Raw genomic sequence first — 72,089 nt, 5'->3', positions numbered from 1 at the left:
GTTGGGTGGGGGGGGGGGGGGGGGGGGGTAGGTGCAAACATCCCAGACGAGAAAGCTAGTTGCAACTGGTCCAGTTGATGAACCATTTAATGCCAACTGGTAACCCTGGAAATTGAAATGGGCTAAATGATCCAGTTGATCCAGGCCAGTTATAATTCAACTGGTCTAGCTGAGCCATTAGAACCATTTGGTAAAACTTCCAACCAGTTGAACAGCAACAATACTTCAATACTGGTACTTCTGTATTTCCAATGTAAGGGCATTGGTAATAAGTAGACTTACATAATTGAATTATTCGAAAAAGTTTCGTGTACTTGTACTTTATTAAAATTATTTTAGTTCACAGTTAATGTTTCCCTTATTCATGTTTAACTAATTGTAATTTATACGAAGTAGCGAAATGTCCTAATAACTGGTAATTTATATTTGTAGTATTTTCAAAATGAATTGCAAATAACTAAATCATCAGTAATTAATAAATATGCTGTAAATTCAGATAAATTGTTTAAAAAACATAGATCTGCACGCACCCCATATTCAATATGCAAATGAATTGGTGTCAGCTGGGTCAACTCGAAATATGCCAACGCTCAGTCATCAACTGGTGCAACTGGAAATATGCACACTCCAGTTATCAACTGGTGCAATGAAAATATGCCAACAGTCAGTTATCAACTGGTGAACATAGAAATATGCCAACAGTCACGGGATTATCACCACGGAACTTAAATGGTAACTGTGAAACCATCAAGACACCCAAGAATAACTCATTTTCACACATGGAAAACACGGAATACCCAGCTTATATTAATGATCCGTTTGAGTCACGCGATCATCACCGCGGAACTGCTGGCAACTTTGACTACGATTTAAATAGGTGTTTTAAGACACCTAATCATGACTAATTTTTCACACATAAAAGTCACGTATGCCCAGCTTAGATTAATAATCCGTTTGAGTCACGAGATCATCACCGCGAAACTTATGGCAACTTTGACTTCCATTTAAATAGGTGTTTTAAGACACCTAATAATGACTAATTTTTCACACCTAAAAGTCACGTATGCCCTGCTTAGATTAATATTCCGTTTGAGTCACGAGATCATCACCGCGGAACTGCTGGCAACTTTGACTACCATTTAAATAGGTGTTTTAAGACACCTAATAATTACTAATTTTTCCCACCTAAATATTACGGATTTACAGCTTAGATTAGTAATCAGTTTTAACTACGTGATCATCACCAAGAAAGTTATGGTAACTTTGAAACCATTTAAATAGGTGTGTTAAGACACCTAATAATGGACTAATTTTTCACACCTAAAAGTCACGTATAACCAGCTTAGATCAATAATCCGTTTGAGTCACGAGGTCATCACCGCGGAACTTATGGCAACTTTGACTACCATTTAAAAAGGTGTTTTAAAACACTTAATAATTACTAATTTTCACACCTACATATCACGTTTTCACAGCTTAGATTAGTAATCAGCTTGAGCCACGTGATCATAACCAAGAAATTTATGGTAACTTTGAAACCTTTTAAAGAGGTGTGTAAGACACCTCAGAATTACTAGTTGAATATAACCAGAGATTCACGGACAGAACAATAAGACGATTAGCCGGTGTAAGTAACGTGATTATTACCATCAACTTTGGATAACCTGTGAAACCAATCAATAAAGGTGCTTACAAGACCAAATAATTACGTATTTATCGCCACCATCGGTTAACTGACAAAAAACTCGTTGCTTGGTCAAGTGGTTATTTGGTCATAAACACTTGATTTACAGAGGTAATTGGAATCACGTTACTCCAGTCGCGTGATAAACTGGTGGTTTTTAAGTTAGATGAAAACGTGAACAGGAGTACCTTTTTTGTTTAAATGAAGGCACGTGTCGATAACGTTTAAATCTAGTTCAAAAGGCACTATACTTTAAAATCACTTAAAATACACTCCCAAAAGAGGTTACTTTTTAGTGTTCTGTTTATTGGGATGTTTCCTTCATGGGGCTTATAAACACCTAGATGTCGGTGGGAGTTTTGTAAGGGCACTCTTTGTAGATTTTTCCAGTGCTTTTAACACAATTATGCCTCACCTTCTTGCTGCCAAGCTATTGGAAATGAATGCTTCTCCCCAACTTGTTCTATGGATTCACAATTTCTTGCTAGAAAGACCTCAGGCAGTAAGATTGGGAATGATTAAATCTTGTACCAAGGTAATTAGTACAGGTGCCCCGCAGGGATGTGTTTTATCCCCCGCCCTTTTCTCCCTGTATACTAGTAAAATTATCAGTGACAATGAAAATTGTAATATCATAAAATATGCTGATGATATGGTAATCACTGGACATCTTACTGATGAGAATGTAAATGACTATGTCACAACGGTGAAGGCTTTCATTGAGTGGTGTGATGCGCACTACCTCCACTTAAACGTATCTAAAACAAAGGAAATGGTGTTTGACTTTCGGAAAAAATCAAATAAACACGATCCGTTATTTCTTCATAATAAGGAGGTTGAACAGGTGAAGGAGTACAAGTACCTGGGAAGCATAGTTACCAACACTTTAGACTGGACTAAAAACACACAAACATTGTGTAAGAAGGGAAACCAAAGACTCTACTTTCTGAGAATGATGAAAAATATTCACGTTGACAGAACAATTCTGGTTTTGTTCTATCAGTCACTAATACAAAGCATTTTAACATACAACGTGATTTGCTTTTACGGAAATGGGACCCAGAAAAACCGGACTCGCTTAGACCGGGTGCGGCGAGCGGCACAGAGAGTGATAGGGCATGATTTGGCTGATATAAACTGTTTGTTCGAACAGAGACTCGATCATGTCCAAAACAAACAAAATCATGAAAGATCAAAGTCACCCTCTCAACACCCAGTATTCTTTCAACCGTTCTGGAATTCGATTAAACGTCCCACGCACAAACCGAGCACGCTTCCGCCAATCCTTCGTACCAAACTATCCACATGTTCAACCAATTCGTTAAGAGATAATAATAATAATAATTATAATAATAATAATAATAATAATAATAATAATAATAATAATAATATTAACAATAGCAATAATGATTATAATTATTTGAATTTATAAACTGTTATCATAAAGCTATTTCAAAGATATTTCTAATCATCTAATCAAGTTTAACAATTTTGGATGGCTTAAACAATTTTGTATTATTTATGTGAAATGACGAGATCTTTTCTGTTCTGAAATTGCTTGCTTAATTGTCCATATGTTCATATTATTGTACTCTGTTTCTCGTATCATTGTAATGCTGGTGGAAAGCATATTTCCACATTGTGGACGAATAAACTCAAATCAAAGATTTTTATAAAAATCTCTGATCTCGTAAGTTACCAGCAAGATTGCACGAATCAATGAACGAATTCGTCTAAATGAGAAAATATTGACAGATTAGAGAAACCGATTTCAGCGTTAAATAAGCTATATAAAATTAAGTTCGGATATAAGGTAAGCCATCTGAAATAAAGTAAAAAGTAACAAATAAACAAACAAAATCTCCTTTGTCTTCTATTCTGATAATGATAATTGAAAAAAAGTGTAATATTGAATGATAGTTATCTTGTTCTAAATGCAAAAGACCATTGCAAGTACAACGGAAAATATAGCTGAATCGTAAAAAAAAAAAAAGAGTTAAGGTATAGGTTTTCCCGACCAATTTCATCAGAATTGCATCCGATTTAACGATGCGATCATTCAATTTCGAGCGAATTTGAATGATCACCAATATCAACATTAAGCAAGCTAACTAGTTCTTTCAATTTAATTGTATTAGCATGCGATTTCATGATTTTCTCACGTAAACGTGTAAAAAGCACGTTCAAATAAAAAAATTGCACGTAAATGCATTCAAATCATTCAAATTCGCACCTGCACCGCCCTGATGAACGTTAAGGTATTCAAATTCACGAATAGGCAATAACTTTTAGCATTTGGGCAGTCTTTTTTTTTTTTCTTTTTTTTTTACTGTTTATGTTCTTTGCAATCTTTATCTGTTTGATTAAATCATGCAAACTTTATTTACCTTAAAATTGGCAGTATAAATTCCATCGTGTTTTGCGTTCTCGTTATATCTTTTTACAGCCGACAGTGCGCTGCTTGACGAAATTGACTTGTCGGTAAGTAATATTGTTTATCTTAGTTATTAATGGTTTGCAAAGATTTTAGGACAATTTGTTTGAAATATCATTTTCTAAACCCGAAATAGTAATTCCTAAAAAGTTCGGGATTTTGATAAATCAAGGTAATTTTCCACGAAATTTCCTAATAAAGGAGAGGATTAATTCTTGCTAGTTCAAGGTATCAGTTTGTCAAAGTTCCTTAGTATATGTTTAAAAGACGTAATAAGATATAGATGGGGGGGGGGGGGTGGGGAGAGGGAGTGGGTAGGAATACTACGAGGGAATACTTCTCCCTTGATAGTGTCGAGTTTGATAGTTGTTGGCCTTACTTACAACCCCTCCCCACCATCAAAGCAAATAACACAGTGGATGATGATGATATAGGCCTACTCCATTTCAATTGCACACATCAATCTGTTCTCAGTTGATATATTGTTGGGAGTGTTTACACAGGAATGTTGCAATTCAAGAATTATTAAGCCTATCAATATTTTTTTTATTATTATTTTTTTTTTTTGTGGCGATTGAAAAATTCTAATAGCAGTGTACGTGTAATATAATATGCAAATGTAATTTTTACACAGCAGTGTATCCATCAAATAATATATTAATAAATAAATAGGGGCCGCAGAGCGACTTCCAAAGTGGGGGGGGGGCACCAAGAAAAAAGGGCACTTTCTGGAGAAAAAAAGGGCACCTACTAAGGGAAATCTCAAAGCGAAATATACCATTTTTTTAGACATTGGTATCCTACATTGTGATTAAATTATCAGGAATGATTTTAATATATGTTTCACTTTATACACCATACAAGTTATTGCTTAAGCATAATACTTTACAGCTGGGTGTGATAGTCTGAAAATTTATTTGCGAGCGAGCGAAGCGAACGTAGAAAAAGTTTAAGATTTCTGAGGTCGCAGTGCGAAATGAAAAAAATAAATAAAAAAAAGGAAAAAACCCAATCCTTATGGGGTTATAAGCACATTCTCATAACGGAAGACTGAAAAGACCTTCGATAAGTAACATAAGTATAACATCTATAAATGCGTGCGAGCGTAGCGAGCGAGCTTTGGGTGAAATTGCTTTTAGTCGCGTGAAATTAGGGGCGCGTTTAATGATGAGAGGAAAAGGGGACACTTAGAAAAGAAATGGAGCATGTGTCAAAGTACAAAGAGTAATTATCAGAGGTTAAAATGGGGCACTCCTTACACCTTCAAAAAGAGGCTCTCCCCAGGGATGAAAAAAAGTCAGTCATGAGAATAGGAAATAGGCACTTATGTGAATGAAAAAGGGAGACTTATAATAAAGGAAATTGTGCATTTGTTGGGCACCGACCAGATTTTAAAGAAGCATTTATAGGAGGTGAAGGGTGCACTTATCTGAAGTGAAAAGGATTAACTTCTCGTACCTGAAAAGGGTCATTTACCAGAGATGAAAAGGTGCATTTATGAAAAGAGAAAGGGGCTCTTTTTTAATGGGGGCACTCTTCATTAGGAAACGGGGCACTTATTAGAAAGGTAAAGGGACACATCTGAAAAATTAAGGTGCGCTTATCCGAGTTAGAATGGGGGTAGTCATTAAAAGGGGAAGGGGCACTTCTTACAAAGGAAAAGGGGCACTTGTCACAGTATAAGAGGCACCTCTCAGATTTAAATGGGGCAATTATCAAAGGTGAAGGGGCACTTATCAAAAGTGAAAAAGGGCACTTAATCTAGAGATTTAGAAGGACACTTTTTGCAAAGACACATGGGAACTTGTCGAAGGAAAAGGGGCACGCGTGAAAATAAAAGGGCACTTATCAGAGGTGAAAAGGGGAAGGGGCACTTTTGCAAATTAAAAGGGGTACTTGTCAAAGTAAAAGGGCACATAATTATGTAAAAAGGGGCACTTCTTAAAAAGTTAAAATGGCACTTTTCCTTTTCAAAAAGGGGCACTTTTTGGGTGCTTGAAAAAGTGTGGGGGGCACTCTGGCCCCTCTGTCCCCCCTCCCCCGGGAGGGCCGCCTTTGTATATATATTAAGTAAACATAGTATGAAATCAATCGTGACGATTTATTCTCTATTCCTATCAACAGGACCTTCTTACCAGCCCAAGTCCAGACTACGAAGGTACGTATTCATAGTGTGCCATGTTTTTCCCTCCCTTCACACATCCGTTCAGCACCAACTCTACACACGTTCACAGTCGCCATCAAGACATATTTGTTTAGGTTATATTCATTTTTTTTATTTGTTATTTATTTATTCTTGTAAGTCTTGTTCTTTAGTGATGTTCTGATGTCACAATCCTCCCCTAGAATATGATTTCGGGAATCCCTCCCCTACAAGGCCGAAGGGGAGGGGACTCTGGTTTTATTCTGAAAATGAAATGCGAATTAACAAGGCTACTATAATGAGAGGGAGGGTGAGAGAAATTGTCTAGGCGTCCTCTTTTCTTGTCTAGGCGTCCTGTCCCCTTTTCCATTTCCATTTCCATTCCGTCTCTAGTCACATTTTCTATAGCTACGCCATTGAGACAGAAGTGTATAGGGTTCAGTTTAGATAGATAGATAGATAGTAGTGTTTATAAATTATTGTTTTCCTGTAAAGTGTTCTCTTGTTCCATACTCTACTAGACAGTCCAATCGCATATAGTTTGAGGACAAGCCTTTGTTTGCCCCCCCCCCCATATTTTGATACTTCTGTTCTGTTGTGTTATTTGTTGGAATTGACTTTGTATTGTAAATGTTTGTTATTGTGATTTTTATCAAAATGTGAAAATAAAATGAATTGAATTGATTGGTGGTCATTTTACCTGACTGTTAAGAAAGCATTAATGCTTGATAGTAAGTTTAACACTATATAACCGATCGTGATCAACGTTTAAGACCTTGCTAAGAATTTGTGTTTTGAATGCAGTGCAGTCAAATGACCCCTCCTACGGACCTTTGGCTAGTAGAATGGCTACACAAAGACAGGCTCTACCGGACAGCAGTCAAACCCCAACCTCATCCGGTACATCAGCAAACGGCACAGCTGCAGAAACTAGAGGGTACTTCCCAGATTACAAGTTACCGGAAAGTAAGTTTTTTTCTTCTTTTAATTATTCTTCATAATATCCCATCTCTTGGTCTATATAGTGATGTTCTGATTTCACAATCCCCCTCCCCGCAATATGATTTCGGGAATCCTGATTCCCTTTCCCTTTTAAGGCCGAAAAAGGGGGAACACTTATTTTACTCTAACAATGAAATGCGAATTAACAAGGTTACTGATGAGAGAGGTTGTCCAGGCGTACTGCCCCCTTTTCCCTTTCGGTCTCTTCTCACCTTTTCTGTTGCTACGCCACTGTGACAGAAGTGTATAAGACTCAGTTTACAATAATATATAAAACAATAGAGTCATTACAAATGGAATGCTACACAGTCTGCGTCGGTCATAGTCGATGAAAGCCCATACCTATCCAATAGTAAAGAACGCAACAGACGACTGAACAGTACATATGAGATATAAAAATGTTACAAAAACCTATTCATCTGAGAAATTTCCCCATGTTTCTTGTTATTTTAGATCACCACTTTAAGGTAAGCTTCAAGTTCATGTCCAAACTTTTCCTAGAGAAAGTCGTCACCAAGAAGGGAGGATGCTTTCTCCATTATCAGCCATCAGACCAACCTCCTATCCCTGTACCAGCTGAGGTAGATAGGATACAGATTGCGGAACAGGGCGGCTCCCTGGAAGAGTTCCTTTGGGTCAACGAGAAGCAGAAGCTATTGACCGAGAAGGTCTTGAAGAGCTTCCATCGAGGGTAAGAAATGAATATCTCTTAAATCCATATTATTTGCCCCTGAGAATGATGTTGTGTTGAAAAGAATTTTTTTTAATATTCATCATACTTGTTGTCCTACAGTTGAGCGTATGTCATTGGTTAGAATGGTCACATCGGATTATTCACAATGCTATAAATTTACCCTACAACTTGATTTGGCGGAAAAAAGAAATACATCTCTGTAACGTAAAATGTTCACCCCTTATCAAGATTTCCAGACCGTTTTGCCGGATCGTTCCGAGGCCCCTTCCCCTTGATATTCTTTGTGGTTTACCTTTGTATCTCACCAGTTTTGTTTTTGATGGTGATTTTGTTACAGACTTGAGTTTTACTCGCGAGAAGGGAACATCTACGTGAAAAGACTTTCGGATACCAAGCTATTTTGGCAAAGCACTCAGCAAGAACCCGGTATAGCCAAAGAGCTGAATAGGAATGAGGAGACTGAGGTCTTCAATATGGACAACTTCCGGGAAACCTTGACAGCTAGCGTGGCCTTGAGGGATTTCGAGAAATTAAGACTGCCTGCAATCTGGTTCAGCTTTGCCCAGAAATGGGACAGGGAGTCGTCGCCAATAACAACAAAGTTAGTATGGGCCAGGGTTGATCCTACACGAGCTTGTGAGATGGTGGAGGTCGTCAAACCTAATGTCAGGTCCACTGAGAGTCTGGAATCAGTACACACCGGCCTTTTTCTCTTTTCCAATGAAGCCAGTCAAAGTGTTCCACAGTGATAATTCCGTTTCAAATTCTCTATTTCCGTTGGGAAAAACATAGGAATTTATACCTTTATATACACGTAAAAGCAAATGGTCCATTCATGTATACATAAAAGACACACATTCAGACTGTGAGAATTTAAAGAAGGGGAAAAGAGGTAATTATAGATTGCTTTTGATTTTTGACCTAGCAGATACCAGAAATCAACAAAGAACAAAAAAAAAATCATATATTTTGACAAAGTAACAATTGGTGCTAAGTTGCAAATGTGCATTATATAATGGTTATAATTCTGGTTGAGAGTATAACAAGTCAGATTCAGATTTAGATTCCAGTTTTATATTCCAAATATAACTAAGAATTAATACACAAACACACCAAAGTTTGTCACTGCAGTGTATCACCCTCTCTGTATGCTTGGAGATGTAGTGGTGTATGACAAATGTCATCTCTCTAGTAAGGTTGGTACCCCGTCCCCTATGAGACTAGTGACCTTTCAATAAATGGTGGGACCTGCCCCTCGACACTACGTTCAGGTGAACATTTACACAAATAATACAATCGTTTCTCATTACGTCACACCATGCCCATTTACTTCTAGCATTTGCTATATTTCTCGATTTGCCTTTTTTAAATAATTTTTGTTACAAATTTCGCTTTCTTTCAGTATATTGTATAATTCATTTAGGTACCTGCTTTAAATATGAATATATCACGGAAATAAATGTAGGCTTAATTGTTGTTATTGTGCATGTTCTGATTTGTTTTTTTGCAATACTTTTCTTTGAATATTAAAGAAGTTATTACAACAGGACGTTCAAACCTTTAAATAATTATTACCACAAAAAAACGAGGATTATCATTTTCTATCGTCGTTGATAGGACTTTTTGTTTAATTACGAATCCACTTTATTGGTTCTGTATTAAACTGAGAGATACTCGCCGTTTGCATTATACAGCCTAAGCAATACTGTATGAATACCTTGTTGTACATGTATGTAAATAATTACTTTATTATACCAAAACTTACGCTTTGCAATGTTATAATAATGTTTTGTCCTGTATTATAGTAAATTCTTTCCTGTTTTGTTGTGAAAGAAATAAGGGATATAATCTAGTCTGTCATGACCATGTTTAATGTATAGCCTTGTCTTTTAAAGGCACTACCTGTACATTTCGAATCCTACATTTTTTATAATAATCTTTTTACTCGATTACCCAAACCATTTTATTTATTTTATTTCTCTTTATTGTGAAGGAACGAATATAGAGGAAATTCTAACTTAAACCAATTTCATACAGATGTGATTATCTATATTAAGTGTTATTGTTATTTGTAATTAATAAAAACAAAATATATCAATAGTGTTAAAGAGGTACTGTGGAAGTATAATACATATACATGTATAATGAAAATTGGTTTCTTAAAAGATGCGCAACTTTCAAGGTACAAGATAAATATTCTTTTCATGTATCCTTGCCAGCATTTGCTGAGTTCACAAGTATATCTTGTGTAACATATTGTATTTCCGTTTTATTGAGAAATTTGCCGATTACTTCTTTCTTCTTTTTGCCCCACTTTATAGATAACTTTGTGTAAAATTGGATGAATAAAGAGCTCAAAATGCATTAAAAGAGATATGTAGCCACTTCGAATTCATATGTTTAAGAGGACATGTTTTATCCGTATTGAATAATTCTACGTTTGATATTTTTTTCCCTGTACGTGCCTGGAGATACTTGGTAGCAAAGATTTCATAGGAAATATATTTTCTGGTTATTTTAAATGTCTCATTTTGTTGCTCACAATGGTGATCGTGATCGGAACAATCATCAAAACGTTTTTTTTTCCGGGAATATCTTGGTAGGCGACAAACTTGATGACCATGCAAAAGCATGTAAAATTTGAAATAATGAGGTTCTTTGCGAACATACAGTATGTATGTATTTCATCTATTGCACAAGCTGCGCCTTGAGCATTTGACTGTCAAGTGGATTTGGCGCCTTATAAATCTTATGTATTATTATTATTATTATTATGAAGGACGAGAAGTTAATGTTCAACTTCAAGTTTTATTTCCATTTGCAACAACAACAAAAACGCCATTATGTACAATAAATATTTATGAATATAACATATAATATAACATAATATAACATGAATTACAAATAACGATGATGATATATATATATATATATATATCCGTCACAAGCGAGAATGAAAGAAGAGGGAGAGATATAAACATGATAAATGATAGAGAGAGAGAGAGAGGGGGGGGGGGGCAGACAGACAGAGACAGACAAACAGAGAGGGGAGAAGAGAGAGAAGGAGATAGTGAAAATTGTTTAAATAAAAATAAATGAAGAGAAAGACGGCCCCTGCTGAGTATAGATATAGATATAAGCAGGGAAAATAAACTGATTATTCCCGTTTAACTTTATGACAGATTTGATTTGAATTGATTTGATTTGATTTATTGGTTTCTGCATCTTTTTTTTTTCTTTTTTCATCATACATTTTCATGAACATAATATGGTTTGATACAATATTTCAAGTGTATATAATTTTATACAGATAATAAACGAAATTAAACAAATATATTGAATACATAGTTAACATACATTAGATGCAGGAGGGCTACAGAAATGAGCAAAATAGCTTGACGTGTCCGCAGCTCTCAACTTAGATACAACAATACAAACAATTTTTTTTTTAAAGAGTGACTTGCAGAGAAGAAAAGGAAAGGGGAGAGAAGAAGCGTTGGTAATAATACAATAAATCTCATGCATCTGCTGATTGAATGCAGGTTCATTCATGAATGGATAAACGATGCTAGGTCATGGACGATTACACATCATTGTTGAATATACAGTCAATGTACACAAGAACATGAATACAGTAGAATTACTCACGGCAGGATCAATACTTAGACAATAACATAGTTTTAACTGCCTTCTTAAAAGAATACAATGTCCTAAGGTTTCTCATTACAATGGGCAGAGAGTTCCAGATGTCTGGGCCGGCGTGTCTAATGGATTTGAGAGCCAATGCGGTTTTTGGATTTCTTAAATGGAATTTTTCAGTTTGCCTCGTAGGGTAAGAGTGGATGGTTTTATTCAAATTAAACAATGGGGGAAATTATGAAGGTAGTATACCATTTTGTAAGCGAAACATGAAAAGTGCTATTTGTAGAATATTTGTATCATCAGCTTTTAGAGTTTTTAGTTTTGAAAATAAGGGATTGGTGTGGTCGCGATAGGAAGAGTCAGTACATATACGCATGGCTTTCTTTTGTAACAGTAAAATGGCGTCAACGTTGCTTTTCAAATTTGCCCATTTAATGTTACAATATGAAATATAAGGCAGTATTAATGAATTATATAACATAAACAAGATATTTGAAGGGACATAATATTTCAATATTTACAGAGAATACCAATATTACGTGAAATAGTATTATCAGATTAGCATCCAGCCGTCCGCCTTAGGGCCCTAGGTGGGGTCGAGGGGGCAGAGCCACCGGTTTTAAAGGGGTTTTAGGTATTTAATAACGATCAGGTGAGCAAATTGTGATACCTTATTTGCCACTGGTAGGTCACTAATTGGTGTGGGGTCCAGGGGGCGGAGCCCCCAGGAGTTCAGTGGTTTTAGTCATTAAATTACCGTCAGATGAGCATCCAGGTGCCTGACTTTGGGCCCTAGGTGAAATCACTTTTTTGTTGCTTCCTTTAGCACACACACACACACACACAAAATTTTTCCCCTTTTATTTCCTTTTTTGCCAGGGGGGGGGGGGGGCCGCGCCACTGGATCTACGGCCCCGTTTCACATCATATTATCATTAATCATGCAAGGTTCTCAAACCAAAAGTACTTTCTGGAAGATAAAAGCTTATATCCAACACGGTCATGATAAATGGATAGGTCCCTGGAACTTTCATATTTTACGAGACTGGAGATACCGTGTCTTTAATCAGCCATCCTAGGTGCATGTGTTACTGTTACTCCGCTCATATACGTCAATATATTACCACTCTTATGAATGTGTAATACACGTGTCCTACCACAAGTTGGAACGTCATTTTTTATTACATAAAATTACCAAATGATGAGCATTTGCTGCTGAATATGACTATCACATTTTGGGGGTTTCCATGTCTATCAAAAGTCTCTTAACCTAATATATAGGCCAATGAACTTGGCATGTAGAAGCGGCTCGAAAGAAATAAGTGTGAAAAATTATGTCATAGCTTAGGTGATTCCCCGATTTATTCTCATTCTTAAAAAAATTGCATCTGCTGAATCTTGTATTAAAGCGAATTTGTATTATTTTGTAATTGTAGGAAATTCTGTGCTCTATCTTAAGAGGCTTGAAAGGTTTTAAATATTTTTGTTTTATTTCTTTAACGGCCCCAGCTGGGGCATGAAAGAAATACAGATAAATGGTTCAATGATAATTTAGACTTAAGACAATAAAAAAGAATACCTTACGAAAGAAAGCAAACAATACACAATAAATTGAAGGAAATATTAAAAAAAAAAAACCTGTACTTTGAGATCGCATAAAGAACCAAATCTAAGAGGCTGACTAGGCATAATTATAGTGAGGGGCAGCCTATTATTACCACATCGATATTAATTTTATAAAATGATGCGCACATGCACATCGACTAAGGGGATATAATGGCGCCCTCTATAAATTCATCCGCAAAATTCGGGACTTCCCCGTTACAAATGCTGGAAAAGGGAATTTTTACCGCGCATTGGAGAGCCCCTAGATAGTTATGCACAATAGCTAACGTAATGTCTACGTGTCCTAGGAACAACTGTTTGATGTACTAGAAAGTCTGTTGACAATAACTGAACATAAAAGGAACTACGTAGCCTCCGACGTCGCCTCATTCGTGCATTCAAACAGAATATATAGCACAACTGTTTCACGGAGAATTTATATATTTAGAAAATACGCCAGACGAAGCACTTGAATTCTCTACGTGAACAAACGACACATCCCACCACTAAGGGTGTGATTCTCCGGTAATTTTCAGCTGATATCGTGTTGAAAAGAACTCGAAGTGACTCAAGACGGAAAATTCCTCTCTGTATTGCAAATATTGCAGGAATTTTCTTGTAGTGACTCAGACGCGATTGGTGAGTTTGTGAAACATAAGTTTGTTTTCAGCTCGAATTGGTCTTATGTCATTCGATTGACCTCACGTCCAGGTGACCCGTGGATGGAGAGTGTCAGCCATTAACCTGATTGAATCATCACTATTATTTATTTAAATAAGGGTAAGTTTAGATTGCATTGTCTGGATTTGGTAGTGAGTCGGCAATTTCCTCTTTTGCTTACAATCAACAATTATTCATTTTTAATTTCAAACTTGATCTATTCAAGATAAAGAATATTTTTATTAAAAATATTCACATAGATTTTTTTTGTTCCGACCTCTGAACTCCCAATTCCGTAGCGTTATATAGAATTCGTTGTGATCTCTTTTTTACTTTTTCACCAATAGCTCGATTTCTAATCACTATCAGTATCATTTTTACTAACTCGAATTCACCACGTACTGTATGGTATGTGAATAGCCTCACTGTCCATGTTCAACACATCCAGTTTGGAGAAGGAAAGACAATACAAAATCAATGACTCATCTACTTTTGTGTGAAGGATGGAGTACTTAAAGGGCAAGTCCGGCGTTTTTGCAAGTTGATTTGAATAAAAGATTTTTTTTTAGGTGTATCATATTTTTATTGTCAATGAAAGTCGTTACCATTATAATCTATCAGACCCTACAGGAGAATCAATATATATTTGTTTAGTCCTTCAATTTTGAATTCTAAGCTGATAGTCTTAAATGCCAATGTTATGGAGTCGACCACATACTCATAACTAACAGGCCTTACGTTAATCCGCTTTAATTCTATTAAAAAGGTTTTCTGAAATTCATTGATAAAAAAAGGAATTAAAAACTTAATGAAGTAAATATCATGGGGTGGGAAACAAGCTCAGTAAGAATTATTTCATTTATTTCCGACTTTATAAAAATATTCCTCCTAAAAGCAGGCAACTTTTTTTTTTTTTTGGGGGGGGGGGGGGGTAAGAGATTCTTTGTAGTACGCAGACTGTCGAATGGTTCTTATTTTGACAAATTTTTGTGGACATAAAGTGAAGATTGTTAGTTGTGGACTTCCTATATTAAATGATGAATTAACCAGGAGTACAAATATATGTTTGAATATAAGAGTAACGGTGCTACGAAGTTGTGTGAAATGATACAGATCAATAAGGTGCGTATACTACTGCGTAGAATAATGAGTGTTTCCCCTACGTATAACCAACCACGGAAATGTGGTCCAGTATCAATTTCAAACAATAAAATTATTCATTTTCATCGACCTTTGTACCAATAGTGCCCTCCCCGATTATTTCTAGACCGCAGTCTAGCGCTAATAGAACGATGAGACCTGTATCAGAATTTTTATTGTATTTGAATTGATTTTATTTTATTTCTGATTTTCCAGATATAATAATTGAATAACAAAGAACATAATTATAAACGTAAGGTATAATACAAAATATACAAACGATAATGTAATAATAACAAAGGAAACCAAATTTCTTGTAACTTTCATGTTTGCAAAGACCAAATAGAATATCTTGTATCTTGTTAAAAGATTTTTTTCAAATATACATATTATAACGAAACTTAATATTTCTATAACATATTATTATGTATTAAAATTATTTTCCAAACTATCTGTGGAAAAAGTGCAAGGAACGCCATCATAGGCGATGCTTGACTAGGATGGCGGCCTAAAAACAAATATTAAAACAATCTGAAGGTGAAATTTAAAATGAAAATACGATCTTTGTGAATGAGTTTGTGAGTGTGTTGTGTGAGAGTATATCGAGTGTATAATGTGTGTGTTGTGTGCGTGTGCGCGTGTGATTGTGTGCGCGCGATTGTGCGTGTGTGTTTGTGTATCGAATAGTGGATGTGCAGGTAGCTATGTGCTGTATGGTGGAGTGGAAACAAATGTTGCCTTTACAACAAAGGAAACAAAGAAAACGAAACAGAATACGAAATATGCAAAAATTAGTTGCAATGTGACCAAAATTTGAGATATCAACATATCGTAGAAGAAAACAAATACGAGGTGGAAGATATTATTTTAAAGTCGGCTTGAAAGAATATAACATTAAAATACAGAAATGATTAGGCAAATAACAAAAATGAGTTTCCCGTCCAGACTTTTCACAAAAGGAGGAAGCAGGGCATTACTATTTTTAATTTTCTTTTTTTTCTTCATTTTTTTTCCCAAAATGGCCGCCATGCTAAATATAGCTGGCCAAGGTATATCTTTTCACAGAATCATACTGATGCATTGTACGCCATAACAAATGATTTGTATCATATCAGTCAATTTGCTAAGCAAGTTTCAAAAGTCAGAAACTGAAAAATGTACATGTGTTCAGCTTGTATTAGCTATAGAAGCTATTTAGATCTAATGTAAATCATAGCCTTTTTGTTGTTGTTGGTGATTCCCTGTGGTATACGAGCAGACGACGCGTGTAAGAAAAAAAAGGAGGCGGCGGCCAATAAGGAGTCGGGCGGTGACGAGAAACTCGTTGGCCTGAATTCACAAAGGAGGTTTGTATTCAAACCTCCTTTTGTTTCGCCAAACCTCCTTTTGTTCTTTACAAACCAGGTTTGTAAAATACGCGTAAAAACGCGTCATATGACGTACGAAAACCAAGGTTTGTCGACAAACCTCCTTTGTGAATTCGGGCCGTTATGTTTGTTGAAAGGCCTTAGCCATTTTTATAGTTATGACACAATAGCTCTATTACGGCAAATTTTTTAACTCGTGTCCTTTTATCTGTAATAGCTTTGTAAAGTAGGCCGCGTTGTGTTCAGTGATTCGTTCTAAAGCAGATGTATACCATTAAAATATTTTAAAAAAATTCAAGTCACGTACTGATAATTGCAGATTTCAAAGAAATGGCATTAAGATCATTTTTTAAAAACTAATGATTACTCTTTTTCATGACCTTTACCAACTCGTAAGCATTATATATGTCAATAATAATTTCAAATCGCAATTTCCCTCGGGTTTTTCCGTTGAACGCAATTTGTTTTTATTATCAAAATCTTGATATGCGATACAAAAATGGTTAATACTGAAGCCAAATGGTACATGTACAAGGTCATTGCAATTGCAAAATGACAACAAGATACGTGTTACAAGAGAGAAAGATAGAGGGGTATAAATATATATATAAAGAGAGAGAGAGAGAGAAAGAGAGAGAGAGATAGAGAGAGACTTATTCGTGTACGTTTGACTGCTCGCTCTCTAGCATATAAAAAGTTATGAGTCTACAAGGCGTGCATGTACTAAGTACCTTATCAGATAATCACACCCTGGGACCGAGAATCTATCACACCTCCAGCTAAAAAGAAAAAGAACAAAAAACAGAGATAAAACATAACAAAAGACGCAATTGATGAACAATATTTTAATATAAGGTTCCAAATAAGTATTGACCTAGAAACTGGATTTATAGGCTAGTAGCGCAAACTTGCTTCAACAAAAATTAATGTTATTATTGTTTATTTTTTTACTGGTTGTCTCGTTGCATATTAATGAATAAACTGCAACACACGAAATATAAATAAATATAAATATACAATTTAATAAATACATAGTTGTTTGTATTGCTTCTAACATTTGAAAAAAATTTCCTGTTCGAATTACCTTTATTTAGAAGTTTGATTTCCATTAAATTGCAACAAGTTGGTATCTCATCAGCTACTAGACGTGACTTTTAGTCTGAAATTATAAGCTCTTGAACATTCTGTAAATTACAAATTAGAAAGATTATTATTGACATTGTTATGACATAATTTATGTGTGCAGAAGCGGGTATAATTTTAATTAATTATCAAAGCAATTTTAGCTTACAGAGCTAAAGCGAACGATTTTAGAAAAAATATCTTAAGAGATGTCAACATTGATTATTTATGATCAGAATTCAGGCCACATGAAATATCATTCAAGTTCTTACCATTCGCTGATGTCGATTGAATCATTGCTCGTCGACTGCGAAACTGCCTCATTCAGTTCACCATTCTACAGTCTTGCTTGGTAATATGACAATACATGAGTTGGGTAAAACCCGAGCAGCGGTTTTCCCCAAAAAACAAAATATCGTGCCACATAGCCCTATTAGGGTATAATGCTCTTGAGTACGAAATGACGTATCTTTACATGCCTAACGATTGGTTGATTTTTAATTAAATGTCTGATGTTATCTCATGCGCATGCCCCCTTTGACACCGACAGACAGAATCATTGACTTTATTTGGAATCATTGGAAAATAATGGCACAGCATTTAACACTGAATGTATAAGGGTATCATTTGCGAAAAAAAGTATGTAAATTAAATAGGAAGATTACATGACTTTGAACTAAGTCGATGTAAAAGAACCCCACCCCCCCGACAGTAATGGTTATACATATAAATGTATTTAAAAATAAAAATAAAAATTAACGATAACAAAATTAAATCCGAAAGTCAATATCTAGATATGGACTGCGATGTTGTAGTACCATAAATCTTTAAAAAGAATTTTATAAGTTCAATTTCTTTCTTTTTTCGTTCTAGAAAATGCCTTCATGTACAATCATATTTTTGTGTGTTTTCATCCAGCCACATAATGTCCATCATGAATGACGGAGCTGATCAGTCGTCAATCCCAGATTCCATGGATGTCTTTGACCATTTTTTTCCGGATGGGTTTCAGCAATATACTGGTAGGTTAAAACAAAAATTAAAGGGTTGGTCTTTTACAAGGTTTATTTCCTTTTTCAGTTGGCTACTGCCTCCCTCACTTTTTATAATACATCTTATTAAAGTTTATATATGTATTTTTATCTGTTTCTCTTGAGGAGAAAAATAAATGAGAATGAAACTGAAAAATCACACGAATTTTTGCCATATTTAAAGGAAAAGACTGTTATTTCTATAATTATCTAAGAACATCCTGGTAGGGGCATGGACATCGTCTTTTATATAATGTATATAATAATAATAATGATAAAAATCAAATACGTGTATAATGATTAAAGTGAACGTTATCATCATGAAAAGTACTTTTCTTTATTCTCAAAGCAAGTCTGTACTTAGCCAATGTGGTGATCTGATTTTTGGATAATCTAAACGTATTCCCATAATCCATGGGATTATATTGAATTTAAAATGTAAGAAAACGAAATCGATTGATATAGAAGTCCGTTGTGAAACGTGCCAAGTTCGAAGTGTATATTTATTTTCATTCAGCATGGTGATTTTGTTGTGCTCGATCTGGTGAATCATGTCAAAATGACATGCTCGTGAAGTTGGATTAAATGTAAACACTCATGTTGCGCAATGTCCTCAATTTAACCTGTACATGCATACAGTCATTGCGCAATACCAGAGAACCGTTCAATCCAAATATCGCAATACTCTGGGAATCCCCGAATGTATGCGCGCGCATCTCGCATTCTCTTTCGTTTGCGATTAGTCTCTGATCGAGGAACGCGGGGGCGATTACGTTTTGTTTACTACCACCATTCAAGCTAGCTGTTTAGTAAAATATGGCAAGAACGAAATCGGGGATTGCCTTCATCACTTTATGGATTTAGGTTTGCCTATATAACCTGTGAAGAATATACCAAACTACACTCTTACTCTGCGATTAATTAAAGTGCCGTATATTCAACTCTTTGTCAAGGGAAATATTTGTAGACCAGCGCTTCCAGACGACAGTATTATTACCAGATCAGTTCAAAAACTTTTTGTTTCGTTCGTTGTAATTTTGCTTTTATCTCGCCGCTATTTCAGTATACCGGAAACGAAAAAATAAATATTTGATTGGTAAGTTTAATGATTATGCCAGGTATAACATTTATAGCATACTCATGTTTTATCAGTTTCTTGATCTCCTTTTTTCTTTTATTCTTTATTCTACCTGCTTGTATTCAATTCTTTTTTCTTATTCAGAATTGACAGCTTAATGTCATATTCACATTGTACTATATTTATGACAATGTAATAAATAGATGGTTTCTTGTTTAATTGTTGGAGCCATGTAAAGCCTAAGTATAGGCTATATAAGATTATTGATTTTTTTAAAATTTAAAACCACTTTAAAAATATTAAAAAAATCTCCTCTGTCTTCCATTCTGATAATAATAATTGCACAAAATTGAGTAAAACTTAATGATTTTTATCTCGTTCTAAATGCAAAAGACCATTGCAAGTCGGAGTGGTACAACGGAAAATATAGCTGTATCGTAAAAAAAGAGTTATGATATTAATGACGTCTATAAATTTATCTTTATTTTGTTGAAATTGGCAGTATAAATTTCATCGAGTTTTGCGCTCTTGTTATAATTATCTTCTTACAGATGACGATGTGCTGCTTGACGGACTTTCGGTAAGTAATATTTTTTATTTAAGTAGTTATTAATTGTTTGGAAAGATTTTACGAAAATTTGTTTGAAATATCATTTTCTAAGCCCGAAATTTAAATTCCTAAAAAGTTCGACATTTTGATAAATCTAGGTATTTTCCACAGATTTTCCTATTAAAGGTGAGGATTAAATCTCGCTAATTCAAGGTAACAGTTTGTCAAAGTTCCTTAATATTTTTGTTAAGGACGTATTGAGATATAGATGAGCGGGGGTAGGAATATTACGAGGGAATATTTCTCCCTATATAGTGTCGAATTTGACAGTTGTATGCCTGACATACAAAACTCACCATCTCCCCACCATCAAAGCAAATAACACAGTGGATGATGATAAGCAGTTTTATATATATATAGACCTAATCCACATCAATTAAACATATCAATCTGTTCTCAGTTGAATATATTGTTGGGAGTTTCTACACACGTACGTTGCATTTCAAGAAAGACTTTGTCTATCTTTAGTTTTATTTGTTTAAATTTAAATTTAGTTTTCTGGCGATTGAAAATTTTTGATTGCAGTTTACATGTATTATAATTATGCAAATGTGATTTTTACACAGCAGTATATCAACCACATAATATACACATTTATGTATACATCGTATGAAATCAAATCATGCCGACCTTTTCTTGGATTCCTTTCAACAGGACATTCTTACCAGCCCAAGTTCAAACAACGGATTAACAAACTACGACGGTACGTACTCATTGTATTGGAGGTATCAGAACAATTACCTCCTTGGCAATCACCCCCGGAAAACTACCCCTAAGGACATAATAACCGACAGAAATAGATTTACCACCATATAGTCTTAATAAATTCTCAAAGGGAATACTCCAGCTGTGATCTGATTTGTAAAAATATCGTTGAACCCATTTTACCAGCTGAGTATATATCATACATTGATTATTTGGGAACTTCAGTCCCCCTTCTGAGTAATCAGCAAACATAGTTGCTCTTGAGATGTTGTCTGGGCCGTTGTTTATTATTTATATAAAAAAGTGAAAACATACATTCAAGGAGCCTCTCCATATCCAAGGATGTCTATTTCGAGTGATGGGAAATGAACACCCTAAACAAACAAAACACACACACACGAAACAACACATGCACATTAAATATATAATACTTTTAATTTGATATTAATATAAAATGTCGAGCAACAGGGTATGAAACACTGAAACGGATGGCTCAAGACCAAGGAACATGGAGAGACACTTGATATAAAATGTTGGTAGGGTCAATGAACCTGTCATAAACTGACAGATCACTATTGATGATAAAATTGAATACTTGCATGTACTTATTATTACCATCCGTATTTAAATTAGGTACAAATTAAAGTATACCTACATAATTGTGTTTTGACGTAATTGGTTAAAACGGGCATAATCATGTTTGATTTTAAATTATGTGTCGTCTCTCTATTTTGATCTATACAGGTCTCAATAATTCTTGTTAAGTTGATTGATAATATAGATATATTGACTGCTGTCTATGAGAGTCATAGTTGTTTCTATACGCTCAAAGGGACGTTACCAGGACGTTACATTCTGCTACCACCCCTAGGCGCGCAGCACCCAGGGGTCATAGCAGGATGTAACGTCCCCGAGGGCATGTCGAAAAATCTATGCCTCGAATATTAAAGCAGTCGATATATATTTTATATACCATAAGAAGAGTCAAAGATTTACATGTGCGACTAACTTACCAATCGTCCTCACATTTAAAAATTATCATCAAACTGTCCGTGAGTAGAACAGGGAAAGCAAAACTGTGCTCCAGGCAGTGGAACAGGTAAATTTAGCGATCGAATCGTACTGCGATTATAGTATCGAGCTTGCACAGAGTTATAATTTACACGTAAACCAATGGGGATCGCAGCAAAATTCAACTATGCCCGCTTTTTTACGGGCAGAGTTAAAAACACGACTTCACTTTCAACCTATCATATTACAAGAGAAGGAAAGAATCTTAAAGTAAGGTATATAAAACATTATGAAAAATAAAATATTGTTATGCGTGCACAGAAATGAACGATATGGAGGAAAAATCCACGGAAGTAGCCGCTATCCAGATATATCCAGAACATTCCCAGAACTTGGCTCTTTGGAGTCCCTCCAGCGAGCCCATGTTCAGCGCCGTGCCACCGATGCCCCCACAGGCCCACGCTGTCCATGTCGTCAGTCCCGATTGTGGCTTTCACCAATCAGAGAGGATTTATTACAGTCTAGCAGAGAATGAACCAATGCGGGTGGACTCGGAGGATGTCAGAGGAACGCCGATGGCAGAACCTAATGCCCTTGGAGAGAGCCTTGGATCCGTTGAATTGAACGCAACCACAACTGCCTCAAGTGAGTTAGAGTAGGCCTTGTAATAGAATATGATTTTTTGTTTTTGCTTGACAGTTTTGCTTGAAAAAAGGGTACGTCTCTGTCAAGCAGAAGTAGAAAAGAAATAGCAATTCTCCACTTATTTACGAAATATTAGATATTTAGATCACTTGATTATGACATTTTATGAAATCATAATCTCTTACAGTAGCTCCTAGAAGCTATCGCGGGATGATGATGCTGTGTGTCAGTGTGAGCTAGGTGCCATGGTGAAGTAAATAACTGCATGTTCACATAATGTTATTCCAATAACATGTAAGCGTGGATCGTGATCAACGTTAGACCTTGCTATTTGTCTTTGGAATGCAGTACAGTCGAATGACCACTCCCATGGACCTTCGGCTACACAGAGACAGGCTCTACCGGACAGCGGTCGAACCCAATCTACATCCGGTACAACAGCAAACGGCACAACTGCAGAAGCTGGAGGGTACTTCTCAGGTTACGAGTTGCCGGAATGTAAGTTTTCTTTTTAAATATTTTGAATTGTATCACTTCTCTAGTTCTAAATTAATGTTCGGATGTCACAATCCCCCTGGAATATGATTTCGGGAATCCTGATGGTCTTTCCCTTTCAAGGCCGAAGGGGAGGGAACACTGGTTTTTACTCTGAAACTGAAATGCGAATTAACAAGGTTACTGATGAGAAGGAGGGGGAATAGAGTTGTCCTTGGTGCAGGCATCCTGCTCCTTCTTCTTTTTCCCTTTCTGTCCTTTCCCACCTTTTCTGTAGCTTACACCACTGAGACAGAAGTGTATAAAACTCAGTTTAAAACAATATAACAATACGGTCATAGTCGCTGAAATCTCATGTCTTCCCAATAGCAATGAACGCAAATGACGAACAGTAAATATGAGATATAATTTATTTTATAAAAACCAAATTCATCTGAGAAATTTCAACACATTTCGTCCCCATTTGTCATGTTATTTTAGTTCACCATTTCAAGGTAAGCGTCAAGTTCATGTCGAAGACCGTGCTAACGAAAGACGTCACCGAGAGAGGTGGATGCTTACTTCATCATCAGCCATCAGACCAATCTCCTGTCACTGTACCAGCTGAGGTAGATAGGATACCGATTCCACTAAAGGAAGAGTTCAAATGGGAAAAAGATAAACAGAAGCGATTCACCGAGTTGATTATGAAGGGCTTCCATCGAGGGTAAGAAATAAATAACTCTCAAATCCATAATTCTTTGCTCGCGAGAATGATGTTGTGTTGAAAAGAGAATCGTTTCATAGTTATACATGTTGTCCTACAGTTGACCATATTTCATTGGTTATACCGTGTGAGTCAAAAAAAGTTTACACCTAGAAAATTGCTAATTAATTTAAAATCATCCATGAACAGTAAATTATTATACATCTGGTGAAAGAATGTTTTATCCCAAATTATTTGGTACCATTTTTGTGTGGTATGTGTTCACGCTTGGTTGAACAGGTGGCATTGTTTGCGAGAGTGCAAAAATCGACTTGCGCCAAAGTGATGCCTTCAGTATGTATTATGTTGGGATTAGTGGAGTGAGAGAATGGATTGAATGTATCAAATGAAATGCATTGCATATGTTTTTTGCAAAGGGCAAAGTCACACACACGCGCTCAAATGTTCCTTGATATTCGATATTTGATATGTGTGGCATAATTAATTTTGTTAGGGGTGTTATTTGGATCTGCAAAGACCGAATTAATACCCAAATCCCAATTGTTTTATTAAAACACCACAAAGGCAAGTTTGGCTCAAGTCGATTTTTGCACACTCGCAACGATGCCTCCTATTCACCCAAGCGTGAACACATACCACACAAAAATGATACTGAATGATTCGGTATAAAACACTCTTTCATAAGATGTATAATAATTTACTGTTCATAGATGATTTATAAAATAATTACCAATTTTCTAGTTGTAACCTTTTTTTTGATTCACTATGTAGTGGTCACATCGGATTATTCATAATGCTATAAATTTACCCTACCATGGGCAATTTCAAATGAACAGAAAAAAGAAAAATATCTCTGTCATGCAAAATGTTCACCCCTTAATAAGATTGTAAGACCGCTATGTCAGATCATTCCGAGACCCCTTCCCCCATTGATATTCTTAGTGGTTTACCTTTGTATCTCACCAGTTATGTTTCTTATGGTGTTTTTGTTACAGAGTTGAGTTTTACTCCCGAGAAAAGAATATCTACGCGAGAAGAAGATCGGATACAAAGCTATTTTGGCATAGCAATGAGCAAAAACCCGGACTAGCGAAAGAGCTGAAAAGGTACGAGGAGACTGAGGTCTTCAACTGGGAAAAATTTCGAGAAACATTTGAGGCTCGCTTGGGCTTGGAGAATCGCACAAATCTAAGACTGCCATCAATCTGGTTCAGCTTTGCCCAGAAGTGGGACAGGGAGTCTTCGCCTATAACAACCAAGTTAGTATGGGCCAGGGTTGATCCCACACGAGCTTGTGAGATGGTGGAGAACGTCACACCTGATGGCAGGTCCACTCAGAGTCTGGAATCGGTACACACCAGCCATTTTCTCTTTTCCAATGAAGCCAGTCATAGTGTTCCACAGTGATAATTCCGTTTCAAATTCTCTATTTCCGTTGGACAAACATACGAATTTATACATTTGACGTAACTACAAACAGTTCATTCATGACATAACAGCACACAAATTTATATGTTTTAAGTAGACTGTGAGTATGCAAATTTTTGACCTAGCAGATAACAGATATCTAAAAGAAACAATATATTTCATATATTTTGACAAAGTTACAGTTGATGCTACGTGATGCTATTAATGCCGCTGTCGGCATAAAGCATGGACAGAAAATAAAAGATTTTCAACGATTTTCTAGTGCAAAAGTGTTGCATTGTAATAGAATGCAGAACGGATGTTGGAACTTAAAAAATTAAGTTTCCGTTTACTTCTGCCATAGGACGTTGACCAATTAAGAGAAAAACGGTTGCTGTTATTGCGATATGCTAAAATCATGTATCTAGATGTGGATGTGTTGTCTTTATAAGAACCTGCCTCTGAAGAGTCGTTAAATACTTTTTAGAAGCTAACTGGTCACCGATTTCTACATGACAACGAGGGAATAAGAAAACATAATGAAAACATTTTGAGTATTGGTTATTGTCTTCAGTTACCAATTTTTTTCTTTTTTGATTTTGTAAGTTGACTTGTATGAAGGCTTTGAAATTTACACAGTGTCATACAATGTAACTGCAAGGGGGCACGGGGCCCATTCCCTTTTAGTTGGCTGAATTAAAAAGCGGGGGAAGGGTGAGAGAGAATGATAGGGAGATGGGGAAGACACGTTTCTATTTTCCTTACACCTATACACGAGGGCCCTGCTTTCTCGTATTTCATCAATCTATTAAGGTCGGTACCCCACCCCCCCCCCCCACCCAGTCCCCTTGAGACTAGTGGCCTTTCAATGGTGGACCTACGCTTCGCCACTACGTTCAGGTGAACATTTACACAAGGATTACAAAAGTTTCTCATCACGTCACAACATACCCATTTACTTCACGCCCTTGCTTTTTCTCGATTTCCCTTATATAATTTGTTTAGGTGAACAGTTTCGCTTTCTTTCCGTATTGTATAATTCATTTAGGTACCTGCCTTTAAAATGAATGGAAATGAATATAATTGTTGTTATATCCTGCATCAAAAATGTATTGGTGTTTGATTAGCTGAGAGCTCGTCACGTGACCAGAAATATTTCAACTATTGTTAGGTTGATCTGAAAAAGTACTATTTGGGAGTAGAAGTAATATTTGGGATTACTATTTGGGAGTTGAATTTTTGTTTTTGATTCTTTTTAATTCAATTTTTTTCTTCAAATCTCAATTTTATAATTTGTTTTTAATTTTAATTACTTTTTATTAAAAATTGTAATTCTTTAAATTTTGATCCAGGATATCAAACAAATATAGCATGCCTTCTTTTCGAGGTACTGGTTAAAATTATATTGGCCTCGGTGACTCCAAAATTGCCATTTGCTTCGGGGCAAATAGTACTATTGGCGTCCCCTCTTGTGCATAGTTTTAACCAGAACCTCTCAAGACAGTGTATATTTGTATATTATTGTGCATGTGCTAATTTATATATTGCAATACTTTGCTTTGAATAAAGAAGTCATTACAACAGGACATTAAAACCTTTAAATGATTTGAGGGTTCTGTTTACAAATTGTTGTCTTCGTACCTTTTGGACAGATCGCATTTAGTAAAGATTGGAAATGACTATTCTCATAACGTAAGAGATTGATCAGGCGTCCCTCAGGATTCTGTTATGGGGCCCATTCTGTTCATCTTGTATAGTGCTCCAATTTATGACATCGCCAAGGCTCATTTTCTTAAATGCATGATAAATGCAGATAATATTCAGGTTCATCTCTCTTTCCCTTCAAGTAGTAGTAACTTAGCTGTTTGTCGTATCGATACCTACATTCAAGACATAATATTGTGGTCAACTATTAAGAACATGTTACTTTTCAATGGTTCTAAAGACTGAGGTGATACATTTTACGGTTAGATATGTTCCTAATACACTAAATTCTCTAATTGTCAATGTTAAAGTAGTAAATATCCCTGCAGTCTAATAAGCCCGTAACATTGGTGTTATCAATGTCAGATCACATAACCAAGACTTATTAGCCAGCTGTCACGGCCATTCGCAAAATTGGATAGACTAGGCATTATTTTAATCTTAAAAGCCTAATTTTCTATAATTGCTATGTCATAATGAAGGCCTAATATGTAATTTGTATGTGATAATGTAAGTTGTGTGAATGTAATAGTGTAAAGCGCATATAGTATTGTCATCGATGATTTTTATGCGCTATAAAAAATCACAATTATAATAATTATTATTATTAAACAATTATTACAACCAAGAAAAAAAAAGGAGGATTATCATTTTCTTTAGTCGATCTTGCATTTGCAACGTTTTTACATATTATTGTCTAATTCACTGTATATGTTATTGTTATTTTTATGTTTGTGGACCCCTTTGAAAATCAGCTGTGCTGAAAGGGCCATCCACCCTATGAGAGGAAATAAATAAATAAAATAGGACTTGTTGTTTAATTAACTTCATATTTTATTTCTTACATTGATTTCAAATGCACTGTATTAGTTCCGTATTAAAATGAGAAATACTCGCCATCTGCATTATATTGCCCAAACAGTTATGTATGAATACCTCGTTGTATGTAAATAATTACTTTGTTATACCAAAAATTACGCTTTGCAATGTAATACTAATGTTTTGTCTTGTGTTATTGTTAATTTTTTTCTGTTTTGTTCATAGCTAAATGAAGAAGTTAATGATATAATATAGTCTGCTATGACCGTGTTTAATAGTTTATGGAAAGCCTTGCCTTTTCAAAGAGCTACCTTTGTATTTAGAATCCTAAATTTGTAATTATAATCATTTTATATACTCGATTAGACGAGCTGAATTGAATATAGAGGAAACTATATATAATTTAAACCTTTTTAATACAGATCGGATCACTTATATTGAGACCATTGTTATTTCTAATTTATAGTGACAAAAGAGACTGATAGTGTTGTACTGTTGAAGTATAATACATATACATGTATAATGAAAATTGGCTTCTTAAAAGATGCACAACTTTTAAGGTACAAGATAAATAATCTTTTCATGTATCCTTGCCAGTATTTGCGGAGTTCACAAGTTTATCATGTGTAACATATTCTATTCCTTTTTTGTTTATAAATTTGCCGATAAGTTCTTTCCTTTTTGCTCACTGTACAGTCTTATTGTAAAATTGGATGAATAAAGAGCTCAAAATGAGAATTATGTAGCCACATCGAATTATTATATTCAAGCAGACATGTTTTATCCTTTTTGAATAATTTATGCGCTTGATATCTTCTTTTGTGTATGTGCCTGGAGATATTTGGTTGCAAACATTTTGAAGGAAATTATATTCTGGGTATAATAAATATCGTCTTATGTTGCTCATATTGGTTATCATGATCGGGAAAAAAAATCATCAAAATGTTTTTCCCGGAATATGCTGGTAGGTGAATAACTCAATGATCATGCAGAATAAAATCTAAAATAATAAGGTTCTTTACGAACCTCCCGATAGGGGGGGGGGGTGAAAGACTAGAAATGGGTGTACGTGTACTATGGTGGTATATATATATCCGTCGCAATCGAGAGAGAGTGAGAGAGAATGAGGAGGAAGAGAGATAAACAGGATAAGTGGTAGAGAGAGAGAGAGGGGGGGGGGGGGGGAGAGAAACATTATAACAGAGAGAGAGAGAGAGAGAGATAGAGAGAGCGAGAGAGAAAGAGAGAGAGATAGATAGAGGGGGGAACAGTAAAGGAGAGAGTAAAAAATTAATTAAAAAAACAACGAAGAAGAAGAGACGGAGAGAGTAGAGGGAAATAGGAGGAGAGAGAAACATTATAAAGGAGAGAGAGAGGGGGGGGGGGGGGACGGCCCCAGCAGGATATAGAATGTAGATGATTATTCCCGTTTAAATTCGCCCATTAGACGTATTCTTTATGACAGATACCAAGATTTCATAATTATTTCTCTCAAGGTTCGTTGTTTGAGGTCCTTATTTTCCGTGGATGATTAAACCAGCGTGCGGTATTCGTTATATGTAAAATTGTATCATGAAACAATTTATTTGATTTGATTTGATTTGATTTTGAATAATTTGTTTCTGCATCTTTTTTCTTTTTTTTCATCATACATTTTCATGAACATAATATGGTTTGATACAATATTTTAAGTGTATATAATTTTATACAGATAATAAACGAATTTAAACAAATATATTGAATGCATAATTAACAAACATTAGATGCAGGAGGGCTAGAGAAATAAGCAAAGTAGCTTGACGTGCCCGCAGCCCTCAACTTTAATACAACAATAACAAATAAAAATAGAAAAGAGTGACTTGCAGAGAAGAAAAGGAAAGGGGAGAGAAGGAGTGTTGGTAATAATACAATAAATCTCGTACATCTGCTGATTGAATGCAGGTTCATTCATGAATGGCTAAACGATGCTAGGTCATGGACGATTACACATCATTGTTGAATGTACAGTTAATGTACACAGGAACATGAATACATTACAATTGCACACGACAGGATCAATACTTAGACAATAACACAGTTTTAACTGCCTTTTTAAATGAATACAATGTCCTAAGGTTTCTTATTACAATGGGCAGAAAGTTCCAGATGTCTGAATTGTACCTGATTCCAGGATAGGGGACTTTTTATTGTCTTGATTGCCTGCTCATGAACAGTTACTGGGTCAGTCAAACAAAAATACCGTCCACACGCCATCTGCGTCGAGCAAGGTAAATACCTCGCTTATAAAGAAGCGCCAAACTAGTCGAGGGACAGTTGACATAATATGAAACTCCAAGCGACGAGCGTTCGATCGAAATGATGTCAAGCTATATAACTCGACATTCTAACCATATTTTAACCCGTTGACTACTGAATTATCTAATTCCTATAGACTTAACACAGGGTCGACAAGGTTCCAGTAAGCAAAGGGTTAATAACCAGAGTCATTAAGATGTCCTCTATTCAGCTGTGATTCACAATGATATTGTGTTTTGCATTTACTTTTGATATGCGTAGTTTTTATGGCGTCATTTTTTTGAAAAATAACCATAAACATTATTTTTAAGAATAATATTTGAAGAAATGCGATGCTCCAACTTATGCTGGAAGCCTTTACACTTTAAAAGATAAAATTTTGATAAGAAATCTAAAGAAGTTGCTTCTCGAATAAGGGGAATGCACTGCGGAAATTGATCGTTCCAAATATTTTACCGCTTTTATGAATGTGTAATAAACGGGTCCTACCACAAGTTGGCACGTCACTTTTTTATTACATAAAATTACTAAATGTTGAACATTTGCTGCTGAATATAACTATCACATTTCGGGGGTTTCCATGTCTATCAATAGTCTGTTAACCTAATATATAAGCCAGTGAACTTGACATGTAGAATGTGAAAAATTATGTCATAGCTTAGGGATTACCCGATTTATTGCTCATTCTTAAAAAATAATAGAACATTGATATTTTACAACGAAGACGGTAAAAAGGCAAGTCTTATGAAAGAAAGTTTTTTGGCAGCGAACAATACACAATAAATTAAAGGAAAGATTAAACAAACTACTTAAGTAAAACTATATACTCTATATAAGATATTTTCAGAGCTAAAGGTATGTATAGTTTACTAAAAAAAAGTGGGGGAAAATGTGTTGTATATATCTATATGCATGTACATGTAGATATTAAGGGTCTAACTCTATTGCTTTGTTTTGTTTATTAAACAAAACTTGGTCCTAATGATTTTACCAAATTTAGAAAGGTTCTTTAATTGTGAATGAAATTTGATAATGTTAGGTCAATTTATTGTATTAACATTTCTTTAAATACTGCTTACGAATGTTATCAAAGACCGGGCATACGAGGGCATCATAAAATCCATCACCCTGTACATTGAGATCACATAAAGAATACAATTCTAGAGGCTGACTAGGCATAATAAGTGACGGGCAGCCTATTATTTCCACATATCGATATTTATATATACAAAGAGATAGGAGATATAATGGCGCCCTCTATAAATTCGTTCGCAAAATTCGGGACTTCCCCGTTACAAATGCTGGAAAAGGGAATCTTCACCGGGTATGGGAAACCCCTACATAGTTATGCACAGTAGCTAACGTAATGTCTACATTGTGCTGATTTAGAATACGTGTCCTAGGAATAACTGTTTGATGTACTAGAAAGTCTGTTGACAATAACAGAACATAACAGGAAGTACGTAGCCTCCGATGTCGTCTCATTCGTGCATTTAAACGGAATATATAGCACAACTGTTTCACGGAGAAGGTTTATATTTAGAAAATACGCCAGACGAAGCACTTGAATTCTCCACAGAAACAGACGACACAGCCCACCAGTTAGGGTGTAATTTTTAGCTGATATCGCGTTAGAAAGAGCTCGAAGTGACTCAAGACAGAAAATTCCTCTCTATATATTGCAGAAATTACTTGTAGTGACTCAGACGCGATTGGTGAGTTTGTGAAACATAATTTTGTTTCATTCCACTTCGGACTCGTCTTAGCTAATGCGATTGACCTTACGTCCAGCTGACCCGTGGGCGGACAGTGTCAGCCATTAACCCGATTGAATCATCACTATTATTTATTTAAATAAGGGTAAGTTTAGATTTCATTATCTGATTTGGGAAATGACTCGGCCATTTCCTCCTTTGCTTATAATCAACAATTATTCATTTTCAATTTCAAACTTGATCCATTCAAGATAAAGAATATTTTTATTAAAAATATTCACATAGATTTTTTTTGTTCCGACCTCTGAACTCTGAACTGATGTTATATAGAATTCGTTGTGATCTCTTTTTTACTTTTTCACCAATAGCTCGATTTCTAATCACTATCAGTATCATTTTTACTTACTCGAATTCACCACGTGCTGTATGGTATGTGAATAGCCTCACTGTCCATGTTCAACACATCCAGTTTGGAGAAGAAAAGAAAAGAAATAACCAATGACTCATCAACTTTTGTGTGAAGAATGTATTACTTAAAGGGCAAGTCCGGTGTATTTGCAAATTGATTTAAAGGAATGATTTCTTTTTAAGCCTCGGTCACAAATGCCATTACGAACTGCTACGAACGCCGTACGAACGATTTACAGACAATGGAAAAACAGGGAGAACCTTTGTGACCGTAGCATAAGGTGTATCATAATTGTTTTTCAATGAAAGTCGTTACCATATTATTATTACCATTATAATCTATCAGACCCTGCGGGAGAATCAATATATAATTGTTTAGTCCTTCAATCTTGAATTCTAAGCTGACAGTCTTACATGCCAATGTTATGGAGTCGACCACATACTCATAATGAATAGGCCTTACGTTAATCCGTTTTAATTCTATTTAAAAGTTTTTTTTCTGAAATTCATTGATTAAAAAAAGGGACATAATTGAAGGTTGCTAGTTGTGGACTTCCTATATTCAAATGATGAATTAACCATGAGTACAAACGTATGTTTGAATATAAAAGTATATCGATGCTACGAAGTTGTGTGAAATGATACAGATCAATAAGGTGCGTATACTACTGCGTAGAATAATGAGTGTTTTTGTGTAGGTCTACTATTGCTTCCCCTACGTATTACCAACCACGGAAATGTTGTCCAGTATCAATTTCAAACAATAAAATTATTCACTTCATCGACCTTTGTACCAATAGTGCCCTCCCCGATTATTTCTAGACCGCAGTCTAGCGCTAATAGAACGATGAGGCCTGTATCAGAATTTTTATTGTATTTGAATTGATTTTATTTTATTTCTGATTTTCCAGATATAATAACTGAATAACAAAGAACATAAAACGTAAGGTATAATACAAAATATACAAACGATAATGTAATAATAACAAAGGAAACCAAATTTCTTTGTAACTTTCATGTTTGCAAAGACCAAATAGAATATCTTGTATCTTGTTAAAAGATTTTTTTCAAATATACATATTATAACAAAACTTAATATTTCTATAACATATTATTAGGCCTATGTATTAAAATTATTTTCCAAACTATCTGTGGAAAAAGTGCAAGGAACGCAATCATAGGCGATGCTTGACTAGGATGGCGGCCTAAAAACAAATATTAAAACAATCTGAAGGTGAGCACATTTTTTGTTGTTGTGTGTTTGTGGGGGGGGGGGGGGGGGGGTGATGGAAAAAGGAGAACCACTAATTTGTTTGTGTGTGGGTGAAAAAAAAGCTTAAATTTACGTTATTATTCTATATTTTTAACAGTTTTGGGGCTGGGGGGGGGGGGGGGCCAGGCTGGAAAAATCGCCACGTGGATCCGCGCCTGATTGTACGCCATAACAAATGATTTGTATCATATCAGTCAATTTGCTAAGCAAGTTTCAAAAGTCAGAAACTAAAAAATGTACATGTGTTCAGCTTGTATTAGCTATAGAAGCTATTTAGATCTAATGTAAATCATATAGCCTTTTTGTTGTTGTTGGTGATTCCCTGTGGTATTCCCGAGCAGACGACGCGTGTAAGAAAAAAAGGAGGCGGCGGCCAATAAGGAGTCGGGCGGTGACGAAAAACTCGTTGGCCTGAATTCACAAAGGAGATTTTTCGACAAACCTCCTTTTGTTTCGCCAAACCTCATTTTGTTCTTTACAAACCAGGTTTGTAAAATACGCGTAAAAACGCGTCATATGACGTACGAAAACCAAGGTTTGTCGACAAACCTCCTTTGTGAATTCGGGCCGTTATGTTTGTTAAAAGGCCTTAGCCATTTTTATAGTTATGACACGATAGCTCTATTACGGCAAAATTTTAACTCGTGTCCTTTTATCTGGAATAGCTTTCTAAAGTAGGCCGCTTTGTGTTCAGTGATTCGTTCTAAAGCAGATGTATACCATTAAAATATTTTTAAAAATTGAAGTCACGAACTGATAGTAAGTGTTGCAGATTTCAAAGAAATGACTTTAAGATAATTTTTTTAGAACTAATGATTACTCTTTTTCATGACCTTTACCAACTCGTAAGCATTATATGTCAATAATAATTTCAAATCGCAATTTCCCTCGGGTTTTTCCGTTGAACGCTTTTTATTATTATCAAAATCTTGATATGCGATACAAAAATGGTTAATACTGAAGCCAAATGGTACATGTACAAGGTCATTGCAATTGCAAAATGACAACAAGATACGTGTTACAAGAGAGAAAGATAGAGGGGTATATATATAGAGAGAGAGAGAGAGAGAGAGAGAGAGAGAGAAAGAGAGATAGAGAGAGACTTACTCGTGTACGTTTGACTGCTCGCTCTCTAGCATATAAAAAGTTATGAGTCTACAAGCGTGCATGTACTAAGTACCTTATGAGATAATCACACCCTGTGACCGAGAATCTATCACACTCCCAGCTAAACAGAAAAAGAATAGAAACCAGAGATAAAACATAACAAAAGACGCAATTGATGAACAATATATTAATATAAGGTTCCAAATAAGTATTGACCTAGAAACTGGATTTATAGGCTAGTATCGCAAACTTGCTTCAACAAAAATTAATGTTATTATTATTTATTTTTTTACTGGTTGTCTCGTTGCCTATTAATGAATAAACTGCAACACACGAAATATAAATAAATATAAATATACAATTTAATAAATACACAGTTGTTTGTATTACTACTAACATTTGAACAAAATTTCCTGTTCGAATTACCTTCATTTAGAAGTTTGATTTCCATTTAATTGCAACAAGTTGGTATCTCATCAGCTACTAGACGTGACATTTAGTCTAAAATTATAAGCTCTTGAAGATTCTGTAAGTTACAAATTAGAAATATTATTAATGACATTATTATGACATAATTTATTTATGCAGAAGCGGGTATAATTTTAATTAATTATCAAAGCAATTTTAGCTCACAGAGCTAAAGCGAACAATTTTAGAAAAAATATCTTAAGAGATGTCAACATTGATTATTTATGATCAGAATTCAGGCCACATGAAATATCATTCAAGTTCTTACCATTCGCAGATGTCGATTGAATCATTGCTCGTCGACTTCGACGACGACGTCGAAACTGCCTCATTCAGTTCACCATTCTACAGTCTTGCTTGGTAATATGACAATACATGAGTTGGGTAAAAACCCGAGCAGCGGTTTTCCCCCAAAAAACAAAATATCGTGCCACATAGCCCTATTAGGATATAATGCTCTTGAGTACGAAATGACGTATCTTTACATGCCTAACGATTGGTTGATTTTTAATTAAATGATGCGCATGCCATTTGACACTGAAAGACAGAACCATTGATTTTATTTGGGATTATTAGAAAATTATGGTATAGCAATGAACACTGTACTGTAGAAGAGTATCATTTGCGAAAAAAAGTATGTAACTTAAAAAGGAAGAGTACATGATTTTGAACTAAGTGGATGTGATAAGCCCCTCCCCCCCCCGACAGATATGGTTATACATGTAAATGTTTTTAAACCTAAAAATACAAATTAACGTTAACAAAATTAAATTCGAAAGTCAATATCTAAATATGGACTGCGAAGTTGTCGTACTATATATCTTTAGAAAGAATTTTATAAGTTCAATTTCTTTTTTTTTCTTTCTAGAAAATGCCTTCATATATAATCATTTTTTTTCTTTTTCATCCAGCCACATAATGTCCATCATGAATGACGGAGATGATCAGTCGTCAATCCCAGAGTCCATGGATGTATATGACGAATTTTTCCCGAATGGGCTCCAGCAATATACTGGTAGGTTAAAACAAAAATCACAAGAATTTTGCCATAATTGAAGGCAAATACTGGTATTTCTATAATTATCTAAGAACATCATGATAGGGGCATGGATATTGTCTCTATAATGTATATAATAATAATGATGATAATAATTTTATACGTGTATAATGATTAAAGTGAACGCTATATCATGAAAAAGTACTTTTCTTTATACTAGAAGCAAGTCTGTACTTCAGAGTGATCTGATTTTTGGATAATCTATACGTATTCCTATAATCCATGGGATTATAGAGATATTGAATTTGAAATGTAAGAAAAAGAAATCGATTAATATAGAAGTCCGTTGTGAAACGTGCCAAGTTCGAAGTGTATATTTATTTTCATTCAGCATAGTGATTTTGTTGTGCTCGATCTGGTGAATCATGTCCAAATGACATGCTCGTGAAGTTGAACTAAATGTAAACACTCATGTTGCGCAATGTCCTCAATTTAACCTGTAAGTGCATACAGTCATTGCTCAATACAAGAGAACCGTTTAATCCAAATATCGCAATACTCTGGGAATCCCCTAATGTATGCGCGCGCATCTCGCATTCTCTTTCGTTTGCGATTAGTCTGTGATCGAGGAACGCGAGGGCGATTACGTTTTGTTTACTACCACTATTCAAGCTAGCTGATCAGCAAAACATGGCAAGAACGAAATCGGGGATTGCCTTCATCAGTTTATGGCATCAGGTTTGTCTATATAACCTGTGAAGAATATACCAAACTACACTCTTGCTCTGTGATCAGTTGAAGTGCCGCATATTCAACTCTTTGTCATTGGAAACATTTGTAGACCAGCCCCGCCCCCCCCCACTCAGTGTTATTTAGGGTACGCATATGCGTGTTCCAACCGACCCCCCCCCCCCTTTTTCAGCAAAAGTCCGGTGTGTAAAGTCAATACGGCTCGACCTTTTTCTTTTGTATACGAGCCTTTTTCAGCACCCCCCCCCCCCTTTTCAGCAAAAGTCCGGTGTGTAAAGTCAATACGGGTCGACCTTTTTCTTTTGTTACGAAAAGGACATTTTGGCAGCACGCATGGGGTCCGTCCGTTCTCGGAGTGGGGGTGGGGGGGGGGGGTGGGAGACCAGCGCTTCCAGACGACAGTATTATTACCAGATCAGTTCAACAACTTTCGGTTTCGTTCGTTGTAATTTTGCTTTTATCTCGCCGCTATTTCAGTATACCGGAAATGAAAAAATAAATATTTGATTGGTATGTTGATTGATTAAGCTGTAGGAATAACACGTACAGCATACTTATGTTCTTCATTTCCTTGATCTCCTTTTTCTTTTATTGTTTATTCTACCTGCTTGTATTAAATTATTTTTTTCTTATTCAGAACTGTCAGTTTAAAGGGATCGTTTAACAATGTTAAATCTGAGATACACGGCCCTACGTGTTATCAGTGTCTGTGATATGGTGTAATATTGAAGCCCTAAAAAAATTGCGCTTCAAAATGATCAAGAAGTGCCTCAAAAAAGTAAAAATCTTTGAGTGACCGGTTTTACCATACTCGTTTTCCCCAATAGACTGTAGTGTTATGAAAACCGTCAGGCGAACGGTTTTCAAAATTTGTAATTCCAATCATAAATATCTTGATAATCAGACAGGCGATCGGCTTGTAAAAGTCATGGGGCTCCTGACTGACCTTAAGGTTTATAATTATCATTGCATCATGAGCTAAATCCAGAATTTTATTTCAGAATCTGAGACAAAGTTACCGGATCCCTTTAATGTCATATTCACATTGTACTATATTTATTACAATGTAACAAATAGATGATTTCTTGTTTAATTGTTGCCGCCATTATTATGAAGCCTAAATATAGGCTATATTAGATTATTGATATTAATCTAAAACCACTTAATAAAAAATAAATAAAATTATCTATTGTTTTAATTCACTACTGTTTTATGCTCTATTGTAAGCCAAATTAACTTTTATTTATAACTTGACACTTATTTTAAAAATAAAATAGTTGCTATCAAAGATGGATTCAAATCAGAAAAAATCCTGATGTTTATAAACGGGTTGCCAAGATAATTTGACTGTTATATTTTAATAGGGTCTTCTGTAAACAAAATATTATTTTTCACTTCATTCCAAGGAGGAACATCCTGAAAAGATTAAAATAACTATTGCAACATCGAATAATTTTGTGTATAGTATCGTATCGAATTTCATCGACAATTGATCTTTGTTTAATCTCCGATCTCGTTAGTTAACAGCAAGATTACTCAAATCGATGAATGAATTCGTTAAAATGAGATTGATGAATTTTTGACAGATTTAAAAGAGAAACCGATTTCAGCGTTAAATATTGAAGCTTTATAAAAATTAATTTCGGATATAAGGCAAGCCGTCTGAAATAAAGTAAAAAAAATTAACAAACAAACAAAATTCTCCTCTGTCTTCCATTCTAATGGTAATATTGAATGGTTGTCATCTTGCTCTGAATGCTAAAAACCATTGCAAGTCGCAGTGGTTCAACGGAAAATATAACTGTATCGTAAAAAAAAAATGACGTCTATAAATTTAAATTTATTTTGTTAAAATAGGCAGTATAAATTCGATCGTTCTTTGCATTCTTTCATATCTTCTTACAGCCGCCGACATTGCGCTCCTTAATGGACTTGAATCTTCGGTAAATATTATTTATTTAAGTTGGTATTAATTGTTTTCAAAGATTTTGGGGAAAATTGTTTGTAATATCATTTTCTAAACCCGAAATTTTAGTTCCTAAAAAGTTCGAGATTTGTTAAATCAAGGTATTTTTCACGGGCTTTTCTATTAGAGGAAAAGTTTAATTCTTGCTAATTTAAGGTATCAGTTTGTCAAAGTTCCTTAATATTCTTTAAAAGGACGTAATGTGATATAGATGGGGCGGGGGTAGGGTAGGAACACTTCAAGGGAATACTTCTCCCTATATAGTGTCGAGTTTGAGAGTTATAGGCCTCACCTACAAAACTCACCCCCTCCCGATATCAAAGCAAATAACAAGGTGGATGATGATGAGCAATATGATATAGGACTATTCCACTTCAATTGCACATATCAATCTGTTCTCAGTTGATATATTTTGGGGAGTTTTAATACGAACGTTGCATTTCGAGAAAGATTATGCCTATCATTATTTTAATTTTTTTTAAATTTAAATTTTGTTTTGAGGCGATTGAAAATTCTAATGGCAGTTTACATGTATTTATAAGTATGCAAATGTGATTATTACACAGCAGTATATGCACCAAATACATGTTATATACACATTTATGTAAACATCGTATGAAATCAAATCATGCCGACCTTTTCTATTTCTTGGATTCCTTTCAACAGGACATTCTTACCAGCCCAAGTTCAAACAACGGATTTTTCGACGGTACGTATTCACTGTATATAGTAGCTCACACCAGTAAGTGTGCCATTTTCCCCCTCCCTCCACACATCTGAACAGCACCAACGTTCAACACGTTCAAAGTCGCCCTCAAGACATATTTGTTTACGTTATAATCAAGATGATTTCTTTTCCCCTTTTAATCATGGTTTTAATAAGATAACGTAAAATGGGTGGATATCCTCGATTTTTGGTAGCTTCTAAATTGTATAATAATCTTCAAAAATAGATTTACTACCATATAGTCTTAAGAAATCCTTAAAGGGAATAGTCCAGCTGTGATCTGATCGTTAAAAATATCGTTGAACCCATTGTTGTTTATTATTTATATAAAGAAAGTGAAACATACATTCAGGGAACCTCTCCATATCCAAGGATGTCTCTTTCGAGCGATGGGAAACGATCACCCTAAAATAAAAACACATACACACACGCACATTAAATATTTTATACTTAACTTTTATATCAATATAAAATTGAATACTTGCATCTATCTGTATTTAAATTAAGTACAAATTAAAGTATAGGCCTACCTACATAATTGTGTTTTGACGTAATTGGTTAAAACGGGCATAACTATGTCTGATTTCAAATTCTGTGTCATCTTTCTATTTTGATCTATACAGGTCACGATAATTCTTGTTAATTTGATTGATAATATAGATACACTGTTGCTCATAAAGTTGGAATATTTTTTTTACCCCAATTTATGGAATTATTTTGACAATGATTTGTTCCTAATAGATCTCGATAATAGTATACATTCTCAGATTTTATTGAATAATAATTTGCCAGTGTTTGTTTTGCGTGACTGCTAAAACATGTGTATGCTACTATGCTTATGAAATAGGGGGCCTATGCCCTTCAGTCATAAATGACAGTAATGAGGATTAATGCCCCACAAAAGGGCACTATTATTGTACATCGACACGGTTTCGATCCTGGCGCCTCACAGGTACGAGGCCATTGCTTTGCCACTGAACCCTGACTGTACGCAGCGGGGGCTAGGGTAGGGGGCAGTTCCAAAAATAAAAAATAAAACATAAAATGCAATATATTATCAATAATTCATTGCATTTTACCCCGGTCCCCAACATAAAAAAATCCTCTGTACGGCCATGCATTATGGCTCAAGGCATGGGACACAGAAGATTTTTAAAAAATAAAAAAAATCCAACTAAATGAGCGACAGTGTATTAACAAAGTGAAAACATTTATCAGGGAACCTCACAATGTCTAAGGATGTTATCTTCGAGCGATGGAAAACGAACAACCTTACAACAAACACACACATTCAAAATCACACACACACACACACGCGCACACACGCACACACACACGCATTTATACTTTTCGATTGATATGAATAGAAAATTGAATAATTGCATATATATATTGTTACCATTCGCATTTAAATTAGGTACAAAAGATACCAAGGTAATTATTTTTTGACATTATTGGTTAACACGGACATATGCTTAGTTTTCTATTCTGTGTCATCTCTCTATTTTGATCTATACAGGTCACAATAATTCTTGATTGCTAAAACATTATGAAAAAATAAATCTTGTTTTGCGTGCACAGCAATGGACGCTATGGAGGCAAACTTCTCGGAAGCAGCAGCTATTCAGGTAAATCCTGATAATTATGGAGGTTTTTCCCAGAACTTGGATATCCATAGTCCTTTCAGCAACCCCATTTTTAGCGCCGTGTCACCGATGACCCCACAGGCCAACGCTGTTCCTTTCTTCGGTCCCGATGATGGCTCGCTCCAATCAGAGAGGATTGACAGCAGTCTAGCAGACATTGATCCAATGCGGGTGAACTCGGAGAATGTCAGAGAAACGCTTATGGCAGACCCTAATGCACTTGGAGAGAGCCTTGGATCCTTTGAATTGAACGCAACCAGAAATGCCTCAAGTGAGTATGACCAGCGAGAGAACTTTTCATTATGCCACCTACATTGACCTGGTAACATGTCTTGTAAGAAATGTATGTTTTTTGTTGTTGTTGGTTGACAGTTTGACTTGAAAAAAGTACATCTTTGTCAAAGCAGAAGTAGCAAAGAAATAGCAATTCTCCACTTATTTACACAAAATTAATATTAGATATTCAGATGACTCATGAAATCATAAAATATGCCCTAGCAGCAGAAGGAAAGTTAGAAACATGGTACCATGAACCATGGAGTTAACCTTGAATTGACAATCCCTTACAGTAGCTCCTAGAAGCTATCCTGGGATGAAGGTGCTGTGCGCCAGTGTGAGGTGCCATGGTAAAAGTAAAATGTAATTACAATAACATGTGAGCTTGGATCGTGATCAACGTAAAACCTTGCTATTTGTCTTTGGAATGCAGTACAGTCGAATGACCACTCCCAGGGACCTTCGGCTAGTAGAATGGCTACACAGAGACAGGGACAAACCCAAGCTACATCCGGTACAACAGCAAACGGCACAACTGCAGAAGCTGGAGGGTACTTTTCCGATTACAAGTTGCCGGAATGTAGGTGTTTTTTGTAATTGTTTTTGTTTAAATAATATTTCTTTATAATGTTCCTTCTCTTGTTCTATAGTGATGTTCTGATGTCACAATTCTCCCTCCCCAGAATACGATTTTGGGAATCCCGATGGCCTTTCCTTTTAAAGCCGAAGGAGAGGGGACACTATAGTTTTACTCTGAAAATGAAATGCGAATTACCAAGCCTACTGATGAGAGGGATGGTGAGATTAGTTGTCCAAGCGCCCTGCTACGTCACTAAGACAGAAGTGTATATAGGACTCAGTTTACAATCATGTAATCATATTACTATACATGATTAATATATAATTGTTATTATGCATGATTGATATATTTTTGTAACTGTAATGCATTATTGTTTGTATATGTTTTATAATTATGTAGTGCGACCTGCCGTGGTTTCGGAAAGGGAACATGGACTTGGTCTTGAATGTACACATGTATTCCTTTTATAAGAAATAAAGGCATGATTTAACAACATACATTCATTAAAATGGAATAATACACTGTCTGCATCTGTCATAGTAGCTGAAAGCTCATGTCTATCTGATAGTAATCAACGCAACTAACGACTGAACCGTGATTATGAGATATAAAAATGCTATAAATACCAACTCATAAAAGAAATTTCAACAAATTTCGTCCCCATTTTTCCTGGTTTTTCAGATCACCATTTCAAGGTAAGCGTCAAGTTCATGTCGACACCCATGCTAGAGAAAAACGTCACTAATGAGGGAGGATGCTTACTTCATTATCAGCCATTAGACCGAGACCGACCACCTATCACAGCTGAGGTAGATAGGATATCGATTCCAGTCAAGATCAAGAATGAACGGGACGGCTCCCTGCAAGAGTTCCCGTGGGGTAATGATAAACAGAAGCAATTCACCGAGTTGATTTTGAACAACTTCTATCGAGGGTAAGGAATAAATTACTCTTAAGTTCATAATTCCTAGCTTTTGAGAATGGTGTTGTGTTGACAAGGGAATCGTTTCATAGTAAAACTTGATGTCCTACATCGGATTGTTCATAATGCCATACAAAAAGCATCTCTGTAACGCAAAATGTTCAGCCGTTACCAAGATTGTCAGACCGTGTTGCCGGATCATCCCGAGGCCCCTTCCCCTTGATAGTTCTAGTGGTTTACCTTTGTATCTCACCAGTTTTGTTTCTGATGTTGATTTTGTTACAGAGTTGAATTTTACTCGCGAGAAGGGAACATCTACGCAAGAAGAAGATCATATACCAAGCTCTATTGGCACCATACTGAAGAACAAACTGGTTCTTCTCTAGCCAAAATGCTGAATAGGAACGAGGAGACTGAGGTCTTCAACTGGGAAAAATTCAAGCAAACCTTTAAGACTAGCGCGAAGTATGGCACCAAATTAAGACTGCCTGCAATTTGGTTCAGCTTTGCCCAGAATTGGGACACGAAGACGTCGCCTTTAACAACCAAGTTAGTATGGGCCAGGGTTGATCCTACACGAGCTTGCGTGATGGTGAAGGATTTAAAACTTGATGTCAAGTCAACTGGGAGTCCTGAATCACTACATTCCAGCCTTTTCGGCATTTCCAATGAAGCAAGTCAGAGTGTTCCACAGTGATAATTTATTTCAAATCCTTTTTTTCCATTGGCAAAACAATTTTTTGTTTACTTAAATACAAACAGTTTATTCATGTATATATAAAAATAAAAATAAAACAATCGTATGATTTTTAGCAGACTGTGAGAATGTAAAGAAGGGAAAAAGGGGAAATTATAGATGGCTTTTAATTGTTGTCCTAGCAGATACCAGGTATCCAAAAGAAAGAAATATTTCATATATTTTGACAAAGTTACAATTAGCGCTAAGTTGCAAATGTCCATTAGATAATGGTTATAATTATGGTTGAGAGTAGTTTAAGGACAGCGGGAATTCACCTCTTTTTTCCGTTTTGTTTTTCTCAGAGTCTCTCCTCATGCATATCATTTGATAGCAAACTTGTATTACTTCTACCGAGGATTAATACCTTGAAGGGCCCTAAGTCGTCGCGCTGTCGGAATAAAAAATAGAAAACCATTTTCTAGTGCAGAGGTGTTGTAATTGTAATAAAATGCAAAATTGATGTTGGAACTTAAAAATTAGGTTTCCATTTACTTGTGCAATAAGACGTTGACCAATTAAGAGAATAACGATCGATATCATTGCAATATGTTAAAATCATGTATCTAGATGTGGAAGCATTGTCTTTATAAGAAACGGCCTCTGAAGAATCGTTAAATACTCTTTAGATTTACAGGAAACTAAGTGATCAATGATAACTACATGACAATGAGGGAATAAGATATGAAAATATTTTGATTATTGGTTATTGTCTTCAGTTACCATTTATTTCCTTTTTAAATGTGTAAGTTTACTTGTATAAATGCTCAGAAATTTACACAGTGTCATAACTACAAGGGGCACATTCCCTTTTAGTCGGCTGAATAAAAAAAAAGCAGGGGGATGGGAAAGAATGATAGGGAGATGGGTGAGACAGATGAAAGACGATACCTTTCTGTTTTCCTTACACCTATACACGAGGGCCCTGCTTTCTCGCATTTCCCCGTCCCCCACCCTCTCCCCTTGAGACTAGTGACCTTTCAATATTCTGGGACCTGCGTTTTGCCATTACGCATAGGTGAACATTTACGCAAGGAATACAAAAGTTTCTCATCGTGTCACACCATGCCCATTTACTCTATTACTCTATTTCCCTCTTTATACTTTATACTTGTTACACGTTTCGCTTTCTTTCCGTATTGTATAATTCATTTAGGTTCTTCATGAATACATCATGGAAATTAATATAATTGTTGTTATTGTGCATGTGCTAAGTTGTATATTGTAATACTTTTCTTTGAATAAAGAAGTTGTTACAACAGGAAATTAAAAACTTTAAACAATTATTACCACCAAGAAAAAAAAAACGAGTGGTATCATTTTCTATCGTCGATAACTATAAGACTTTTTGATTAATTAATTTTTTTTAATTAATTTCTAAATCCACTTTTTTAAATTTTGTATTAAAGTGAGAGATCGCCATCTGCATTATACTGCCTTAACAACGGTTTCCAACTGTCCATACCTTATTGAATAATGTATGGACACAGTGTATGTAAATAATTACTTTATTATACCAAAACTTATGCTTTACAATGTTATATTAATGTTTTGTCCTGTGTTATTGTTTATTCTTTCCTGTTTTGTCCATAGCTATAGGAACAAATAAATGATATAATTTAGTCTGCTATGACCATGTTAAGTAGTAGCCTTGTCTTCTAAAAGCACCTCCTTTACTTTTTTAATCCTACATTTTTAATTCTAATCATTTTATATACTCGATTATTCGAACCTTTTCATTTACTTTATTTCTTTTTATTGAGAATAAATGAATGTAGAGGAAACTCTAACTCAAACCTATTAAATACAGATGGGATCACCTATAATGAGTTCCGTTGTTATTTTAAATTTATAGTTACAAAAGATATTAATGGTGTTAAAGATGTACTGTAGAAGTATAATACATATACACGTATAATGAAAATTGGCCTATTACAAGATCCGCAACTTTCAAGGTACAAGATAAATAATCTTTCCATGTATCCATGCCAGTATTTGCTGAGTTCACAAGCATATCATGTGTGCCATATTCTATTCCTTTTTTTATAGAAATTTGCCGGTAAATTCTTTCCTTTTTGCTCAATGTACAGATAACTTATTGTAAAATTGGATAAATAAAGAGCTCAAAATGCATGAAAAGAGTTATGTAGCCACATCGAATTATTATGTTTAAGATGACAGGTTTTATTCGTACTTAATTATTCTACGTTCTTCTGTTTTGTATGTGAGGTATTTGGTTACAAACATTCGAAGGAAATTAATTTCTGGCTCTTTGAGATATCGTCTTATGTTGCTAATAATGGTTATTATAATCGGAAAAATCATCAAAAGGTTTTTCCCGGAATATCTTGGTAGGCGAATAACTTAATGACCATGCAGAATAAAATTTAGAATAATGAAGTTATTGCGAACCTCCCGATAAGATGAGGGGGGGGGATGAAAAACGAGAAATGAGTGTACACGTACTATGGTGATATATTATATCCGTCGCAATCGAGAGAGAGAAAAAGGAGGAAGAGAGATAAACAGGAAAAATAGTAGAGAGAGAGAGAGAGAGAGAGAGAGCGGGATGGGAAAGAAAGGGTAGAGGAGTGAGTGAACATTTTTTTTAAAGCAACGAAGAGGAAGAGACAGAGAGAGTAGAGGGAGAGTGAGAGGGAAAGAGGAGGAAGAGAGAGAAACATTATACCCGAGAGAGAGAGAGAGAGAGAGAAGAGAGAAAAAGGTGGGAGGAGGGGGGGGGGGGGGGGGTTGGACGGCCCCAGTTGAGTATATAGATATAGGCTAGATTTAAACAGGAAAAATAAACTGATTATTCCCGTTTAACTACGCCCTTCGGATGTATTCTTTATGACAGATACCAAGATATCATAATTATTTCTCTCAAGGCATGTTGTTCGGGGTCCTTACTTTCTGTGAATGATTAAACCAACGTGCGGTATTCCTTATAATGTAAAATTGTACCATGGAACAATTTATTCTGTCATAACTGTATGTTCGTTGTTTTCTTATATTTTTATATAGGACCAAGGAGTGTACCAGATATTATACAGCTTTTTGTGAAGGAAAAATTATACCTGATTCCCGGATAGGGGACTTTTTATTGTGTCGATTTTCTGCTCATGAATAAGGGAGTTTACAGATAGCACATGGTACAAATGACCCCAAACATCCACAGATCTTTTACACATGGAGAAGTTCTACTTCGAGCATCTTAGAATAATAACTGCCAAAGTCCTAGATGTGCTTCATGAATACCTTTTATTTGCCCTCTTGAAAAGAATACTTCCACCTGCGTATCTTAGAATGTACCGTGGGTGCATAAATGAATAATGTTACATAACTTTCATGAGCGCATATCTAGTATTCATCTCTGGTGGGTTTTACCTTTTTGGTACAAATGACCTTTATCTGCCCATGCGCAGATTGCATCTATGAACTGGCTTATCGTGTCAGTAAAACAAAAATAATAATAATAATAATAATAAAAACGTTACTTATAAAGCGCTTACCACCGAAGTCTCTAAGCGCTATACACACAAAATAGACTGATATACAATTACATCTTATACAAAACTAAAAATGCAAATAAACCTACAAATAACAATACATATGGAATACACATCAAAGTGAACAGAGATAATTAATCATCGAACGCAATTTTGAATAAATGTGTCTTGAGACTAGTTTTGAATAGGTTAACGGTTTGACAGTTTTTTACATTTAAAGGTAATTTGTTCCAAAGTTCAGCAGAAGCTTTGCGAAAGGAGCGATTACCATAAGAGAGAGTTGACACAGAAGTAGATACGAGGTTTAATTGTGAAGATGACCGTAAATTGCGTGAGGGTTTGTATTCCTCGATTAATTCTTGCAGATAAATTGGTGCCAATTCATGAATGCATTTATAAGTTAAAACTAAGATTTTGTACATGATGCGGTACGTCACCGGCAACCAATGCAATTCGCGAAGTACTGGGGTGATGTGTTCACAAGAACGTGTGCGTGTTACAAGCCTGGCAGCAGAGTTTTGGATTCTCTGGAGTTTTGCAATGTGCGACTCCGGAAGGCCATAAAGAAGGCTGTTGCATTGATCAAGACGGCATGTAATAAATGCATGTATAAGCGTTTCGGTAGATTTTTTATCAAGAAAATTTCTAAATACCATCCACACGCCATCTTCGTCGAGCAAGGTACATCCTTCGCTTTAATACAAAGAAGCGCCAAACTAGTCGAAGGACAGTTGACATAATTTGAAACTCCAAGCGATGAGCTATACCTCGACATTCCAACCATATTTTTGTTTACTAACCAGAGTCTGTCTTCTAGTCAGCTGTGATTCACAATTATATCGTGTTCTGCATTTACTTTTGATATGCGTAGTTTTTATTGCGTCATTTTGTTGAAAAATAACCGTAAACATTATTTTTAAGAATAACATTTGAAGAAATGCGATGCTCCAACTTATGCTGGAAGCCTTTACACTTAAAAAATAAAATTTTGATAAGAAATCTATATAAAGAAGTCGCTTCTCGAATAAGGGGAATGCACTGCGGAAATTGATCGTTCCAAATATATTACCACTTTTATGAATACAAATGTGTAATAAACGGGTCCTACCACAAGTTGGCAAGTCACTTTTTTATCACATAAAATTACTAAATGTTGAACATTTGCTGCTGAAGATAACTATCATATTTTTCGGGTTTCCATGTCTATTAAAAGTCTGTGAACCTAATTTATTAGCCAGTGAACTTGGCACGTAGGAGCGGCTCCAAACAAATAAATGTGAACAATTATGTCATAGCTTAGGTGATTACCCGATTTATTGTTCATTCTTAAAGAATAATACATATATAACGATGATATTTTACAAAGAAAGACAGTAAAAAAACATAACTTTCGAAAGAAAGGTTTTTTGGCAGCAAACAATACACAATAAATTAAAGGAAAGATAATACAAAATTACTTAAGTACTCTATATAAGATATTGTCAGAGCTAAAGGTACGTATAGTTTTCTAAAAAATAAAATAAAATAACATACATTGTATTGTATATATCTATATACATGTACATGCAGATACTGAAGGTCTACTGCTTCGATTTTGTGAATGAAATTTGATAATAGGTCAATTTATTGTATTAACATTTCAGACCGGGCATACGAGGGCATCATAAAATTCATCACCCTGTACATTGAGATCACATAAAGAATACAATTCTAGAGGCTGACTATAGGCATAATTACAGTGACGGGCAGCCTATTATTTCCACATCGATATACAAAGAGATAGGAAATATAATGGCGCCCTCTATAAATTCGTCTGGAAAATTCGGGGCTTCCCCGTTACAACGCTGGCAAAGGGGATTTTCACCGTATGGAAAACCCCTACATAGTAATGCACTGCATAGCGTACGTAATGTCTACTACATTTTGCTGATTTAGAATACGTGTCCTCGGACTAAGTATGTGTTGTGTTAGAAGTCTGTTGACAAGAACAGTACATAACAGGAACTACTCGTGCATTTGACCATAATATGAATTATATATATAGCCTAACTGCTTTACGGTGAAGGAATATATTTGGAGGGTACGCTAGAACTAAAAGTTACACTTGAATTCGCCACGTGAACAAACGACACAGCCCACCAGTTAGCGTGTAATTCAATGCAGATATCGCGTTAGAAAGAGCTCGAAGTGACTCGAGACGGAAAATTCCTCTTTGTACATTGCAGATATTTTCTTGGAGTGACTCAGACGTGATAAGTGAGTTGATGAAACATAATTTTGTTTCATTCTTGTTCGGACTTGTCTTAATTAGGTCATTCGATTGACCTCGCATCCAGGTGACCCGTGGGCGGACAGTGCAGTGTCAGCTATTAGTATTAAACTGATTGAATCATCACTATTATCTATTTGAAAGGTAAGTTTCGATGGTCTGGTTTTGGACGTGACACAGCCATTTGTAACAAACATGTGTTTCCTCCTTTGCTGAAAATCAATAATTATTTATTTTCAATTTCAAACTTGATCCATTCAAGAAAGAATAATTTTATTTAAAACAGCCAAGTAGATTTTTGTAACGACCTTTGATTTCTAAATTCTGTTGTGTAATTTAGAATGTGTTGTGGTTTCCTTTTTATTTGTTCACCAATATCAATAGCTCGATTTTGAGTCACTATCAGTATAATTTTACTTACTCGAATTCACCACAGACCGTATGTGATATCAATGACGTCACTGTCCAAGCTCAACACATGCAGTATGTGGAGAAGAAAATACATTGAAAATACATGAATCGCTCCATTTAGATTGAAGGATAGTCTTAATAAAGGGCAAGTCCGGCCCATTTGCTAGTTGATTTGGATATTTTTTGTTTGGAGGTGTATCATATTTTGTTTTCAATGAAAGTCGTTACCATTATAATCTATCATACTCCAGGAGAATCAATTTATTATATTTATGAAGTCCTTCAAATCTTAAATATCAGCGTTATGGGGTCGACCACCTACTCATAATTAATAGGCCTATCATAAATCCTTTATTATTCTATTTAAAATGTTTTTCTGAATTCATTGAATCTAAAAAGGGATGAAAAAGTAAATAAAGTGAATAAATAAACGCACATCCCTTTTATCATATTTTAAAATATTAATGATGTATTTTGTTAATACATGCCTTGAAGAAATTGACTGATTCTGTATAATTCACTTTGATACCACATATCTCAATGGAAATTTGAAGTTGGATATCCAATTCTAAGAAATTTTCCAAATCTTTAGGCCTAAAGGTAATTCTTTAGATCCTCTCTAGAATTGATAACATTGTAATTCTAAACCTACAAATGACCAACAACTCATTTCACCATATAACCTATGACAGACTAGAATCAATCAGCGTGAAATATATAGTATCAGTATAATTATTAAAAGTCAATTGGGTGTAAATAGGGTTTTATGAAATTTACATGCAAAGGTCTTCATAACTACATTATTTATGACTGTGTATTTTTCATTAGAAGAGACAGAAAGATATATATATATATATATATATATATATATATATATATACATATAAATGAATGGCAGATAGACAGGGGGAAAGAGCGACATTTATATCTCATGCATGGGGTGGGAAACAAGGCTCGGTATAGAATTAGTTTATAGATTTCCGATTTTTTTTTTTTTATATTCCTCCTACCTGCAGGCATTCTTTAAGGAGGGGTTAGATTATTCGTAATAGTTACGCAGATTGTCATTTGTTCTTGTTTTGACTAATTCTCGGTGACATAAGTGAGATTGTTAGTTGTGGACTTCCTATATTAACGATGGATATTATTGACCAAGAGTACTACCAAATAGTTTTGAATATAAGAGTAATGGTGGTGCTTAGCAGTTGTGTGAAATAATACAGATCAATACGGTGCGTAGAATGATGAGTGTTTTACTCGTAGGCCGTGCTGTATTGTGTAGGCCTACTATTGATTCCCCTACCCCTGCGTAACCAACCACGGAAATGTACCTGTATCCATTCCAAATAATAAAACTATTCATTGTCAACGACCTTTGTACCCATATTGTCCTCCCCGTTTATTTTTAGACTGTACGTAGTCTCGTGCGATAGAGCGATGAGACCTGTAGCAGAAATTGTATTCATAGAAGAAAAAGACAAATTACGAGGTGGAAAATATGTATAAAATCGACTTTGAAAGATATTACATTTAAAATACAGAAATACAGATTAGGCCATTTTACAGTTATGAAACAAAAGCTATATTACGGCAATTTTTAAACTCGTGCCCTTTTATCTGGAATCGATTATACACGATACATGGAAGCATAGTGATTAGACAAATATGACATTGGTTGGCAATTTGTAACTATAGGATTATATGACAACCTTATGATGCTGCTAGCACATGGTGATCAATTAGGAATTAATCTTATTCATGCCAAATAATGTTAATGTATATTTCAAAGAAATGGCTTTCAGTACAATTTTAAAACTAAAGATTACTCTTTTTAATGACCTTTATACCCACTAGTAAGCATATTATGTATGTCAATAATAATGAAATATTACAATCACCCCCTTGAAAGCTACCCCCTTAGGAGATGTCAACATTGGTTATTTATGTACAGCATCAGGCCACATGAAATATCACTTAAGTTCTTACCATTTGCCGATGTCGATTTAATCATTGCTCGTCGACTGCGATGACGACGTCGAAACTGCCTCATTCAGTTCACCATTCTACAGTCTTGCTTGGTAATATGACAATACATGAGTTGGGTAAAACCCGAACACTGATTTTCCCGAATAACAAAATATCGTCCCACATAATAGCCCTATTAGGGTATACTACTCTTTGAGTATGAAATGACGTGTTTTTACATGCCTAACGATTGGTCGATTTTTAATTAATGTTTATTGTTATCTCATGTGCATGCCCCTCAATAGTGATCTGTCAGTTTATGACAGGTTCAGTGACCCAATCAAAAGTGTATATCAAGTGTCTCTCCAAGTTCCTCGGTCTTGAGCCATCCGTTTCAGCGTTTCTCCACATTCTGTTATTACATCGTCTAGAAAGCCTTTACGAGGTCTTCCCCTCTTCTTCTTTCCATGCCCATATGGCACCGAAAGACAGAACCATTGATTTTATATGGGATTATTGGAAAATGAGGATACAGCGATGGACACTGTACTGTAGAAGGGTCCCGGGAGAAGGGTATCATTTGCAAGAAAAAAAATTGTAAATCAAGAAGGAAGATTGCATGATTTTGTACCAAGTCGATAAGGAAAAAAAAAGAATATATATATATATATATATATCAGAGTAAAATTTGTATTGTACAAATTATACATGTTATACAGTTTACTATATATATATATATATATATGTAAACTTATATAGACTTTTCAATGTCCCTTTGCCAAACCTAAAAAATAATGTAAACAAGAAAAAAGTAACAAATCAGGTTCAACATTTCGAAATGATAATTATTTTGCTTGAGATTTTAAGTAGAAATTGAACAAAACAAAAACATCCAAAACAGAGAAATAAACAAAAACAAAACAAAATTTAAAACAATATCAGACAAAACAAACAAGCAAAAAAAGATGAATATTTTTACGAAAGGTTTTCACAATTCTGAAACATTTACCTTTATACGAATATAAGAACTTGTTATAAATAGGTAGACATAGAGAATGTATAGAGACAGCGAGAGAGAGAGAGAGAGAGAGAGAGGGGGGGGGGGATACACAATAATCCGAAAGTCAATATCTATGTTGTCTTATATAGTTCTTTTGAAAGATTTTCAAAATCGGAATTTCTACGGAAAAAAAAAATTGCATCCCTGTATAATCATATTTTCATGTTTTTTTTCAGCCACATAATGTCTACCATGAATGACGGAGTTGATCTTTCGTCATTTTCAGAGTCTATGGATGTAGACTTTTTCCCGAATCTTTCGAATGGGCTTCAGCAAGATTTTGGTAGGTTAAATAAAAATCACATGATAGTTTGCCATAATTGGTCGAAGAGGAATTTTTATTTTCTAAGAACATCCTGATAGGGGCATGAACACTGTATTTCATAATTTTATAATAATACTAATAATCATAATACGTGTATAATGGTTATAGCGAAGGCTATCGTCATGAAAAAAGAACCGTTCTTTATTCTAGAAGCAAGTCTGTACTTTAGAAGATGCGTTAGCTTATGTAAAATTATTGAAAATTATATAAATATTTAATCAAAATAATAATGGATCTTCGTTTCTAGATAAGGAAGATGTTTGGATAATTTATACCTAATCCCATAATACATGATTATAGAGATATCTAAGTCCGTTGTAAATGTATATTTAATTTCATTCAACATGGTAATCTGCAGTGTTCGATTTTGGTAAATCGTGGCAAAATGACATGCTCTTGAACCAAATGTAAACACTAATGTTGCGCAATGTCCTCAGTTTGACCTGTACGTGCATACAGTTATTGCGCAATACCAGAGAACCGTCCAATCCAGACATCGCCAATACTCTGGGAATCCCCTAATGTATGCGCGCGCATCTCGCATTCTCTTTCGTTTGCGATTAGTCTCTGATCGAGGAACGCGGGGGCGATCACGTTTTGTTTATTTCCACCATTCAAGCTGGCTGTTCAGCAAAACATGGCAAGAATTACCGTAGCCTAATTCGGAATCGGGGATTGCCTCCATCAGTTTATGGCTTCAGGTTTACCTATTTAACCTGTGAGGAATATACCAAACTACATTATTGCTCTTCGATCAGCCTTATATGCAACTATTTGTAGTTGGAAATATTTGTAGACCAGCGCTTCCAGGTCCAGTTCAGTTTCGTTTTTTGTGATTTTGCTTTTATCTCGCCGCTATTTCATTAAACAAAATTGATTGGTAAGATGAATGACTCTGCTATGTATAACGCGTATAGTATACTTATGTTCTTAAGTTCCATGATCTCCTTTTTATTTTATTGTTCATTTTACCTACTTGTATTTAGTTCATTTTTCAAAACTGTCAATTTAATGTAGTAACATTTAGTAACATTTTTCTATATTTATAACACTGTAATAAATAGATGATTTCTTGTTTAATTCTTGCAACCATTAGTTTGAAGCCTACATATATATTAGATGTCGATCGTAGGCCTACATTATTTTTTAGCTTATTAATTAACATGTTATTGTTACTAATCTAAAACTGCTTAGAAAATCTTTGAATTATTTATTTTTAATTCACCGCTGTTTTATGCTCTAATGTATGCCCAAATAACTTTTATTTTTTAACTCGTTACTCATTTAAAAAATTAAATAGTGGCTATTAAAGCTTATTAAATTTGCCATGACAACTTGACTCTTGGATTTTTAGAGCGTCTTCTGTAAAAAAAAAAAAAATATATATATATTTTCGCTTCATTTCAAGGAGGAACAACCTGAAAAGATTAAAGCAATTATTGTATTCTCGAATATTTTTGTAGTATCATGTCGATTTTCATCGGCAAGATTAAAAAAAAAAATTGGTCTCGATAGGTACCAGCAAGATTGCACAAAACGATGAACGAATTCGTCTAAAAGAGATCGATGAAACTTTCACATATCATAGAGACGGAGTTCAGCGTTAAATGAGCTTCATAAAACGAAGTTCGGATATAATGCAAGCCGTCTGAAATAAAGTAAAAAATAACAAGAAAACGAAAACCTCCTTGTTCTCCATTCTAATAATAATAATTGAAAAAGGAGAAAAGTGGTAATATGGAATGGTTGTCATCTTGTTCTGAATGTAAAAGACCGTAGCAAGACGGAGGGGTACAACGGAAAATATAGCTGCATAGTTATGAGATTTAACTTTATTTTGTTAAAATTGGCCGTGTAAATTCGATCGTTCTCTACATTCTATCTTCTTACAGGCGCCGACATTGAGCTTCTTGACAGCATTAGCCTTTCGGTAAGTTGTATTATTTAGTTAAGTAGTAGTTATTAATTGTTTGCAAAGATTTTGGGGAAATTGTTTGAAATATCGTTTTCTAAACCCGAAATTTATGTCATAACGTTTTCGAGATTTTAATAAATCAAGGGTTTAAAGGAGATACTTAAGTTTGGCTAGTTTCAAGTAATAGTTTGTCAAAGTTCCTAAATATTTTCTTTTTATTGATGGACGTAATGGGATATAGATGGGGTAGAGGTAGGAATACAAGGAGGGAATACTTGTCTATATAATATCGAGTTTTAGAGCTTTAGGCCTAACATATAAACCTTCACCCTCCCCATCATCAAAGCAAATAACACAGGGGATGATAAGCAGTATGATACACTCCTCTCCAATTACCCATATCAATCTACCCTCAGTTGATTTATTGTTTTCACAAACGAACATTGCAATTCAAGAAAGATTAAAGATAAACTTCAGTACTGGTAATGCGATTGCATTGTGAAAGAAAAGGTGTGGAAAGGATCAGAAACAGTTGATCATGTAACACGTAAGTATTGGTGTGCACTGCAAGGTTCTGGAGTCATCAAAATCATAATAAATTTGACCGAGTCTTGGTAAAGTAACAAGCACTGTACACATAAAGCTATATATGGGACAACACACATGGTGTCGGGGCTAGTACTACCTTGATTTCCTTGTCTTTCTATGCTCATTACTCAGCCAGTATACATTTTCTTCCAAAATTGTTTGGCACATGTCATTTATTTGTAATCTTGAACATTCAGTGTAAGTTTCGTTTGATTCTGTGAGAATTAATTTTTTTTTTTTTTACCAGAACTGGAGTTTATCTTTAAAGGTGTATCGTTATTTTTGCTTTAATTTTATCTCCGTTTTGTGGCGATTGACAAATTCTGATAGCAGTTAACGTGTATGATAATTATGCAACTGCGATTTTTACATAGCAGTATATTTACTAAAATATATACACATTTATTAAACATCGTATGAAATCAATCATGACGATTTTGTCTATTTCTTGGATTCCTTTCATCAGGACCTTCTTGCTAGCCCAAGTCCAAACAACGGATTTACACACTTCGACGGTACGTATTCATTGTATTACAGTTACTCACAGCAGTGAGTGTGCAATGTACACTGTCGCTCATAATTTTTTTTTTAAATTATAGTTGGAATCATTTTTTGTTACTCCAATTTATGGAATTATTTTGACAATGAATTATTCCTAATAGATCTAAATAATAGTATACATTCTCAGATGTTGTTGAATAATAATTTGCCAGTGTTTGTTTTGCGTGACTGCTAAAGCATGTGTCTGCTACTATGCTTATCAACTAGGGGACCTACGCCCTCAAGTCATAAATTACAGTAATAAGGATTAATGCCCCACAAAAGGGCACTAATATGACACATCGCCACGGTTTTGATCCTGGGGCCTCACAGTTACGAGGCCATTGCTTTGCCACTGAACCCTGACTGTACGCAGCGGGGGCTAGGGTAGGGGGCAGTTCCCATAATTAAATAAAAACAAAGAAAATGCAATAAATTATCAATAACTCATTGACTGTTTCTCCCCGGTCCCCAACATAAAAAAATCCTCTGAACGGCCATGCATTATGGCTTAAGGCATGGGCACACAGAAGATTAAAAAATAAAAATATTCCAACTAAATGAGCGACAGTGTATTAATAAAGTGAAAACATTTATCAGGGAACCTCTCAATATCTAAGGATGTTATCTTCGAGCAATAGAAAACGAACAACCTTACAAAACACACACACACACATACAAAGTCACACGCACACATACGCACACACACGCATTATACTTTTTTATTTGATATGAATATAAAATTGAATAATTGAATCTATATATTATTACCATCCGCACTTAAAAGGTACAAAAGATACCCTCGTAATTTTTTTGGGACATTATTGGTTACAACGGACAAAATTTAGTTTTATATTCTGTGCCTCATCCTCTCTCAAGCAATTCATAGATGATTTCTCTTGTCTCTTTGACTGCCTTCTTTTTAAGAATTCTAGTTTGTTAATTGCTGGGGATTTGAACATTCATGTTCATAATGTTTCGCCAAATACCAGGCTCTTCCTCGAAACTCTAAGTGCCTATGACCTTAAACAACATATTCAGGTCCCAACACACATACATGGCCACACTCCAGACTTGCTAATCACTCGCCAGTCAGATATAAGTAATGTGACGGATGTAATGGTGGTGGATGGTCTTTCCGACGATTCTGCCATAATTTGTAACTTAATAAAACCTCCTGCTGCAAAGAGTGTGATACACACACGTAACATTAAGTCAATAAATATTGTATCATTTATGGAAAAAATCCCTGAACTATCTCTCCTTGGAAACTGTTCAAATAGTGATGTTTCAGAATCTGTTGAATGTTATAATTCTCTATCAAGAACTGTCCTTGATGAGTATGATCCTGTGAAACAGAGATGTGTCACAGTTCGTCCTAACACAAAGTGTTACTGTCAAGATATTGCAAACAAAAAATTCCAACGTAGGAAATTGGAGCGCAAATTGCTTAAATCGGGCCTAGAGTCTGATCGTGAGAAATATCAGAAGCAGCGTCAGTTAGTGCAAATAAGTGTTCACGCTGCCAAAACATCATATAACGCTATGATGGTTGAAAGCTGCACAAGTACAAGACAGCTGTTTAGAGTTGCAAACGTTTTACTTAACAGAAGTAAGAAATCTCCCCTTCCTACGTATGTAAATCTTGCAGATCGTTTTAACAGTTTCTTTGTGGAAAAAAAAATCAGAATATCAGATCAGCTCTTACTAATATCGGAGGGTTTGACATTCCTTTGATTACAGAGAAGACACTAGATACACTATCTCCAACAACACCTGATGAAATTAAGTCAATCATAATGAGTTCACCTTCTAAATCCAGTGAACTTGACCCCATACCTATATTGCTTTTGAAACAATGTCTCCCTGCTATTATACCATCAATTATAACTACAATTAACACAAGTCTTGGTTCAGGGGTAATTCCTGACAGTATGAAGATTGCAGCAGTGTGCCCCACCTTGAAAAAAAAAATCTAATTTGGACAGTGAGTGTCGTATCTGTCCAAACTCACAGAACGAGTGGCTTTCTCACGTCTTCGCACATATCTCATTGAAAATAATTTAATTGATAATTTTCAATCTGCCTACCGCCCACACTATAGTGTGGAAACGCTGCTAACTAATCTTGTGGATAGTATCCTCTCTGAAATGGATAAAGGTAACATTACTTTTCTTGTGCTACTTGATATGTCAAGTGCTTTCGACACTATTGACCACACAATACTTGTTAAGAGACTACAGTCTCTTGGGGGTAACAGGAACTGCGTTGCAGTGGTTTTCATCATACATTCATAAAAGAACCCAGCATGTCTCTGTAAATAACTCTCAATCTGACAAAACTTATCTTTCATATGGTGTGCCACAACGGTCTGTTGGTGGCCCGTTAATGTTTTCTGTTTACCTTGAGCCAATCAGTACAATAATAAGAAAGCATAATATAAAATATCATTGTTACGCTGATGATATTCAGCTTTTCATTTCTGTACATCCTTCCTCAGATGCAATTATCGATTTTAAGAGATTTTTTAGAAGCCTGTATTAATGACATGAAAGGCTGGATGGATTCCAACGGTCTTAAAATAAATGAAAATAAAACTGAGTTTATCATTTTGGGCTCTAAGAATTCTTTAATGAGAGCAAATCATACTCATTTAAGCTAGCATGTAGGTGACAAAGTTATAAAACCAGCCTCAAAGGTCCGTAACCTCGGTGTGATATTTGACAATAATATGTCATTTATTGAACATGTATCTTGCATATCAAAGTCTGTGAGATATCAACTGCGGAACCTTGGGTTCATACGAAAAATCTCTGACTCAAAAAGCATGTGAACAATTAATCCATGCATTCATCTCATCCCGCTTAGATTTTTGTAATTCTATTCTATTTGGACTCACAAAACAAAATTCCAGTGCAAGACTCCTTACTTTCACACCAAGAATGTCTTCTATTACGCCTAAATTACGCTCTCTTCACTGGCTACCTGTCCAGAAAAGGGTCCACTTCAAAATTATGTTACTTGTTTATCGGGCTTTCCGTGGAATTTCGCCACAATACATTAAAGACTCACTACACCCCTACAATCCAACTCGTACCTTAAGATCTGGAAGTGATAATTTGCTGCAAATTCCCCATACCCGTCATTCATGGGGAGACCATGCTTTTTCGCATGCAGCAGCCAAATTATGGAATAAGCTTCCCTCATCACTTCGCTGTATTGCAACATACTCCACCTTTAAAACTCGTTTTAAGACTTACCTATTCATTCTGTAACCCAGTATTTCCTTAAGTTGTAAAGGTTTATTTTACTAAATCCATAATTGATATGTTATTTGTATATACATTTGAAATTAATTAGTTATCACCCTTTAGTCTCATTGGCTGCCCGTGTGGGGCCTGTTGGCCTCAGATGCTAGAGCTTCTGTGAATAATGTGCTGACTGGGCTAGTCCCTTAAATTGTCAGTGAACGAAGCAGCTGGAGGGCAGAGCTGAGGATTGAAATGGGTTATACGAAAAAAATATTGCAAAAAATATTGCAAAATTATTTACTTTACTTGTATCAAGGAGAACTGTTGCTGAGCTAGCGCCATGAGCGTCCCTGGACGGTGTATGCGCTCTATAAGTTTACACTATTATCATTATTATTATCATCTCTCTATTTCGATCTATACAGGTCACAATAATTCTTGATAACTTGATTGATAAAACGTTATGAAAAATAAAATCTTGTTTTTGTGCACAGCTATGGAGGCTATGGAGGCAAACTCTTCGGAAGCAGCCGCTATTCAGGTAAATCCTGAAAATGATGGAGGTTTTTCCCAGAACTCGTATATCCAGAGTCCTTTCAGCAACCCCATGTTAAGCGCCGTGTCACCGATGACCCCACAGGCCCACGCTGTTCCTGTCGTCAGTCTCGATGATGGCTCGGTCCAATCAGAGAGGATTGATAGCAGTCTAGCAGACATTGATCCAATGCGGGTGAACTCGGAAAATGTCAGAGAAACGCTTATGGCAGACCCTAATGCACTTGGAGAGAGCCTTGGATCTATTGAATTGAATGCAACAAGAAATGCCTCAAGTGAGTATGACCAGCGAGAGAACTTTTCATTTTGCCACCCACTTTTGACTTGGTAACATGTCTTGTAAGAAATGTATGTTTTTTGTTGTTGTTGGTTGACAGTTTGACTTGAAAAAAGTACATCTCTGTCAAAGCAGAATTTGCAAAGAAATAGCAATTTTCCACTTATTTACAAAAATATTAGATACTTAGATGACTCATGAAATCATAAAATAGGTCCTAGCAGCAGAAGGAAAGTTAGAAACATGGTACCTTTAACCTTGAATTGACAATCCCTTACAGTAGCTCCTAGAAGCTACCCCGTGATGATGATGCTGTTTGCCAGTGTGAGGTGCCATGGTCAAGTAAATAATTGCATTTTCACATAATTGTATTACAATAACATGTGAACTTGGATCGTGGTCAACGTAAAACCTTGATATTTTTGTTTTGAATGCAGTACAGTCAATTGAACACCGCCAGGTACCTTCGGCTAGTAGAATGGCTACACAAAGACAGGCTCTACCGGACAGCAGTCAAACCCAAGCCATATCTGGTACCTCTGCAAACGGCACAACTGCAACATCTGGAGGGTACTTCTCAGATTACGAGTTGCCGGAATGTAAGTTTCTTTTATTATTATTAATCCTTAATTTTACCATTTCTCTTGTTCTATAGTAATGTTCTGGTGTCACAACCTGGTCACACCCCCCCCCCCTAAAATATGATTTTCGGGAATTCTTCCCCTACATGGCCGAAGGGGAGGGGACACTGGTTTTACTCTGAAAATTAAATGCGAATTAATAAGGCTACTGATTATAGGAATTGTGAGGGAGGTTGTTTATGCGTCCTCTTTTCTCGTCCTGCCCCCTTTTCCTTTTTCTTGCTGTCTCTTATCGCTTTTTTCGTAGCTACGCCATTGTGTATAGTACTCGGTTTAAAATGATATAAAACATTACAGTCAATAAAAATGGAATAATACACTGTCTGCATCTGTCATAGTAGCTGAAAGCTCATGTCTATCTGATAGTAATCAACGCAACTAACGACTGAACCGTGATTATTCGTCCCCATTTTCCCTGGTTTTTCAGTTGACCATTTCAAGGTAAGCGTCAAGTTCATGTCTACGCCCATGTTAGAGAAGGTCGTCACCAAGAAGGGAGGATGCTTACTTCATTATCAGCCATCAGACCAAGCTCCTATCCTTGTACCAGATGAGGTAGAAAGGATATCGATTCCAGTCAAGACCAAGAACGAAAAGGACGGCTCCCTGAAAGAGTTCCCTTGGGTCAAAGAGAAACAGAAGCGATTCACTGAGTTGATCTTGCAGGGCTTCCATCGAGGGTAAGACATGAATAACTCTGAAATCCATAATTCTTTGTTGAAAAGAGAATCGTTTCATAGTTATGCTTGTTATCCTACAGTTGACCGTATGTTTTGGGGTAATAGTGGTCACTTCGGATTATCCGTAGTGCTATAAATTTACCCTTCCATGGGCAATTTTAGATGAGCGGAAAAGATTATATGCTTCATCATTTTTTAAAGATAAAAGGAATGCTACCAATATTGTCAGACCGTTTTGCCGGATCATTCCAAGGCCCCTTCCCCTTCATAATTATTGTGGTTTACCTTTGTATCTCATCAGTTTTGTTTCTGATGTTGATTTTGTTACAGAGTTGAGTTTTACTCGCGAGAAGGGAACATCTATGTGAAAAGAAGTTCGAATACCAAGCTCTTTTGGCAAAGCACTCAGGAAGAACCCGGTATAGCCAAAGAGCTGAGTAGGAACAAAGAGACTGAAGTCTTCAACTGGGGAAAATTCCAGCAATCCCTGGGAATTAGCGTGGCCTTGGGGAATCGCACTAATCTAAGACTGCCTGCAGTCTGGTTCAGCTTTGCCCAGAAATGGGACAGGGATTCATCGCCTATAACAACCAAGTTAGTATGGGCCAGGGTTGATCCTACACGAGCTTGTGAGATGGTGAAGAACGTCAACCCTGATGTCAGATCAACTGAGTACCTGGAATCACTACATTCCAGCCTAATTGGCATTTCCAATGAAGCCAGTCAGAGTGTCTCACAATGAATATTTCATTTCAAATTCTTTATTTCCATTGGGGAAACATACGAACTTATACATTTTACGTAAATACAAACAGTTCATTCTTGTTTACATAAAAACACACAAATGATTTTAAGTAGAATGTGAGGATGTAAAGAAGGTGAAAAGGGGTAACTATAGAAGGCTTCTAATATTAGTTTGAACAGATACCAGGCATATAAAATAAACAAATATTTCATATTTCAACCATTTTCTAGAGCAGATGTGTTGCATTGTAATTGTTAATAGAATGCAGAGCGGATGTTGGAACTTAATGATTAAGTTTCTGGTTATTTCTGCCATAGGACGTTGATCAAGAAGAGAAAAGGATTGCTGTCATTACAGTATGCTAAAATCATGTATCTCGATGACAATGTATTGTCTTTATAAGAACCGGGCTCTAAAGAGTCGTTAAATACTCTTTAGATTTACAAGAAACTTAGTGGTTAACAATTTCTACCTGACAACGACGATATAAGAAATGAAAAATATTGGTTTAATGACTTCAGTGACCTTTCTTGTTGTCGATTTGTAAGTTTACTTGTTGGAATGCCTAGCCATTTACACAATGTCATAACAACAAAGGGGAGGCACGGGGCACATGCCTCTTCAGTCGGTTGACTATAAAGGGGAAAAAAGAGAGAGAGAGAAGGAAGACAACGTGAAAAGAAGACGATACTTTTCTCTTCTTCATATCCCTAAACGAGGGCCCTGCTTTCTCGCATTTCATCAATCTAGTAAGGTCGATACCCGTCCCCCCCGATGAGACCAGTGACTGCGCTCCGCCACTACGTTCAGGTGGACATTTACACAAGGAATACAAATATTTCTCATCACGTCACACCATGCCCATTTACTTCCAGCATTTGGTCTATTTCTCGATTTCCCTCTTTATATTATTTCTTTCAAAACAAATTTTGCTCCCTTTCCATATTGTGTAATTCATGTACATAACTGCCTTGAACATACATGAATATATTCATGGAAGTGAATGTAGTTGTTGTTATTGTGCATGCGCTAATTTGTATATTGCAATACTTTTTTAGAATAAAAAAGTTTTGACAACTGGACTAAGAACCTTTAATCAATTATAACCACCAAGTGAAATAAAGTACTTTTTAAAAATACTACTTTCAGTTTAATTAACTTTACATTTATATTTTCTTACCTTGATTTCAAATCCACCATTAAAGTAATGGTTCCGTATTAAAATGAGAGACACTCGCCATCTGCATAATACTGCCTAAACAATGAAGTACGAATACTTTGTTGTATGTAAATTATTACTGTATTGTACAAAACTTACGCTTTGCAATGTAATATTAATGTTTTGTTCTGTGTTATTGTTATTCCTTTTCTTTTTTGTTCATAGATATAGGAAGAAGTAAATTATATAATCTAGTCTGGTATGACCATATTTATTTGATAGGTGTGTCTTTCAAAAGCACTACCTTTACATTTAGAATCCAAAATTTATATCTTCTGACTCCATTACCCGAACCTTTTCATTAACCTTATTTCTCTTTATTGAGAAGAAATAAATATGGAGGAATTTTTAACTTAAACCTATTTCATACAGATGGGATCATTTATATTGAGTTTCATTGTTATTTGTAATTTATAATAAAAACATATATTGATAGTGTTAAAGATGTACTGTGGAAGTATAAAACATCTTACAAGATGCGAAACTTTCAAGGTACAAGATAAACAATCTGTTCATGTATCCCTGTCAGTATTTGCTGAGTTCGCAAGTATATCCTGTGTTACATATTCTATTCCGGTTTTGTTGAGAAATATGCAGATGACTTTTCTTTTTTGCCCATTGTACAGATAACTTATTGTAAAAATGGTTGAATAAAGAGCTCAAAATGCATTAAAAGAGTTATGTAGCCACTTCGAGTCATTAGGTTTAAGAGGACACGTTTTATCCTTATTGAATAATCTACGTTTGATATATTCTTTTTTTTATGTGTCTGGAGATATTTGGTTGCAAACATTTCCAAGGAAATATATTTTCTAGTTATCAAATGTATCGTATTTATGTTGCTCATAATCGAAAAAATCCTCCAAACGTTTTTTCCCGCAATATCTTGGTAGGTGAATCACTTGATGATCAAAATGAATGAAATTTAAAATAATGAAGTTCTTTGCAAACTGGTGGGGGGGGGGTAGAAGACAAGAGATGAGTGTACATGTATTATGATGAAAGATATATCCGTTGCAATCGAGAGAGAGAGAGAGAGAGAGAGACAGGGAGAAGGGGGAAAAGACAATAAAGGAGAGAGTTAAAGATTTTTAAATAAAAATGTACAAAGAGTAAATGAGAGAGAGAGAGTACAAAGAGAATGAGAGTGAAAGAGGAGGAAGGGTTATAAACATGTTCAAGGAGAGAGAGAGAGGGGGGGGGGAGGGGTCGGACGGCCCCAGCTGAGTATATATATACATATATAAACAAGAAAAATAAACTGATTTTTCCCGTTTCTATACGCCTTTTAGACATTATCTTTATGACAGATACTGAAGATATCATATTTTTTCTCTCGAGGCTTGTTGTTCGGGGTCTTTGTTTTCTGTGGATGATTAACAAGCGTGCGGTATTCGTCATAATTATGTAACATTGTATCATGAAACACTTGATGCTGTCGTATTATTATATTCTTTGTTTTCTTATAATTCGTATATAGGACCAAGGAGTGTACCATATATTACACAACTTTTATTTGTCAGAGGTATTTGATTGCCAGATAGTGGAGTTTTGAGTGTGCCGATTGCAAATACCTTCCACGCGCCATCTGCGTCGAGGAAGGTGTGTACCACGTTTACAAAGAAGCGCCAATCTTGTCGAGTGACAATTGACATATTAATTTGATACTCCAAGCGACGAGCGTCCGATATAAATAATGTCAAGATATACCTCAACATTCCAACCATATTTTGCTATAAACCAGAGTCATTAAGATGTGCACTTTTCAGCTGTGATTCACAATGATATATCGTGTTCTGCATTCGCTTCTGATATGCGTAGATTGTATGGCCTCATTTTGTAAAAAGTTAAAATTGTATTGATAAAAATTACCATAAGTATTATTATTATTAAGAACAATATTTGAAGAAATGCGATGCTACAAATTATTTCAAATGAATTGTGACACTCTCCATCTTAATAGTTTGCAAATGTTAGTCGGATTTATGTTTTCTTACTTTGAAAGATTACCAATCAAACAAAATTTATGCGAGATTTATTAACATCGATTACCTAAAAGTTTAAGACAGAGGAATTTTCTTCTATAGTTAATAAAATGAGATAGTTTGCGAGGATGGAGCCATGAAATTGTTCATCCTTTTGACGCATGTATGTTCCTATTGACGATATTATCCACGGCTGGATACAATGAGTTAGACCAATTTATATATATTTTTAAACAGTGAAGGGTTTCAAACTAGTACAAGTCATATGTGCACCATCTTCATTCCCTAGGGATGTTTAGACAATAGTTTGCGCCATATCTTGCCACAAATATAATCATAGTGGCTTTCTGCAAGCTTTATGCAGCTATTCCAGTAGGACACAAATATTTCCCCAAAACAAAAAACCTCCAGGCCTATGCTTAGAGAAATGTATTAGTAGGCAGTGAAGATCATTATAATGCTCTGTTGACAAGAAATCGGAATATAGAGAAAATGCCCCAATTTTTAAGAAGAGAAGTATGTTTAGTTATATATATATATACACACACACACACACACACACACATACAGGTACAACGTGCCAACTGGGGATATTTATCGTTAACTATCTTTAACTATAATATCGGGGATATTGGAATTTGAGGTGTTTTTATAAAGATTCTTTTTCTTTGACAAAATGTATTTCCATTTATCTATCTGGCGGCCAGATAAATGAATATAATCACATTTTGTCAAAGAATAACAAGAATTTAGCCCCCTGTTTTCATGTAAGAGTTTACTAGGCGCTGTTCATTTTATTAGAATTTTAAAATCTCAGATGATACACAGAGTAGCGCTCGAAAATGTGGTGTCTTACTATGAAAATGTGGATGTCTTGGAACTCTTGCAGGCAATGGGTAGTAGAATCCTCTCAGGTCACTTTTACCAAAATTAGGAAAAAATAAGTAAGTTATCAACTGGGGATATCCACAGTTACCAGTGTATCCCCACTTGGAAGTTACATGTATGTATACTTAATCACGATTATCCCCGTTTCACGCGTCTTACAAACCCACAGGCACACACACAAACACAATTATTGTATAAAGTAAACATGAGAATAGAAAGCATTATATAAGAGAGAGAGAGTGACACGTGTATTACAGAAAAAGAGAAATGGAGAAAGAGGGAGGCTGGTGTATTCTCCTAAATGTCATTTATTACCGACTGTGCTTAAAAAGAAGCATTAAAGTGAGACATTCATTAACCTTTCCTTTTTATAGTATGTTGCAGATGTTCCGGGTTTAACAATACGCCATCTCATCCCCGGTTTCCGTTATCGTCGCTATTCAAGTTCCGCGCGCGAGTAAGAACGGACGTGCCGTTGTATTGCGGCCAAAGTAGCAGTGAGCTTGGAGTACGATGATAAAGACGAGGCCCTACGGACGGATGACCTTGCAGTGGTCGGCACAGCCACGGGAGAGATAGCAGACGAACGAACAGTGAGCGAGTAACGAACGCGAGTTGATTTGTTGCTGTTCTGGGAGATTGTGTTAAGTGGAGGTTGTGTGTGTTGTGATTGGAAGGAGAAGTAGCCGTAGCTACTATTGTGTCTGTGGGTGATCTACATCGCTTTCGTGTGCGCGGCGCAGTCATGCCGCCAAACTTACTGTCTGCTTTAGATATGGAAGGAGAGTACAGGAATTTAAGTGGATAATTCGGACAGGTGCATGACAGACATTTTGTTAATATTCCTTGATTCGCTTTTATCCTAAAGGACAACTTGACAATTTTTGGAAGTCGTTCATTCGCTTTTACCTTCAAATAACAAAAAATATGATACTGAACACTTTTTGCTTTAAATTATGTTATTGCCTGATGATACGACATCACACCATTTAATTCGAACTAATTTCAAATGATATTCAAACCAATAGCCTGAAACGCCTTTTTAATAAAGAAAATACGGATTACATCTACAGTAGTCATTTTCTACTAGTGTTTGCACAAACACTTTGTTTAACCATCATAGTTATCATAATCGTGGTGAAAGTTTGATTTAATGAAGTTGAAAACAACTTCAATCTAAAGTAATGCATCAAGCTTCACAAGGCGCGCATCAAGTGTCTTGGGTAGTGCTTCCCAGGTACCGCAAGGCAATTCCCATTCACGAATGACATACTCTACACGTGTCATAAAATCGGGGATAAAATTGATTATCTGAGCGAGTCGTAAAGTAAGCACGATGTCCTATGCCTTCTGCTGTACGACAACAAGTAATGATAATTGGACAGCCCTCTCCACTCGACTTCCTATGAGAAAATTTCATCACAAAAGATGGCAGAGGTGAGATAATATTAAATTGACATAGAAGGACTTTTATATTGGGAATTAGCTTCTCGATATGCAATACCTATGAATGTTGGATGAACGGAGAGCTATCGTACGTCGCTTCCCATATGCCATATGGTCACTAAGGCAACGTCTCTCTTGTGCAATTTACTCGCATCTTGCAATACGGCGGGCAAAATGCTAAGCGTGTGGAACGAAACCATGGTTTGGTAATGCTTTGCGGATTCATGGCTTGTTTTTAAACTCTAGCTTTTTTTTTTGGACTTGTTTCCACGACATCGATACACGTGTTGCAGCATTGTGATGAGACGTCATTGATTGGGATATACATGATAGTTGTGACCGGTCTGACCTTATGGATACCCCTTGCGAAGAGATGGCGGGTGAGTCTGAATGAAAGTTATGTTCGCTTTTCATCAATTATGCAAATGTTGGCTCACCCGTGTCGAGCAGAGCGAGGAGCAATGCTGACATCCCGCGAATATCTTTTGTATGATGGTTTATTCTACTGCCGCAATCTGTGTCACGTTTTTTGTACGAGAGAATAATATCAGGCTTTGATAATACAGCATGGGTACGTGCGTGAGAGCAATTCTATGACAGGAAGCTCCCCTGAATCAGGATAAGTCTATGAAAGAGAAGTAAGACAGTAGCAAGATGCTGCATCAGAAAGTGTTTAACTATTCCTTTCAGGAAAAGCTCTATTCTTTAGGGTTCTACCTCCTTTTACCATGGACCTGGAACTTAAATCAGCTCATGGCCCTGTTTTTGAGGACCACCGACGAGCTCCAGGATGGTGATGCCATGCCATGCTATGAGCGAGTCATCACTCTAATCTTTCTTGTGCCAATCATGATAGCAATCATAATCATCTCATGCCCCTTCGCGGGGCTGGGGTTTGCCTTAAGGGTCATTATGGCCAGGTTCCGTCGGCCTTATCGCTTCTCCTTCAAAAGCAACCCTTACCTGATTAACGTCAACAATCGTATCTGGACTGACTTAACTGAAAAAAGGAATTTTAAGTTCGCTTTTGTCGATTCATGTCTCATGCCTGAGGCAATGGCAAGGATGAACAATCTTGGCCAGGTGCAATACAGAGCAAAACAAATGGCCACACACATTGTCAACTCACAACTGCGACCGAACCCCAAGATATTCATCCACTCACCTTCAGATGGCGAACTCAAATCATCATGTATCTACCACTCACCTAGTACCTCCGTAATGACGCCTCAGAACATAAGCCACCTTGCAGGAGATGAGGACAACGTGTTGAAATTTGACACGAGCAAGCAATACTCATCGAGAGGTAGTGTCTCAAAAGACGACACACTCCCTATGAGGGACAAGGACCGACGTCGGCAACGTCGAGATAGGAGTCCAGATCTACAACGATCTCCAAGAATGTCAAGGACTAATGCAGGAAGCAGTAATCAATCACCTACGCCACCTCGAAGCCAAGGAAGGAAACAACGAGAACTTCCACCAAAACCCGGTGGATCATCTGATGTAGACATCCCTGACATTGTGCCAAGCCGTGGTGTTCCAATCTCCTCACCGTCATCACCAGAGTCTGCGGGGTCCACATCCACTGTGAGACTCCAGACGTCACAGAGTCAGTATGCTTCTTCCGTAGGACCTTCCACACCAGGTAACACCAACCCCAGGTCGACTATCACTCGCTGTCCCATGTCCTTCTGCAGTCAGAGTAGCATTCGGGAACGTCTTGGACCTTGTGAGCACGGAATCAGTTCCAACTTCCCCGCCCATCTCGACTTTATATGCTTTCAGGAAGTCTTCGAACAGAGAGCAGCAGATCGCTTGATTCACATTCTCCACAATTACTTTAGTTATATACTTTACGACGTAGGAGTCAATTCTTGGAGTGTAAATCGTTTTCTGCTCAACAGTGGTCTGGTGTTCGGAAGCAGGTACCCTATAGTGGATGTAGTATTTGAATATTTTCAGGAGAGTCAAAAGGAGGATCGATTTGTATCCAAGGGAGTTCTCATGATCAAGGTAAGCTCTTCAGTCCTTTTCAATTATTACCATTTTATGATAGCATATTTTGTCTTTTGAAAATCTTTTTGCTTTCTGCTATAATGTGTTATCTCTATATTTGTAATTATTGAAACGTTTTTATGTATACATGTACCTGCGTGAATGGTAAAATCTTCAAAACGTTTTAACCACCCATTTACAATGATGGCCAAGCTTTTTTTTTTTTGTGTGTGTCTGTTTGTGTATATCCCAATTTTCTACGGTGCCATTGTCCTTTGCAGACTGCAATCAAGAATATTCCACAGTCGTACTACTTCGTGTTGACTACAAAGAGAGCACTTTCTGTTCACTCTCTATAACTTAATACTATAATGAATGATAAAGTAAAATGAATCTAGATTAGATGTATCGCTTAAGTCACGGTTATTGGTGAACACCATGAACAAGTTTCGATTGCTAAAGTTACTATTATTGTTAAACACGTTTCGATGTCAATCACGAGGGCTTTATATAACTGTGGCACTTATTAAGTTTTTCTTTTTTTCGATCGTCAAAATTCCAAAGTTGAAATCATTATGTACTATCCCCAACCCTCTCATGCGTAGTTTCCGATTTCGCGCCATATTCAAAATTCCCCCACCCCCATGGCAGCTGCTGCATGTTGTTGAAGGATTTCGTTCTTTTTCTGTGGAGTGAATTCCATGGCTTGGTGTGAAATACGACTTAATATCAGTCCAGTAGGGGACCAGCACACTCACCCGAATCGGAAATCAGGCACCTGTATTTGGTATCAGATAAACATGTCTTTGATATTTAATACGACTGGCCGATGGGATCAATTTGGTTCATACACCTGTACATGGTTAGGCATTTTCGTATGTCACATTATGCATTTTGCGTGTAAGGGAAAACTTTACAGCAAATTATCCTGTTAAGATGTCAAAATGTCAAAATTGAGGGAAATATTTGCGATTACTAAGAGATGGTTTACCTTAACAGAAAGTCTACATAGCATAGGGCTTTTCAAGCCATTTTAAAAATGTGTTCAAATTGATACAAATTTACTTAGCAACGAGCAACTACTTTCACCTATTTTGTGTTATTGTATCTCAGAATGCGAACTGCATACATGAGTTGTTGCTAGGTAGGATAAAACAATTTAGATTGCCCTACCTAACAGCACGTTATGTTTGTCATATGCATTCTGCATTCTGTAACAAATGAATGAAATAATTCATAACGAGGCACTTCACACACTTCAAACATATCCATCATAATTTTATTACATTTATCACGATTACAAAAAATGGCGCATTTTATTGAAGTGTATACACGTTAGCCTAGAGATGACCTTACATTCATCTATTACAATTTGATTCGTTCACATAATGATAAAAATGCACATAGCATTCAATAAGGCATTGCTAGTTAGATCAGACAAAGTCATTTCACTTGTAAAATCTTAATTCTGTCTATTGAAAAAGCGTACAAAAGGTGAATGTAATATGTTAATTAATAGGTATTTAAAAAAGGGTTATATTAATTGCGTCAACAGCATTCAGGCTTCCTATCGGGACAGTAAAACAAAAACATTCGTCGAAGAGATCTGATCCTTACGACGATTTGAAATATAAAGAGATAAAACAATAACTATGCTAGTAAGCGGCAATGTGTGAGTACGTTGTCGTTCATGCAGATAATAATACCTCCCTCCCGCCCACCCCCCCCCCCCCCCAAAAAAAAAAAGGGAGAAAAGACGAAGGGACAGATTCTGCCAAAATAAGACGCCATTCTCTGGGACACCTTTGTCGCCGTCGAAAAGGTGAAAATGGTCAGTACGGAAATAGAAGCTTAGCATTCGATTTAGGAGGTTGAGAGGGGACCTCGGGTGAAAGGTTCGAAGACAGGTGCATTTGGATGCTTTGGAGAGTACCTTCAAACATTGTGCAGTGGCATAATGTCTTGGATTAAAGGGACTGAAATATATAACGCGATCGGAAAGACTTACGGGAAAATATAAACCGAAGACACATTCAATAGTCTATCAGAATTGGGCATAAATTATAATGATTACATAATCCAAAAAAAATCTTTGCGATAGACTATAGTATTTTGAAATCATCCCTCAGTTTATTTCTCAAAAATCTTTGTTATCGTGTTAAATATAAAATCAAAGAATTAAAAAAGAGACACACTGCGTCATTGCCATAAAATGTAAATTAAGAAATTAAAAACGCAGGAAACTGAGTTGC

The 72,089-nt window shown here is 35.8% G+C and overlaps 5 protein-coding genes across 5 annotated transcripts in view; all 5 read left to right on the top strand.

Moving 5' to 3' along the window:
• The window catches only part of LOC100891398, a 23,634-nt gene extending 13,312 nt beyond the window's left edge, over positions 1-10,322 (top strand). The window contains exons 6-7 of the mRNA XM_011678633.2: positions 7,717-7,954; positions 8,295-10,322. Coding sequence (XP_011676935.2) covers positions 7,717-7,954; positions 8,295-8,706 — 650 coding nt within the window. The 3' untranslated portion in view covers positions 8,707-10,322. The remainder of the gene's footprint in view (positions 1-7,716; positions 7,955-8,294) is intronic.
• A 3,182-nt stretch (positions 10,323-13,504) lies between these two features.
• On the top strand, positions 13,505-25,460 carry LOC100891319. Its single transcript, XM_003726558.3, has 8 exons — positions 13,505-13,984; positions 18,412-18,515; positions 20,154-20,182; positions 20,867-20,915; positions 22,250-22,573; positions 22,922-23,071; positions 23,549-23,774; positions 24,770-25,460. The coding sequence occupies exons 2-8, from the start codon at positions 18,419-18,421 to the stop codon at positions 25,179-25,181; spliced, it is 1,287 nt and encodes a 428-aa protein (XP_003726606.2). The 5' UTR covers positions 13,505-13,984; positions 18,412-18,418; the 3' UTR covers positions 25,182-25,460.
• Positions 25,461-31,326: 5,866 nt separating this feature from the next.
• LOC100893779 lies at positions 31,327-45,697 on the top strand. The gene is made up of 8 exons (XM_030976007.1): positions 31,327-31,859; positions 35,882-35,985; positions 38,623-38,660; positions 39,350-39,392; positions 40,992-41,327; positions 41,766-41,912; positions 42,594-42,846; positions 43,120-45,697. Exons 2-8 carry the CDS (start codon positions 35,889-35,891, stop codon positions 43,529-43,531), a joined length of 1,326 nt encoding a protein of 441 aa, XP_030831867.1. The 5' UTR covers positions 31,327-31,859; positions 35,882-35,888; the 3' UTR covers positions 43,532-45,697.
• Positions 45,698-48,945: 3,248 nt separating this feature from the next.
• On the top strand, positions 48,946-64,195 carry LOC100890407. The gene is made up of 8 exons (XM_003726552.3): positions 48,946-49,492; positions 52,961-53,067; positions 55,002-55,039; positions 56,079-56,127; positions 59,898-60,233; positions 60,673-60,834; positions 61,304-61,556; positions 61,887-64,195. The coding sequence occupies exons 2-8, from the start codon at positions 52,968-52,970 to the stop codon at positions 62,296-62,298; spliced, it is 1,350 nt and encodes a 449-aa protein (XP_003726600.3). The 5' UTR covers positions 48,946-49,492; positions 52,961-52,967; the 3' UTR covers positions 62,299-64,195.
• Positions 64,196-66,849: 2,654 nt separating this feature from the next.
• On the top strand, positions 66,850-70,435 carry LOC115920339 (sphingomyelin phosphodiesterase 5-like). The gene has a single exon (XM_030975966.1). The coding sequence runs from the start codon at positions 68,494-68,496 to the stop codon at positions 69,913-69,915; it is 1,422 nt and encodes a 473-aa protein (XP_030831826.1). The 5' UTR covers positions 66,850-68,493; the 3' UTR covers positions 69,916-70,435.
• The last annotated feature ends 1,654 nt before the right edge of the window (positions 70,436-72,089 follow it).

This window comes from Strongylocentrotus purpuratus, unplaced genomic scaffold, assembly GCF_000002235.5.
Source record: "Strongylocentrotus purpuratus isolate Spur 01 unplaced genomic scaffold, Spur_5.0 spur5_scaffold_8, whole genome shotgun sequence".
NCBI classification, from domain to species: domain Eukaryota; kingdom Metazoa; phylum Echinodermata; class Echinoidea; order Camarodonta; family Strongylocentrotidae; genus Strongylocentrotus; species Strongylocentrotus purpuratus.
This window is presented reverse-complemented; position numbering and strand designations above follow the sequence as displayed.

Bases quoted from the DNA above. Each gene is read 5' to 3' on its own strand.
- LOC100891319 (XM_003726558.3), top strand. From the start codon at position 18,419: ATGTCCATCATGAATGACGGAGCTGATCAGTCGTCAATCCCAGATTCC. The intron at 18,516-20,153 runs GTAGGTTAAAAC...ATCTTCTTACAG, and splicing joins TGGGTTTCAGCAATATACTG to ATGACGATGTGCTGCTTGAC. The intron at 23,775-24,769 runs GTAAGAAATAAA...TTTTTGTTACAG, and splicing joins ATGAAGGGCTTCCATCGAGG to AGTTGAGTTTTACTCCCGAG.
- LOC100893779 (XM_030976007.1), top strand. From the start codon at position 35,889: ATGTCCATCATGAATGACGGAGATGATCAGTCGTCAATCCCAGAGTCC. The intron at 35,986-38,622 runs GTAGGTTAAAAC...ATCTTCTTACAG, and splicing joins TGGGCTCCAGCAATATACTG to CCGCCGACATTGCGCTCCTT. The intron at 41,328-41,765 runs GTGAGTATGACC...TTTGGAATGCAG, and splicing joins CGCAACCAGAAATGCCTCAA to TACAGTCGAATGACCACTCC.
- LOC100890407 (XM_003726552.3), top strand. From the start codon at position 52,968: ATGTCTACCATGAATGACGGAGTTGATCTTTCGTCATTTTCAGAGTCT. The intron at 53,068-55,001 runs GTAGGTTAAATA...ATCTTCTTACAG, and splicing joins TGGGCTTCAGCAAGATTTTG to GCGCCGACATTGAGCTTCTT. The intron at 55,040-56,078 runs GTAAGTTGTATT...TCCTTTCATCAG, and splicing joins TTGACAGCATTAGCCTTTCG to GACCTTCTTGCTAGCCCAAG.
- LOC115920339 (XM_030975966.1), top strand. From the start codon at position 68,494: ATGCTGCATCAGAAAGTGTTTAACTATTCCTTTCAGGAAAAGCTCTAT.